This window comes from Mustela lutreola, chromosome 11 (genome assembly GCF_030435805.1).
Source record: "Mustela lutreola isolate mMusLut2 chromosome 11, mMusLut2.pri, whole genome shotgun sequence".
Lineage (NCBI taxonomy): Eukaryota > Metazoa > Chordata > Mammalia > Carnivora > Mustelidae > Mustela > Mustela lutreola.
Window position 1 is genome coordinate 89,624,762 of NC_081300.1, and position 71,532 is coordinate 89,696,293.

Here is a 71,532-nt window from a genome sequence, read left to right on the forward strand (position 1 = left end):
CTAAACATCCTTCGGTGCACAGGGCAGCCCTCACGACAGGATGACCTGGCTCCAGATCGTCAGCAGGGCTCAGGTGGAGGCCCGAGCCTTGGGTCACATTTCCCCCGTAGGTTGAACAGAGGAGCTACCAGGAGCTTCGAGCTGACTTTATTATTTCCCTACCCTTGCTTTCAGCCACGCAGGAGTGCTGCTGATTCAATTATCCTGCAGTCCCTAGGGACCTGCTGCTTCCTCGCAGGTCTCTCCCAGCCCAGTGCTGCCAGCCCAGGAATGGCATTATTACTCTGCCACACTGTCCTTAGCGCACTAACGTGATCCCAGAGCAGACGCCCTCCCGGCTGCAGAATGACCTGGAAGTTTACCAACAGCCCCCTCCCCCTCCCCACAATGACAGATTTGCTCTTCTGGTGTCTGCCGCCCCAGCAGCAGCTCTCTGCATGGAGTGAGTCTGGGGGAGAGAGAGATGGGAAATGACTGCTATCAAAAGGTGCCACACTGGTATATAATAGTAATTTCTTAAGAAAGAGAAGCCAGTGGATTATGAGAGTTCTTTCCTATGCAGATGCTTTCCTGACTGTGCCTTGTGTCTTGAATTCCGGACCCTTCTGTGTGGATTTGTCTTGGATAGGGTGTTATCAGGCTGTGGGTACGGCTTTGGGTGCTGCTGTCCCTGGTCTTGGTCAGTCACGCATCTGCCGGCTTCCTCTGCAGTCGGCTTTCACAGACAGAAAGAGGAACCGGGGGCCCAGACAGTGTCCTGGGAGTGGGGACAGCTCCTGTCCCAGTGGGACCTCTTCAGTTATGTTGTACGTACAACTCAATTCGTGTCTGATGATAAGAGCTGAACTGCTGGGTATTCTAAAAATAAGAGGACAGCCTTTAATATTATATTAAACAAAACAGCTGGCTGGTTACAGCCAAAAGACAAAGCAGGGAACTAAATACTTGAGCAGGCGTCCAGTTTTCTTGTTTTTCAGAACTGCTTTACCGGACCCAGAGGGACCAGAACACAGGACTGCTAGAAATGCATTGTTTATGAACGGGCACTTTCAAAGTTGTTGATAGGGTAAATAGTCCCTTGGTCTTTGGACTTCTTTCTTTGTTTTTACTTAAATTCAATTAGCCAACATAGAGTTGACATCATTAGTTTCGTGTTCTGTAATTCATCAGTTATGTATAACGCCCAGTGCTCATCACGTCACGTGCCCTCTTTAATGCCCGTCACGCAGTTACCCCTTCCTCCCACCCACATTCGGACTTCTTCCTTCATTCATTTTTTATGAGGGTACAGTAGGCCAGCTCTGGCCAGCTTGCATCCAGGTTGTCACAAAGAAGTGGTGTTGGCTAAATGAGAGAAGGTAGTGTTGACACTCAGAGAAATTCTAGATTTCAGACTCTAGGCTGTACGTCCTTATTGCTAAGGGTGTGCATGTGAGCCTCACAGCAGCAGCAGGAGGCAGCTGAGGAGCCTCCTAATGAACAAGAGCACAGGCATGCGTGGCCTCGAGTAAAATCCCCTCTTCTGGCTTTGGTCTCCTCGTTTGGCACAGAGGGTGCTTGCTAAGGTCTCTCGCAGATTTGGAAATTGATTTCCATGACCCGCCAGAGATGCCACCGCGTGTGCCTCCCAGCAGCTTGGTCCCGGGCTGTGATCTTCCCAGGGGCAGCAGACACCAGCCATCTGAAGCCCGCTTTCCTCAAACTAGGGCTTCGCCTTTCTCTCTCGAAGATTTCAACTGGGGCTAACCATTTTCTGCCTCTTCCTCTTCAGATTTTAAATAGACACTATATTCTTCTCTGCGGGGACCAACTTATCACGGATTGCTGCTCCGCACCTGTGAAAGCAGCTGTTGTGTTTTCCATCATAAAAACAGCTGCCTTTTGGCAGGGACACACAGGGCTGTGCTATGTAGTCATACCTTAATACGGTGCTAAATTATTCAGGTGCGCTTAACCTGAGACACCTGGAGCATCCCGGAATTCCTAAGAAGGGCTTCTATAGTCATTCCTCAGTAAAAGGTTTTCCTTTCATTTCTTTTGTGATTACAAGGCAGAAACCTTAAAAGGTAGGAAACTGCATTTTAAAATGTAGGAAATTACAAAGAAATTGTCCCAAATCAGACTCCTCGGCCCCAAAGAGAACCATATCAATTTTGACGTAAAATTTGCCTATATTTTGTACATAAACGTGTATTTAATGTTTGTATGCAAATCAAATAGAATCCTGTAGATATTACTTTTAAATAAACCATCCCTGTTAGATTGATTTAAGCCAATTGTAGCTAATTCACTTAAGGAGTAGAAAAGTAACACAATTTGCTTGTATCACCTGGCCTCTGAAAGCCAGGTCAGAGGCGAACCCCTTCATAGTGGCACACAGGGGGGCTCTGCATTTCCGCATCCCCTTTCCTTGTCTGATGTCCACACGGTGGGGCAAGAAGTCTTTCTGTTCTTCACAAATTCTAGGTGTCCACCTTGGCCAGACTAAGCATGCTGGGGACAAAGCCTGTCAGGGCTGACTTCTACTTTTTTTTCTTATCATTGTGAAGTAGGTTCCACGGCCAGCGTGGAGCCCCCAACACAAGGGTCAAACTCACGACCCTGAGATCAAGGCCTGAGCTGAGATCAAGAGTTGGACGCACAGCCGACTGAGCCACCCAGGCGCCCCCCAACTGCCACTTTCTGGAGGGCTGAGAGAAGAATGGGGAAAAGCCTCCTCCAGGTCTCCTAAGCATGCCATCCTGAGTAGCGTGTAACTAGATACAGAAATGAAGGGCGGAAATATATTGAAAGTTTGGGCAGGACGCCTGGATCGTCTTACTGAACGTCCGGTTTGGAGGAAGGATGGTCTGAGCTCAGGGCAGCCCACGTGTCCCCCGAAGCCAGCTCTGACGACTGTCCAGCGACGTGATGGTTTCGGAGGGCACGAGGGACTTCCGTTTTCAAAGATTACTCTGTAGTACTCTCATGCACTCTGTGGGGCCCACTGGTGGGCACTGGAGCCCACTGGGCACCCTCTCCTCCATGGCTCAGGCCTGGGGTCCCCCTCCTGTGCTGACCTCAGTTTCTCCTGGGAGGTCTTTCCCCAGGCGGCATTTCGCGGCGGCTCTAGCAGCTCAGTCCCTGACACGCACACTCCTCCCGTGCTTTGCCTGCAGCCTGCTCGGTGCCAACGTGGAGGCCCGAGATAAATAGTCTTGCAGCAGCTTAGCAGTCGGCTGGGCTCATTTATTTGACACAAATAAGCTCATTGACCTGATTTAGCGCAGGCAGGAACTGTGGAGTTGAGTCCGATGTGATCTCAAAGCCCTGTCTCTTGTCTGCAGTCTTTGCAGACCCCCAAGGACAGCTGCCTAGTTAAACGGATGCTCGGTGCTCGATGCTCGTGGGCGCCATTTCCAGAGGGGAAGGAGGCAGAGGGGGAGAGAGGGTGGAGAGCTGGGAGGAAGAGGGATGGAGAGGAGAGAACGAGGCGCTGGTAGCACTGACACTGACAGTTGCTCTCTGTGCCACTTGGTGGCACCAACTCCATAGGTTTTCTGTCTCTGCACACTCCTTGCCAAGCTACTGTGGGACCTGTGCCCACATGGACTCCCTCTCCCTAAAACAATGAAGCTCTTTCTGTTGATGGAGAACCATCTGCCGCCGAGGGTACATCGGGGCTCTTCCTGGGGTCCCGTCCATTTCGTGCACAGGGCCTTGAGCAGGCAGCCTTTGGTCTCCTGCTGGTGCCCACGCTAACCCGTTCACAGAGTGGAGAAGGAGATAGGTCTCTTAGCCGTCCTGACGTAGACAAGGACAGCACTCGGGAAGCACCCACCGTGTGCTGTTTTGCATCCGCCCCATCTTCTGAGGCAGGTGTTCTTTCTCGTCTCCATTTTACAGAGGAAGTCCCTGATGCACTGTTAAGTTTTGCTCAAGGCTACACCGTGAGATGCTGGAGCTGTGTGCCAACTGCAGGTCTCTGCAAGGCGCACACAGGCCCGGTGGGCAGCACATGACCTTGGCACATTGTGATAACAGCAACCTTCTTCTAATCATTTCTGGGGCTAACGGCCTCTTATTTAATCTTAACAACCACTTCTGTGAGGTAGGTAGGTAGGTTTACTCCCATTTTAAAAGGAAATGAACCCAAAGATTAAATACTGTGCATAGGGGCACGTTGTCTGGGTGGTTTAAACCAAGACAGTGATTGAACCCAGATCTTTCTTGATCTTCAGTGAGAACTTTTTTTTGTTTGTTTAAGATTTTATTTATTTATTTGTCAGAGAGCACACAAGCAGGCAGAGTGGCAGGCAGAGGCAGAGAGAGAAGCAGGCTCCCTGCCAAGCAAGAAACCCTATGTGGGACTTGATCCCAGGACCCTGGGATCATGACCCAGGCCGATGGTAGTGGCTTAACTGACCGAGTCACCCAGGCATCCCAATTGAATGTAGACTCTTAGCCCTTGTGATACAGTAAATGCTGCTCTGGGTCTGGGCACTGAAGTGGGGAGCAGGTGCTGGGGAGGACTGCTTTACATTTGCTCTGATATGTGCACTTTGGCCTCAGGATTGGATCATTCTCGATTTAAGCAAAAATGTTTCACCTTTCCGCTGCTGGTCCCTGCCAGGAAGGGTTTTTGAAGAATGTATTGGAAGGAGAACATGTCCTTTCAGCACTAGTGAGAGGGCTGGGTCTTAATATCCACCGAGCAGAGTCCTTGTATTGGCTGAATTGTATCCCCCCCCCCCCCAATAATTCATACGCAGAAATCCCTCAGAGTGTAACCATATTTGGAGAGAAGGCCTTCAAAGAGGTGATTAAGTGAAAATGAGGCTGTTACAGTGGGTTCTAATCTAATAGGACTGGTGTCCTTATAAAAAGAGAGACCAGTGGTGCAAGAAGGTGGCCATCTACGAGCCAAGGAGAAAAAGGCTGCAGGAGGAACCAAGCCCCCGCCCCTCCACGCCTTGATCCCAGACTTCTGGCCTCCAGAGCAGTGAGAAAGTACATTTCTGTTGTACTTTGTTGTTTGAGGCCCCTCCTGGCCCCCCACCTCCCGTCTGTGGTGCTTTGTTTTGGTCGCCCAAGCTGATAGATCTAGCCCTTGAAGGAAGTGAGTGCCGCATTAACAGGCAGAACCATAGGGCAGTGCGGGGCAGGGGAAGACCCGGCTGCACCACCGGAGTTCTGGCTGCTCGTGTCTCCTCCTTCCTGGGCCTGAATGCCCCTTTGGAGAGAGGGGACATGGTATCATGCACGAGGATCCTTCTAGCCCTGGTGTTCTGGGATACTAGTTGGTGGTCTCCAGGACTGCAGACTGGTGGCTGAAACCAGGGGTGTTGAACCAGAAGGGAATTTTGCACCGCCCCCCCCAGCCCAGAGATCAGTGCCAATGTCTAAAGACCTTTCTGAGGCTCACAGGTGTGTGTATGGAGGGGCTCCCAGCATGCATTAGAGGCCAGCATCCTCCAATGCACAGCACAGGGCCCCGATGTCACCGGTGCCATGGGGAGAAAGCCTGGATCCAACTTGTCACCCTTTGAATGGTGCTAACCCCGGAGTGCCAGCCCCAGCCAACCATCCTACAGGTATTTTCTTGGCACCTGGTGGGTGCTGGTGAGACCCCAGAACTGCAGGATGGCCTTCGGACTTGTGAACTCGAGTGGACCCTGAGCCTCTGGTTTGCAGACTGTAGTACCTGAGCATCCTTAAGGGTCGGTTTACCTTTAGGACAAAGTGTCACTTTGGGTTTTTAAGGAAAATCTTTGATGCTTGAAGCACACAGACACCATGTATTTATTCACACTCCATTCACAGATCTATGGTTGTACAGCTTGTTTATTTTCTAAAAGGATTTGAGAAAATGCATGTCTACATATAGTACTGATAAATAAAATAGAAGTAAAATTGGGACCATATTAAAATAGAATGCAGACATGCAGTTGATGCAGTTGAGTTTCCTGGCAGCAAGGGCAAAAAGAGAAATAATCCCTCATGTTAATGCAAAGCATTGAAGGCATAAGTAAGGCAAAGCATTTTCTTAGTGCAAAGTCTAAAATGAGATTTTTGTAGGGTGTGAGACAGAGGATACTGACTGATACTTAGATACATTGTGTAGCAAGCATACCCAAACCAGGCATTTTTGGATGTTGGGTAGAATGATGATTAGAAATATTCTCTGCTTTCAGATAATATAGTCAGTTGTGAGAGATGGGCAGTTAGTGTCTTCTCTGCCATTCAGGATCATAAATGAGGGAATAGAGGAAGTGCTGCTCTGTGGGTGAGGTGGGCAGGGCAGCCTTACAGAGAATGCCATGTTTATAAATATGTACTTTTAAAAAATTTGGTAGTTTTTTTCTTTTTCTTTTTAGAAAGACAGAACAGGAGTGGGAAGGGAGGGGGGAGAGGGGACGGAGTTAGGGAGGGGGAGAGAGAATCTTAAGGAGGCTCCAGGCCCAGCCACGGAGCCTGAGCAGGGGCTCAGTCTTACGACCCTGAGATCATGACCTGAGCCAAAATTAGGAGTCGGACGGTTAACCATCTGAGTTACCCAGGCGCCCCAAGTTTATGTGATTTTTTTTTTTTAACAACAAAATAATATACTGCATTATAGAAAATCAGGGCGGTAGAAAAAGAGAATAAAGGCTTTCACAATTCTTTCACTTTTCTTTGGTGTGTATCTGTTTTCCTATACACACACTTAATATATTTAACGAAAAGGAAAATTGGGATGCTATTTCATTTTATTAGTTTGTAGCCAAATGAATGGCTCTTGAATGGGGCTTTGAAGTTGGAGATGACCAAGAGAGAAAGTGGAGTGCTTGCCAGGTTGGCTGTGGAGTTAGGTAACCAGGCTCCGTGGGGATGGGTGAAACCCCACATTTCATTTCATAACTCCAAGGTGTGTCATCCCCCTGGTGACAAAGAATGTTGTCCCCTGCCTCTGGGTTGTACAACCCAGCAGCCTTGTTTTCTTTATTTGTTTTTCTTTTTTCCTACTTACCAGTGTAGCAGGAACGGTTTTTTTTGTTAGTCTGCTACTTCGTTGCTTTTTTGTAACAATTTTACTGGGACATAATTTACTTACCATACAATTCACCACCTTAAAGTGTATAATTCGATGATTTTGGTTTTTCACAGGGTTATGCACCCATCACAATTAATTTTAGACATTTTTATCACCCCAGAAAGAAACCCCATACCCACTGGTAGTCACTCCCCATTTTTTCTCCCTCCAGCCTCTGCCAGCATTTCGTCTGCCTTCTGTCTCTATGGATTGACCCATTCTAGAAGTTCCAAATAAATAGAATCATGTATGCGGTCTTTTTTAACTAGCTTCTTTCGCTCAGAGTTTACCCGTGTTGTAGCATATGTCAACTTCATTCAATTGCTAGGGGCGCCTGGGTGGTTCAGTGGGTCAAAGCCTCTGCCTTCAGCTCAGGTCATGATCCCAGGGTCCTGGGATCGAGCTCCTCATAGGGTTCCCTGCTCAACAGGGAGCCTGCTTCCCCCCCGCCCCTGCTCCCACCTCTCTGCCTACTTGTGATCTCTGTCTGTCAAATAAATAAAATCTTTTAAAAAAAATTGTTATTATTTCTAAATAATATTCCATTGTATAGAAAGACCATATTCGCCTGTCCGTTCTTCAGTTGAGGGATGTTTGGGTATTCTCCACTTTTTAGCCCTTAGGCATGAGGCTGCTAAGAGCATTCATGTGTAAATTTCATGTGGACACATGTTTTCAGTTCCCTTGGCTATATCCCTAGGACTGGAATTTCTGGGTCATTTGAGAGCTCTGTGTTTCACCTTTTGAGGAACTCTACAGGATTGTTTTCCAAGGGAGTTGTACCATTTTGCATTCCCACCAGCATTGTACTGGAATTTCATTTCTCTACATCCTCTCCAGCACCTGGCTTTATTTATCTTATTGATTATAGCCATCCAGTGGTTATAAAACGGTGTCCCATTGTGGCTTTGACTTGCACATCCCTGATGACTAATGCGTGTATATCTTTGGAGGGATGTGTGTCTTCATCCTCCTGTCTCTAAAATGGGTGGGTTTTTATTGTTGAGTGGGTAGAGGTTTTTAAATATATTCTTGATGTTAAGTCCCTTATCAGATATAAGATCTGCAAATAGTTTTCCTGCTCTGTGGCTTGTCATTTCAGTCTCTTGATGGTGTTCTTTGAAGCACAGAAGTGTAAGTTTGATGAAGTTCAATTTAACTTTCATTGCTTGTGCTTTTGGTGTCATATCTAAAATGCCACTTAATTTTTTTTTAAGATTTTTATTTATTTATTTGATAGAGAGAGATCACAAGTAGGCAGAGAGGCAGGTAGAGAGAGAGGAAGGGAAGCAGGCTCCCTGCTGAGCAGAGAGCCCGACGTGGGGCTCCATCCCAGGACCCTGAGATCATGACCTGAGCCGAAGGCAGAGGCTTAAACCACTGAGCCACCCAGGTGCCCCATAAAATGCCACTTAATTTTTAATGCATGACCATACTCCTTGGAATAGATGTAACCTAAGGGGATAATTATTTGATTCTCACTTGTATGAAGTTATGTGTTTTAAAAGCCCCCTCCCCGCCACGGATGTCGTACCTGTGGTTGGGTGCAGTTAAGACCATGGACCTCATTTTGTCCCATCCTGTATACTTTATAAACACTTCATTGTTCCACTTGCTGTTTGTCTCCCCCACGAATGTGTCCAGCTGTGCTCAGACCTCTGCAGAGTCGTTGGGAAGGAACAAAGTCTCCAGGGGGCACAGCTTCAGGTGTCCCATCTTCAGGTCATTGCGGAAGGTTACACTAGGCACCCTTGCAGGACCACGTCGCCATCTGCTGGCAGAGATGGGCAAGTGCGATGCCAGGACTGGGAAGAAGGGTCTGAACACAGATGGTGAAGGACCACTGGCGAATTCTTTTCACGCTGGCCTACCTACTCCTGTTGCTTTGAAGGGCTTCCTGCCTTGTGAGCTAGTGTTTAAATATTAAACCCCTTGCTAAAACGGAATCTGTTTTTACAAGGCAAGGAAGCTTGCGCAGTTCTTTTTTCATGGGCGTTGCCTGGTACGTGAAAAACGTAAATACGTAAATACTGGATGTAGCTCAGGTGAGGAAAGGGAGATGAATAGGAGCCATTTTTGTAAAATACGGGTAATGTTATTGTCGTGTTTGTTGAGTCTCCGACGCTCCAGAATCCTCTTCAGTGTGTCATGATACTTTTTTCTGCAGGCTCTCCCAGGCCTGTTGTCCCCCACTTTGAAGATTAGAACAATGGGGCCTTGTAAAGATGAAGAACTGCATGGGCAACAAACGGATTTTTTTTTTAAAGATTTTATTTATTTATTTCACAGATAGAGATCACAAGTAGGCAGAGAGGCAGGCAGAGAGAGAGAGAGAGAGGAGGAAGTAGGCTCCCCGCAGAGCAGAGAGCCCGATGTGGGGCTCGATCCCAGGACCCTGAGATCATGACCCGAGCCGAAGGCAGAGGCTTAACCCACTGAGCCACCCAGAAGCCCACAAACTGATTTTCTAAAATGAATGATAAAGGGACTCCTGGGGGCTTAGTTGGTTCAGTCTCCGCCTCTAGATTTTCAGCTCAGCTCATGATCTCAGGATCATGAGATCGAGCCCCACATCAGGCTCGACACTGGGCATGGAGTCCTCTTACCTGCTTAAGATTCTCTCTCCCTCTACTTGCCACCCCCTGCAAATAAATAAATAGATAGATAGATAGATAGATAGATAAATAAATAGAATTGTGCAATGGCCAGGGCGTGAAATCATTAGTACTTAGTATAGTATTGTATACTCTATTTTAACAAGTACTTATTGAATGAATGGGGGGAAAAAAAAGCTTCCTCATCCCAACTCCTGACTCCTTTTCAGCACACCTAGCTGCTTCTCCTGTACTAAATGCTGCAATTATTTCAATAAATATATATAATGTTCAGTGAGAGGGCACATGTTTATCATTTGTCTTTCAGCCTTTAATAAGGGGAGTATAAAAATGTGATTTGTTAAAAAAAAAAAAAAAAAAAAAACAATGTGCAGAGAAGCCTGCACACCCATATTCATTTCAGCGCTATTCACAATAGCCACGAAGTGGGAACAACCCGGACACTCATCAGTAGAAGAATGGATACACAGAATATGGTCTAGCCCCCAGTGGAACACTGTTCAGCCCCCAAAAGGGGTAAAGCACCAATGCTGTAACATGGGCAAACCTTGGGAACATGAGGCTACAAAGAAGCCGGCCACAAAAAGGCCGCATATTGTATGATCGCATTTATATGACATGCCTGGAGGAAGCCAATCTGGAGAGACAGGAGGCAGGTTAGTGGTTACCAGGGGCTGGAGGGAAGGGGGAAGGTGAGGAGTGACTGCTAAGGTTATGGGGTTTCTTTGAGGTGATGAAATATTCTCAAGCTGATTGTGGGAACGGTTGCGTAGCTCTGAATGCACTCAGAATACCACCTGAAATGGGTTTGCATTTTATAACATTATTATATCCCAATAAAGCTGTTTTTAAAATGTGCTCAGTAAAGCTTAGCACAGGGCTAGTGCATGAGGAAGTTCAGGGATTGTTTGTAACTGGGGACCCTCACAGAGGAAGAGGAATCCCTCGTGGAGAGCTGGGCTCACCGGGTAGACCCAGGCTCAAACCCCAGTCCTGTTCCTGTCTAGTAGCATTATTTTGTGCTAAAGGTCACTGTGAAGCTTGGTTTCCTTCTTTGCAAAAGAAACATGGTAATATCTTCCTCATGTTTTTTGGGGGGTGGAGGGGGTGGAGGGGATAGATTATGATTACAGTGTATCTAAAGTTTCTTGTAAACACCATGTTCAACAAATACTCATTTCGTCTCCCAACCCTGAGCTGCTATGATTATGATGCTGTGGTTTTCAGGCTAGTGAAAGGGCTTTCTACTAAGTCCTCTTGCCTTTGGAATCTTCTAGTGGGCAGTGTAGTCGAGTGGATTCAAAATATGAACTGAGGGGTTTGGACTGAACTGAAAGCTTGGTCCATTGCAGGAATCTGTGGTTACCTCACTTAGGTGGCCCTTCCTACATTATGTGTCTGTTCTGTTCTACCCTGCAAGATCTTGATCCTGCAAATGATGATCTGTGGGTTTGTGGGCCATGTGCACCATCCTCTATCTTACTTTGAAATGATGGGGCATTTCTCGCTACAGGTTCTTCCCAGCCCTGCCTTCACCAACGCATTCTGCAAGGGATCAATTTGCAGAGTGGCCTCCTAACAAGGGTGATGCTGGGAATGTGACCAGCATCAGAGTTTTTCCAACACCCTTGACTTTGTCCTGGATGAATAAGGACCCTTCAGGCTACTCCACATAAACTGTGTTGGATAGAGGCAAATGTGCCACCAAGGCAGGGAGAAAAATAGGTATAAGAGGGCATCTAGAAACATCTCTGCCATCCCAGAAACAAGTCACAGTGGTCCTGCCCTCAGCCACTTCAGGACTCAGATGAAGTTGATTCTGTTGGTGATTATTATGCTCCCTGCGTTTGGAAGAGGCCTCCCCCAGTAGAGGGGAATGAATTCTCAGCATGAAATTTTCAGACTGGGGGTGGGGGCTGGGGAGGGAGAAAGGTTTAGGAGAAATTGTAGAAGGACTCCTGGGTGCCTGGGTGGCTCAGTGGGTTAAAGCCTCTGCCTTCAGCTCAGGTCATGATCTCAGGGTCCTGGGATCGAGCCCTGCATCGGGGCTCTGCTCAGTGGGAAGCCTGCTTCCTCCTCTCCCTCTCTGGGCCTGCCTCTCTGCCTCTCTGTCTGTCAAATAAATAAATAAAATCTTAAAAAAAAAAAAAAAAAAAGGAGGACTCATCCTGTTCTTCTTATGAAAAGGAAATAAAAAGGGAGAAAGATTCTGTTGGTTTTCACATTTCCTAATTCTTAGTTTTATAATGGGGAGTAAATTCAAATTCCCTTTTTAAAAAATAAAAAGCCTTCATTATGGGAGAGGCAACTGCCAAGCTAAGAACAGGGAATGGGGAAGTGGGATTCAGATCCAGCCTCTACAGCTCCTCTTCCACGTAGTCCCTCAAACTGTGATGCAGTGGCATTAGGCTTGATGTGACTTAAAATGAAGGTAGTTTGCACTTTTTCTTAGGCTCTCACCCACCTTTTGCCGACAACATGTCATGGCTTGAGTCTGCTGTGAAGTATGGGGGAGGTTTTCTTCCCCACATGCGTCTGTTGGCTCTTGTGTTCTGGCTTAGAGTGCTGAGTCACGGAAACCTTGTTGGTGGCATGGAGAACCTGGAGATGGACAGATGCCCCACCATGGTTGGAAGATCATGGTTCAGCAGTTGTGAAGAGATGGTGAAGTACAGTGGTTAGCAAACTTCTTCTGTAAAGGGCCAGATAGTAAATATTTCAACTTTAAGGGTTGTCTGATCTCTACTGCAACTGCTTAAACTCTGCTTTTTGCAGCAGGTAGTATGTACACGAGTGAACATGGCAGTGTTACAATAAAACTTTATTTACAGAGACAGGTCGAGGCCCGGATTCAGCCTGTGGGCCAGAGGTTGCCAACCTCTGGTTTAGTGGATCACCTTAATTGCCCCACCTCCTTTCTCAGTGCTGTCCCTTATTTTAGAGTTAAGGTTCTAGAAAAACTGGACTGTTTCCCTCAGCGCTCCCGGAAATGTTAAAATCATGAAAGGCCACTTTCAGAGAGAAGGACTTCAACCAAGTGGAAGCAACAGGAATTTGGAATTTTAAACCTACAGCAGATGCTGAGAAGTGAAGATTCTACTGTCTTCCCATTGTCCCTCAACGGAAGGCTGGGTGTTTTAATTAGCTAATGTTGGCAAATTGCTTTGAAGAAAATTGTAAAATGTTTCGTGCTACAAGTGCCAAGAATCCTAATTAGCTTTCCTTAAAGATACCACCTGGAAGTGTGATATTTTGTCGCTCAAGGTCCAAGCCGGCAAGAATAACCTGCAGATCAAAAACCGGTTTTTAAGCAAACATAGGCGAGTATAAATGGATCTCTGCATCGACGTCACATTTTCTTCCTTCTGCCTAATCTGGTTCCTAGCAGCTGGGATATTAAACCCCGTAAATGGAGGGGTGTGTGTGTGTGTGTGTGTGTGTGTTTTCCAAGAGAGGGGACATGAAACAAATTAACCCATCCGTGTATTGCTGCCGACGTTGCCTTTCGGATTTTTGGCTTGTGCCCCAGAGGCCCTGCCCTGGCGTGTCAAGGTTACAGACAGGAGGCGGCTGGCAGTCACTCAATCATAGAGCGGGGCTGGCTTTCAGGTACCCGAGCGCAGGAGAGATGTGTGCATGCTCCGCCGCCCTTCACAGCTGGGTAATGAATGTGCTTTCCAGCATCCCTGTTTCGTGCAGTGGCAGCGGCTACAGCAGCAGCATCTGATCTGTGTCACCATCAGAAGCAAGTGAGATGTACTTAATATGGACCTTAGCCACCGACGTGCGTTGATTTGGAATCACTGGGCTCTGAAGTCCCTGCTAAACTGGTCAGGCCAGCCTGGGTTAGAGGAGGCGGTGGGGGTGAGGGTGGGGTTTAGGCAGGGGTCCTCATGCTCAGCGTTGGTCACTTTCGGGCCCTGATGAGTCTGCGAACATGTGTTGCGGGAGAGGGGGCTGTCTGGTGCCTTGTAGGGTGCCGACCAGCATCCCTGGCCTCCACCCACAAGACGCCACTAGCAGCCCTCATTCCCAGTGGTGATGTCTCCAGATGTGGCCTGATGATGTCCCCCCGAGGGGACAGTTGCTCCTCATGGAGAAGCACTGAGTTAAGGGGAGGGCTGGGAGTCCTGTTTGTCAGGGAGATCCTTGGAGCAGAGACACGATGGGAAGTGGGCTCACACTCTCATCTCATCCACTAGCAAACCTCAAAGTCAGCCCTGCCTTGACCACATGCTATGAACTGACCACTTCTAGCTGCCCAGCCTCTTCTGCTGTCGTTCCATCCCCCACATCTTGTCTAGACACACTACACGTCTAGCCTCCCAAAGGCACCCTGCTCCCCATTGCCCCCGCTACAGACTCTTCTCCACCCAGTGGCCAGAGGGGGCCACGGGAAGGGTCAGTGAGAGACCTCCCGGTCCCACTGGGAAGCCCTGGCTCCATGGCACTTACCTGGAAATGCTCCTTCTCCCTGGCACTGTGCCCCATATACATATGCCTCTCCCACCTCTGCACCTGTCCCCTCTGCCACAGACGTCCTTCACTCCCCCAGTCTCTGCTCAGATGTCCCTCTCCAGAGGGCTGCCCTGACCCCACCTCGAAGAGCACGCCTCTGCCTTCTCTGGGCCAGGGGTCCTCAGCCTTGGCACTAGTGACATTTGGGACGGAACGACTCTTTGTGGTGGGGGGCTGTCCTGAACCTTGTAGGATGTGAGCAGCATCCCCGGGCTCTCCCCACCCACCCAGCTGCGACAACGAAAAACGTCTCCAGACTTTGCCAGTGTCCCCTGAGGGGCGACATTGCCCTAGCTGAGAACCACTGCCCTCCTGCTCCTGCTTAGTTTTCTTCACAGGACTCTCTGTTAGGACATGCCATCTGTGTGTCTTCACAGGAAGGCAAGTTTTATGAGGAAAGCAGAGACTTCATTTTGTCTCCTGGTGCCCTTCGAGGGCAGAGAATAGAGTTTGGTGCACAGTAAGTGCTTAATAAATGTCTCAAATATTATGAAATTCATACTTCTAAACAACCAGTAGGGTGATAGGGCCATGGATTTGGGGCAGAACTGGGCCTACAGAGTGTATTTTACTGGTCCTAGACATGGAAACTGTGCCCTGGATGCCTGCAAACTCCTTAAAGCACAGAGAAACCTTCAGGAAAGCTTGGCCAGCAGTCCTGGGAAAGGGCAGCTCCAGCGCCTTTCTCCAAAGTGCTTACCAGGCAGGTGAGAGGCAAAGTCAGGAAGCCGTTTCCCGAGGGTGCCCAGGTGAGCCTGCGGAGCACACTTGGGGAGACACGAGGCTCTGTTTGTTTGTTTTTGTTTTTTTTTAAGATTTTATTTATTTATTTCACAGAGATCACAAGCAGGCAGGCAGAGAGAGAGAGGGAAGTGGGCTCCCCGCTGAGCAGAGAGCCCGATGCGGGGCTCCATCCCAGGACCCTGAGATCATGACCTGATCTGAAGGCAGAGGCTTACCCCACGGAGCCACCCAGGTGCACCACGAGGCTCTGTTAAGAGGGAACCACCCCTGGGCTGCCCGCGTTTGCAGACTGAAGGATTCGGGTAGTCTGGAGATCCAGAGAACATTCCAGTTAATATTTGTGGGTGCTCTGGGGATTTCCTTTGTGGCTGCAGGTAGTCCCTAGAGCTTGGTCCATGAAGATGAGTTCCTCCCTTCATTCCCCTCTCCCACATCACTAAGACATCTGGAGGGACAGCTGTGGCGTAGTGTGCTGAGCCCCAGGAACACAGTCTCGCACCAGTGCTGCTGGGGGCTGGGCCCACCTGCCTCTTCTCTTCCTGTCTCCCCCCACCTCCTGCCCCCGTGCTGCCCTCGCAGCCTCTGGCCTTTGCATGTTACGTCCCCATCCTGTCTCCCCCCATTGGAGGTGGAGTACCGTAAAGCGTCATGATTCAGAGAAATCCAACTTCAGACAGGCTCCTCCCCTCGTGGTGTGACTCTGGGCAGAGTGACTTTTCTAAAACTCAGTTTGCCGATCTGTACAATGGGGATAATACCTAGCTCTCCGGTTCCTTGTGAGGATTCAGTGAGGTGAACAGCGCTCCTCACCTGGCCTGGCCTTTGTCTGTGTTGGTGAGGAGTTGCCCTGATCATCCCTGCCGATCCAGGTTCCCATTTGGACGGCTCTGTCCCCGGCCTGGCTCACCTGCCTCCTCCCTTTCCTCCTGTGTCAGGCCTCCCGCCATCACCCCCTCTCCCTCCCTTCCCAGCATGCGCATCTCATCACTGTGATTACACCGTATTAGCCCCCGTGATTGTTCCATGCCTTGGCACCTCATTACTGAAATAAAGTTAGCATTAATGGGAGTCCTGCAGCTAAGCCCTCTGCTCACCTCTCCTGAAAATGCATTCCGGTGATTAGCAGGAGAGAGACATGCATATATTCATTTTTAAAACTGTTCCCCCCCTCCCCCGTCCCTGCGTGTCTACTCACAGTCACTGTCGAGGTGGAGGCCAGGGGGCCTTTTAGCTGCCAACAAGCAGAGGAGGTGGTGAGATCGTCCTGAACTGGGGCAGGGCCGGGCTTTGGGAGTAGCCAACTTTCCCCCCTTAGAAAAGGCACATATCCGTTTCCTTTGGGTGGGTGCCGTTAAAAACAAAACCAACCCACAAAACAAAAGGCTGTGGAGTGAGGCAGAGTGGGGGGTGTGTCCCGGCCTCCCCACTTTCCAGCTCTGAGACCTTGGTGAAATTGCTTTAACCTTCCTGATGAGCCCTTTCCACCACTGGTGAAGGATTATGCTAGATAAGGACTGGGCAAGAGCCCAGCGCCGCCTCCAGTGCCTTGGTGGTTCACTCCCCTCCCCTGGGGTAGGGAGCCAGAGGTCAGGTGTGTCCCCCGGGCTCCTCCCGGACAGCCTGTTTCCTTCTGCAGTCGGAGCCGCCAGTGCCGTCGTCCCACGCCAGGCACCGTGAAGGTTAATTGCTCAGAGGTGTAGTGTCATTCAGAAGGACTTGGGTGAAACACTCCACCGGCTCCCCTGGGGAGTCGGCACACCTGCAGACAATCAGACGATCCTTCCCATACAGCTCCGGGGCTGGCTCCCAGGTCCACTCAGGTAACCAGCATCGCACCTTTCGTGCATCCCCTCTGTCCTGATGAAACGGGGTGGCTGGGGGGGGGGGGATGACCCTCGTGCAGCTACCTCTGGGCAGCCAGGAAGCGGGAGCAGAACAGCAGAGGGAGGTGTGGGACCGTAATGAGATTCACAGGCGCCCTTACTCACCCTGCATGTCAAGGAGACATTTTCAAAAAGGTTTGACACAGCATCCTCGAAGAGCCCTTTGCCAAAAAATGCAAGGTGGAGGCCCCTGGAGTACTTTAAGCCGGCTTCTGTTAACAGAGCAGTCCGTGTGCATATTATAATCACGCCGCTCCAATTCCCCGTTAAGCAGCTGTTCCCACAAAGAGGGACAATAGCCCAGCCCCACCCCTTTGAGAGCTGATTTCAGTCCTGTCTTTGCTGGTGCCAATTCTTTGATCAGTTTTCACGTAGGATCTGGAGGGCATGTTACAAAGTGCTTTGGGCTGGCTGCCAGCCCGCACCGCACTGGAGCATGACAACAGCCCAGAAGTGTCAGCGTTGGGAGAGAGCGCGCCCGGGATGCCTTTTAAAAAATAATTATATTTGAATTTTAAAAGCAATCTTCATATATGTTCGTAGAGTCATTTATATGGAAAACTATGCTGGTTCCTCTACCCTTTTAATATTTGATGTTACGTCAGCTTCCTTCACGGCTGGGGTAAAGCGTTCGGTGGCACCGTGGGGAGTTTTCGGACTCCTGAGTTAGGAAGGGGCCCGGAGAGAGCCAGTTCCTGTCATTTCTTTCTTCCTTCTCACCACCCGCCCCAGCCTCAGCCACATACTCCGCTGTAAACTGGCTGGAGAGGGTGTGAGGGACAAAGGGGCGGGGGCGTCCAGAATGAATCCGGGGTGCTGGTGATGGTGGTTGTGTGTTGCTATTTTAATTTTAATTTTTTATTGTGGTAAAATAGACTTAACGTAAAATTTACCATTTTGGCCATTTTTAAATGTACAGCGGCTTTCAGCCCATTCACGACATCATGCAGCCGTCACCACCATCCATCTCGAGAACTTTCCATCTTCCCAAACTGACACTCTGACCCCATGAAACACTGACTCCCCATTGCCCCCTTCCCCCGGCCTGGGGCACTCACCCTTCCACTTTCTGCTTCAGTGGACTTGATGACTCCGGGTACCTCATACAATTGGAATCGTACAGTATTTGTCCTTACAGTTTGTGATTTCTTTCACTTAGCATAATGTCCTCAAGATGCATCCATGCTGGACGGAGCCTGTGTCAGAACGTCCTTCCTTTGTAAGGCTGCATAGTACTCCATGGTGCGCATATGCCACGCCCTGTGCATCCAGGCATCTGTCCGTGCCCGCCTGCCGTGCATTGATTCTTCCTGGTTGCTTGTCAACCGTGTTAGGTGTTGACCTATGTACAGATGTCTGGTTCAATTCTCACCAGTGCCATCCGATAGTTGAGAAAAGGAAGCCTGGCGAGATGTGGAACCTCACGTGGCCTAACGTGTTATTAATTAGTGGACCTCGGATTGGGCTTTAGGGCTGTCTGACTCTAATATGATTGTTCTCGAATGTTGGTGAGTTCCAGGCTTGCTCAGGGCATCTGTTAAAAATGAAGATTCCTGGGGCGCCTGGATGGCTCAGTGGGTTAAGCCTCTGCCTTCAGCTCAGGTCATGATCTCAGGGTCCTGGGATCGAGCCCTGCGTCAGGCTCTCTGCTCAGCGGGGAGCCTGCTTCCCCACTCTCTCTCTCTCCCTGCCTCTCTGCCTACTTGTAATCTCTGTCAAATAAATAAATAAAAATCTTTAAAAAAAAAAAAAATGAAGATTCCTGGCTCTTGTCTTGAGCTGTTTGGGTCAGAAGGTCTGGAGTGGGATTCAGGAATTTGTATCTTAACAAGCACCCAGCTCTGAAGAGGTTACCTGAGAACAGGGCTTGCTCAGTATGTCCTAAAATCTAGGGTTTTGTCTACTATCTGTTCAGCCTCGTTCATAAGAGAACTGGAGACAGTTTCCCTCCAAAACATTCAAGAGAAATGGGAGTTTTCCAGATAGAGGGTAGTTGGGAGAGATGTAAGCATGTATCCATGAAGAGTGCATGTACAGAACATGTGTGACGGCATGCTGTTTGGGCTGCATGTTCAGCTGTGAGCTTCTTAGCAGCCAAAGCGAAGAGTGAAATAGCTTTAGCCACAGCTGTAGCCACCACATAACAGAAAATAGGCCACCATAAGCACTGATGTCGAGTGCATTTTGGTCTGAGGTCTCCTCATTGAGAAGACCCCATGCAGACACCCCTGAGTCCATACAGTAGAGCCATCACGGGGCTGTTGCTTGAGGGCAAGCCAGACTGTGATACCATGGAGCAGTTCAGTAAAAACAGAGTTGGAGGGGTCCCTGGCTGCCTCAGTGGGCTCGCAACTGTTGGTCTCAGGGTTGTGAGTTCCAGCCCAACGTTGGGCGTGGAGATTACATAAACCTAACAGATATGGAGAAAATCCTGCCATTTCAAGCCTGCTTTTCTGCAAGGGTGTAATAGAGTTCTATGTGTCCTGAAACAGGTCCTCTGGCTTTTTGTCGGCTTGCAGGCCAGCCTCAGCAGCTCTCTCCTGTCTGGTTCCTCTCCTGAGCCTGCAGGCCTCCCCGCCCCAAAGAGAGAAACCCAGCGGGGGCCTATGCCTTAATGACTAGGATGCTTGTCTTTAAAGTTTGCAAAGCCCTCGGCCTCCAACCAGTGGCTACTTTGGCCCTTCTTCCTTCAGCATGCAAGAAAAGCTGCTGTCTGGTTGAGTGAGTTCTGCTATAAATCAAAGTGTCACCACTTAGCCAGTAGAAGTGATTTAATTAATCTGCTGTGTTGTCCCCTGAGCATCACTCCACCTGACTGCTAATCAACTTCCATCAGCAGGAGGAAAATACAGGCCCCCTTTTTCTGAACTGCATTGCATGAGATGAAGGAGGGGGAGAAAAAGTTAATTGCAGCAGGGGAGCTCAAACTGTCACGAGAAAAAAGTCTCTTGTCTGGCATCTGCCTCTTTATACACCGCTGTCCTCGTCTCGGGTGAGCTGCAGGAGAGGACCGCATTTTAGCGATATTAATACAGACATTATCTATTGTCCATATCTATTTATCAGAAATAATATCTTGCCTGGAAACCCATGACAGCTGGCATATTGCAAAGAGGAGCCATTCTTTTGTCATGCACCCGGCATTTAGACCTTTAGAACTCACACCACACACAGAAAACCTTTGTCGATAATCAGAGGAGACTGAAAGTTTAGGTATCTCTCTCTCGGGCACGGGAACGTTTTTGACAAATGACCACCCCAATTTCCGTCACACGCAGGCAACATAAATGCAGGCCATTGCTCTGCCGTGTAATTAGGCAGATCTCGTTAATGCTAACGTGCTTTGAAGGTGAAACGAGCTATTGTAATGAGAATTCCAAGTCCGGGATATGGAATACTCTAGAGCTTCTTTAAGAGCCTCAAATGTCCTTGGAAGCTCCTCATGAGTGGTAGCTAGCATGGCTCCATTTTACAGAGAGGAAAAAGTGAGGCAAACAAGGCTCAGGGAAATCTCCAGAAAGATGCGCTGTTCAGAGTGTTCCGAAGGTAAGATCCATCCCATGTTTGGGGGAGAGGAGGGTACCCAAGATTCTGTTTTAAAGTGTGGGCTTATCTGGGATTGGACTCTTTTCTGATTACTGAGCACTTATTCTATAAAAAGAAATTTATGGGAAGTATCCTTAGCAGGATGAAGACCAGAAAATCTTTTATGTGATCCAAAAACTGACATCTTGCATCAATTATATGTAAACTTTGGTTTTTCCCCACCAGAGAAAGCCGCCTCCCACCCTGCCCCACGCAAACATGGAGTGACTGCCCTGCTTATGTGGGTGAGTCATTCTGTCTTTAAAGAGGGGTGGGGGCCGTGTGTGCTTGCCCAGAACACTGTGTTGCTGCACAGCTGTGTTTGGGATCAGAGCTTTTGCTGCACCAAAATGGATAGATGTGTAGTGTTAAAGGAGAGGGAGCCCTGAGATCTAGTTCTGCTAACTCTGAGAACCGAGGGCACATAAGGACTTGCCTGGCACATCCACGTGTAGCCTCTCAGTGTGCACCACTGAGCCACGGCCACCCCCAGAATTCTGCATGGGCGACGGGGTGAATGAGAGTGCCTCTCAGAAGCTGAGAAGTTGAAATCTGATTTCACATGGATTTATCTAGGGCAGCCTGAGAGGGAAAAGAGCCGTCCTGACCCGTGGAGGTGTGTGCGTAGTCCGTCCAACACTAGGGGGCAGCACCACCTCCTCCCTCCTGCCTTCGGATGCGCCTTCTCTAGGAACAGCTTTCCTCAAGCCTTGTAGGAAGCTAGGGTGCTTTCCTCCTAGCGCTGGCTGGGCAGAGGAGCCAGGGAGCCTCGGAAGAGCCCCTCCTTCTTGCAGAGGGTGAAGCCTTGCCCTCTCTGCTGCTGGGGTAGTGTTGATGGGGCTCGGTTTGGGGCCCTCACAGAACTCGCTGGAATTCTGACTGCCGCTGCCTGTATGTCTGTGCATATGGTCAACTCTGGACTCAGTTTCCTCATCTGCAAAATGGGAGCACCCATCTCGCAGCATGGAAGTTGGGCTGAAACGAGATCATATATACAAAAGCTCCCAGCACAGCACGAGGCACATAGGGAGCTACTAAGTAAATTCAGCTTCATTCCTGCCCTGTGCGTTCCCTTTCCTCCCTCCTCCCCCGTCCCCCCACTCCCATTCTTCCACTGTTTGATGGCAGGAGCCCAGATCCAGCCATGCCTGCCTCCCATCCTCCATCCCTCTCTCCTTCCCTCCGCAGCTAGAGTGGTCTGGGGAGCGTGCCGGGACCCCAGGCTCAGGGCCTTGGGACCCCTCCCTTCCACCCACTGGGCTGTTGTAGACATGGTGAAGCTGAAGCGCTTCTTCCCTCTCATTTCAAGGGTTCCCCCCGACAGCCATCAAACCGCACTCCAGGCTGACGCTGGGCATGTGGGGGCCAGCCAGGGGGCCCTTTATCGTCGGTTTGTTTATTTTTATACACAATTTGGAAACATCTGTTCTGACATTTTCCGGGGTAGCAGACAGGAAGAGAACAAGGTAGATATTTCTCAGGTGCTGGTGCCTTCACGCATCGGTAATTGGAAAGCAAAATGGTTCCTTTTGCCTCTCCATTTCATCGTAAACATTTCATTTGAAAGAGAAGGCAGCATTATTGTGCCCAGGGGTTACATTATATGCAAACAGGTTCCCATTAAAGGGAAGTCTCCTAAGTGAGGAATGGCACAGCATTATGAAACCATGGCAAAGGTCTGGGTGACTTTCTTTTAGACAAAAGACCAGCCACTGGGAGCTGGGAGTCCACTGCAGCCCTCTTCTGCTCTTCTGCCTCCTTGAATTGGAAGCGTATTTTCCTTTCCTCGGCTAAGCCCCCTCTCTGCACGAACATGATAAGAGTTCATGCCCAGAGGTTCAGTGAGGGTAGGCGAGCAAGTGTGTTTGATCAGAACCATTTACTGAGCACCTACTCTACCCAGATCTGCACTAAGTGATAATGAGGACACCACCAAGCCCTCATGTAGCCTAATTACAGTACAAAGCGGTGTGTGCCACCAGGGGCAAGGGAATTAAGATTCTGGGAACGCAAAGAGGGAGTGAGGAAAGCCTTCAGGAGGTGTTTGCCAGGCAGAAAAGGAGGAAGGAGATTAAGGAGTGGACATGAGAGTCTTCCTGTACCAAAAGAGGCGACAGAAAACTGGCTGGAGCCATCAGACCGCATCGTTGGATAGTTACGTGCCGGGTTATATACGGGACAGTATGGTCACTGCTCTCTAGCATACATCATCTTATTGAATCCTCCATCATCCGGCAAGGACTAAGCGGTATCATCCTTGCTCTGAGCCTTGCTCAGAGGCTGCATTGCTTGGCCAAGGTCAAGGCTAACAAATGGCGAAATGAGATTTTCCCCCAGGTCCACCTGTCTCCTCCCCACACCGCGCCCCCCCCATTCCTCCAGTGGCACGCTGCTTGGTGTGACCCCGACATAGAGGTTGAGGCTGCAGGGGTGGGAGGGGACAGACTGCAGAGGACTTGGCAGGCTGTGTTATAGAGTTTGGACTTTTTTCCTGTAGGCAGTGGAAACCAGCGGAGGTTTTTTTTTTTTTTTAAGATTTATTTATTTATTTATTTGACAGGCAGAGATCACAAGTAGGCAGAGAGGCAGGCAGAGAAAGAGAGGGGGCAGGCTCCCTGCTGAGCAGAGAGCCCGATGCGGGACTCGATCCCGGGACCCCGAGATCATGACCTGAGCCGAAGGCAGCGGCTTAACCCACTGAGCCACCCAGGCGCCTCCAGCAGAGATTTTTAAGTGGCTGTTGATTCCATTACCGATGGGAGATGGATCAGAGAAATGCCCAGTGCCGGACTGTAGCCAGAACCACGGCTGCTTATCCCATTCAGGTGCTGCCCACCCTGCTTCTGGCCCGGCCTCCCGTATGGCGGCTGCTCGAGTCTCGCATGGGAGGTGGGAAGGAGCCTTTTTCTTTTCCTTATCTTTTGTAGCTCACGTAGCCTTTTTCTGTTTTTTGCTATAAAGCTCACAAAGGCATGTGAGCGTAAAAAAAAAATTAAGTGGCTTGAGAAAAGGAATGAAAGTCAAAGTCTTCTAACTCCTCGCTCCCAGGTGTAACTACCGGTAACCATTTCTTGCACAGCTTTCCTGAAATTTTGTGATTTTTATGTAAATATAAAATGGTTCAGCATTCAGAAGGGCTTTTCTCTCCCACTGCTGCCCCCAGCCTCTCTGTGATGTTACAAAGTCACCATTTCCTTGTGTTTGGGAGGAGATCATTGATGCACGTGCAGACGGATACTGGGGCATGTTATTTCTCTTCTCCCTGAAGAATGAAAGCATGCTATCTGCTCTGTTCTACTTCTAGCTCTTTTACTTCGTGATTATACTTTTAAAAAGCCCAGTATTTAGATAGTGCAGGTAACACAAATTCTTCTACATGCTTTCTGGGCATTGTTCCATTGGTCGTTATAACAGGGCATTGTCACAGTCTCGATTCTCTGGGGAGGAAACTGAGGCACAAAGAGGTTGAGTAACGTACCCAAGGTCATTCAGTAAGTGCGTTATCCCTGACCTTGGGCTGGATCTGGAATAAGGCAGGAGAGGAGATGCCACTGGTAGTCAGGGCTAGTCTGATGACGTTCTGGGTATCGCTTGGTTTTGTTTGTTTGTTGTTTGGTTTGCGTTCACCAGAGATCTTTCCAGATCAGCACATACAGACTTTCTTCTCTTATGCAGCCGGAGCGTATACTTGGTAGTGTCTTACCTCCTACAAATGCTCCTGCAGGTGAAGCCTCCTTGTGTGTACACTGTGGAGTGCTTGGGCAAACGTCTCTGTAGAATGAATGACCAGAAGTCCCCAGGTATGCATCCTTTAACATTTAACTAGATAGCACTAGACTGGCCTCCTAGATCGCTGTGCCGCTTTGGCCTTCCCAGGAATGCTTGAAAGTGCTCACTGACCCACGTCCTCACCCATCCTGGGCATCACCAACCTGTCTAATCTTTGCCAATCTGACTGCTGAGAAACTGGCTCATTTTAATTCACATGCATTAGAAGCGCATTTTTTCCCCATGTGTTTACTGGCCACTTACATTTCTTTTATGAACTGGTTTTCATGTCCTTTGTACATTTTGTGTTTTGGCTTTGTCTTTTTTATAGAGATATATAAGCTCTTTGAATACTGAAGAAATGTGTTACCAATATTTTTCAGGTTTATTGTTTGCATTTGTAATTTTTTTCACCATATAGGAGATTTTAATTTCTATGTAGTTAGATATATTAATCTTTTCTTTATGGCTTTGGGTTTTGTGTTTGCCTTTTCCTCTCCATGATTATATATATTTTTAATGACCAATTTTTTTTTCTCCCCATCCTTTTTATGGCTCTAATTTTTTAACTTGAGCATTAATCCATCTAGAATTTATTTTCGTGTGAGGAATGATAGAGGGGTCCAGCTTAATTTTTTGGATTTGAAGGGAACCTGTTTAGACTTCGGGCTTCATGAGCCTGGGGCAGACACTTAGCAGGAACCTGGGCACTAGTTTGGAGAGCTCTCAAAGGGACGGCTAGTGCTGCAGCTGCCTAGGGCCTTGGCTACCAGGGGCTACCAGGACTCAGAGGCACCAGGCTGGGGCACTGGGAGACACGGAAGTGAGCCTAGCACAGAGACTCTATCACCAGAGGGAGAGAGGCATATCTGACTTGTCTCCATATTGCAGTGCTTCTCCTGGGCCCCAGGATGTTTGCTAACCAGCCTGTTGTACAGAATGAACCATTTCCCACCCAACCATGCTGCTGCTTGGGTACATGGGACTCTGGGACCTTGGGCTCATTCCTTCACCTTTCTGAGCCACACTATCCCCATCTGTGGTCACGATAGTTGCTTCCATGAGCTGTTTCAAGAGGTTTCTAGAAAAATGGAAATGTGGTTGTGATTGAACTTGACAAACCCCAAAGAGCTCTGCAGGTGGAAAGCTGAAACTATCAGCCACCTCTTTGCTACTATTACTGTGTCTTAGTTCTGTCCAGCCTGTAATGCATTTAAATTGTAAAAATTACAGCTGATCTCCTCATGGGACAAAGGTTTTTTTTTTCTTTATTCATTTGTAATGAGAAAAGAAAGCTTCCTAAACGCTTTTTTCTGAGTATGTTCTTGTATCCCCTCAAATGTTCACTGTTATCCCTGAATCTTGGACACTTAGAAAAATAAAGATAGGCTTGGAATGGAAAGGTCTCTTGACAGGTAGCATTAGGTACCTACATAAAACAGACTGGGGAATTTGCTTCAAGTTCATTTGAAATAAAGTCTTGGGCACTCAGGCTTTCGTTGATCCTGGGTGAGATTTGGGTTTCTTTCCTGCCTCAGTTTCTCCCACTAGGTTAAAAAAGAGACCTTACACCAAAGACAAATCAATCTAGAGTGACGTGTAGGCTAGTGATTGAGAGGATGGGTTCCAGAATCTGACCACCTGACTTCAAACCCCGGCCCCACCATTTACTGGGTGACTTTGGGCAACTTATATCCCTTGCTTGTCACTCCATGAGGTAGTTGAAAACCCAAGGACCTAAGTACCCGAGTACCTAGCAGCTTGGAACAGAGCCAGGTACACAGCAAGTGCTTAATAAAGTACCTGTTACCATCTTCAAAGATTTCATTGGAATTGACAGCCTGTCACATACCAAGGTGTCTTTGGTCAGTGGTCCCACAGTAGGTGCTGAAGGGGATCAGGAGGCGGTGGCTGTTAAAGACATTATGGGGATGGTCCTCAAAGAACACGGAGAGCCACTCTGAGAGGAGAGAGGCCACAAACACACGTGTAAGACGAGGGCTGCAAACACCAACATCTGTAGGGAGAGGAGAGACAGACACTGTTTAGGAGAGATGCACAACATGTCTGTGAATAGTAGGTATATGGTTGTGCATGTTTAAATCATACAGGAATAATTTCTTCTCCACAAAGTAATGCTTTCTCTATTTGTCCTGAAACTTGCTTGGCTAGATTTTCTCACGTTTGGTGGAGCCCTGGCTACAGAGAACTCGTTCTCTATTGTTGGAAAAACACCAGACATGAACGATAACTGACCGCTGAGCCTCAGAACAAGGGGGATGAGAGGGAGTCGTGGGGTCTTGGCAACTGGGGGAGGGTAGCCCCATCTCAAAGGGCAGCTACTCATGGGGCTGGAGCTCCTACACCTTCAAGAGAAGGCAGAAATCAAGATTTTTATCTTGTGTGATTTTTCAAAAGTTATTATTATTACTTTAACATTTTTATCTTTTTTTAAAAATGCTGTCTAAGATATTGTGAAGATAATATGCTGGCCCATCACGGCATGCCTGTGGGAATGGATTTGACCTCTAGGTCCCAGGTTCGCAGCCTCTGCATGTGGCCTGTCCATGAGAGTGCATATGTGCAAATTAACACACACTGCAGAGCTATCACATGAGAAAGACTGCCTAACTCAGCAGTTTCATTTTTCCAAATTTTTCAAATATTGTGTCTTCGCGAAGTCCCCTGTTCCAACCCTTCGGCTACCATGATCCCTCCACACAAAATTGCCTTTTCGGAAAAGATAAGACTAAAAGTAAAGTAGGTTTTCATATACTCTTAAGTCCCAAGAAAGATACACAGGATTTGAAGTCATGGGCGCATCGCAATTTTGGATGTTACCTGGTTGCGCACACTCATGTTCCCACCAACACTTTTCACAGAAGCCCAAACAAATGTCCGCGCGTGATGAATGGATCAGCAGAACATGGCATGTCCCTACAACAGCATATCCAGCAACGTGAGTGATGTGGCTCTGAGCGGTGCTGCGACATGGATGGACCTTGAAAACATTGTGCTAAGTGAGAGCAGCCAGCCCCAGAAGACCACATTGTGTGGTTCTGTTTACATGAAGTACATTTAGAAGCAGCAGAGCCAGAGAGACAGAAAGAAGATTAGCGGTTTCCAGGGGATGGAGGGAAAGGGAACTTGGGTTTAACTGCTGCTGGTATGGGGTTGCTTCTAAGGGAGACAAAAATGTTCTAAAATTAGATTGTGGTGATGGTTGCACAACCCCGTGAATATACCAAAAACCATTGAACTGTATGTCCTGGGAGCGACAGTTCGAAACGCTGTTTAAAGAAGATTATATGATCCATTCTTTTGGTGACCTTTGCCACGTACAGGGACAGTATCAGTCAGTGTCATCCTTGGATACAAAGGACAGCGCGGATAATTATGACCTATGAAAAGCATTGGCAGTGGGTTACCATAGGCTAATAAAACTGCGGTTCAGATATTGGGTCTCTGGACCGTTATTATGTTATTTACTTATATTGTGTTCCAAATCCATATCAAGCATTCTAAACAGGTTAATTTTAGGTCTGTGAGGACAGGGGAATTTTAAGAATGCCGGTGCCTCTTCCCATAATCTGCCCAGTTCCTGTGAGGGGAAGTGAGGGCCGCTGTGCCACCAGGCCCGAGTCACATGTGAACCCAGAGGATCTTGGCCCGCAGCCACCGGTCCATCCTGTTTGCTACCAGTTGGGGTGTGTGTGTGTGTGTGTGTGTGGTTTTCTTTTTGGCTCTCCACCAGGCCTCGCCTTCACCCTCTTCACCCTCTAACCCCATCCCTCCCAGAGCACTGCGACCCCGCTGTGAGGGTGAACTGAAAGCCCCCGCCATCTCTGGGAGCGAGACTGAAGGAGGGCAGCCAGGAAGCAAGACAAGCCCCACTTCTGACAACAGCCTCCTCTGCTTCCTCTTAGTGGCCTCCCGTTGTCCTCTCGCTCGCGGGCTCTGTGTGTTTTCCCTCGTGGGGGGTGTCCTGTGGAGAGAGGCACCGCTCCGCATCCCTCTCCGCCAGCTTCTCTCCCCGGATCATAGAGTCAAAACCATCGTCTCCCTCCCCCGCCCCCCAGCCCCTTGCCCAGGACTTCAGACCACACTTGGCCGATTCCCCGAGTTCATATGTTTCTGTTCCCCCTCCTCTTCTCTGAGCCCTGAGGTCAGCACCCCCTCCTCCGGCTTACTGCCTGCTCCGTTGTTTCTCTCCGGACTGTCACTTAGCATGCTTCCTGCCTGAATAGGACAAGACCTTCTAATGAAAGTCCCACTTCACTCCGGGGGCCCTTGACCATTAATGGCCTCTGGAAGCAGATATTGTCTGACTTCCGGGAGTCTGAAGTGCTTGACCCGCTCATAATTACAAAATGACCTACCAGACAAGGAAATGTTTGTTTACGCTCCGTCTCTGCCGCCCCTCCCACGCTGCTCCCCAAGGGGAGAAGTTTGGCACTGTCGCTTCCCCCATGTCCACTGTGAGTCTTTCTTCTTGCTTCCCATCCTGTCCCCTCCCCTCAGACCTGCAAGCCAGCTGGGTGGTTAAAAGCAGCAGATCGAGTTGATGTTCCTGCTTAGAACGTGGCTGAGCCATGCAGGTAGACTGCCTCCGCCCAGCCCTCCCTGCAGCAACTGAGCATGCGTGACAAGCCAGGTGCTATACGACGATGCCGGCTAGAGACCTGTCAGATGTGGTCCTTGTATCATGGAGCTTGTATTTTAGAGGACATGTACTCAGTGGCAGCTGTGACAAGTGCTTTGATGGAAGAGTTCAGGGCACGAGGAAAGCATTTGATGCGGAGACCTGGCCAGTGCTGCTGGGAGGTTGAAAGGGCTGGGGGCCAATTATTCATGCCTTGGTGGACCCTTTTCTCATTCCAAAAATTATCTTATACAACTGCATTAGAGGAAATCCAGGTTAGAATCATCATTATATGGTCATTATTATAGTCCCTTTGTGCTTCTGTTTTTTTTTTTTTTTTTTTTAAAGATTTTCTATTTATTTACTTGATAGAGATCACAAGTAGACAGAGCAGCAGGCAGAGAGAGAGGGAGGAACAGGTTCCCCGCTGAGCAGAGAGCTTGATGCGGGGCTCGATCCCAGGACCCTGAGATCATGACCCAAGCTGAAGGCAGAGACTTTAACCCACTGAGCCACCCAGGCGCCCCTGTTCTTCTGATTTTTAAAGAAATTGAACACTTTTTTTTTTCTCATGGCTCCTAAGGGTGTCGTGGACCCCAATACACAGCATCTGCATATCATGGAGACACTGGCCTTGGAAAAGGCATCCCTGAGGAGGAGACAACTGAGTTGGGATCTGAAAAATAAACAGGAGTTAGTTCAGTGAACTAGGTGTGAAATGAAGTTTAGACAGTAAACATAGCATATGCAAAGGCCCTGTGGTAGAAGGAAGAAATACTTAAAGAGCATCAGTGAGATATAGTTCAGAGAACAGGGACAAGCATGGATAAAGTGAAGCTAGAGAGAAAGCAGCACCATATGGGCCACAAAGCATCATAATGTTTACCCCAGAGCAGTGAGAAATCATTGGTAAGTTTCAAATAGGGGTGTTGAATGACTCCTGAGGATATCAGTAGGAACAGAGTTGCGTTCTATAGGACTGGGTTTCAGAGCTGCCTGGAAGAAGCCTCCCAATGCTTGCAAGTCAAAGGACACACTCTCCAGCCAGTCTGCTGTTCCCATCCCCCACACAAATGCAAATAATAGTCACACAGCCCAGAATGCTCAAAGGGAACATTTGGCCTCCGTCTGCAATCCCAAGACCCACAGATTCTGGGAAGAAGCTAATAAAACATCGGCCTTGAATTTCACCCCTGACTCCACCCTCTTTCCTCTACAAGTGTACGTACCCCCGAGCTACGTTCATGGTTCACATCATTGTTGGCTGCTGTTTAATTTGAGGGGTGAGGAAGTGATGGAGGAGGGGCAGAAGACTATTTTAGGGAGCCTCAGTTCCTAAAGCATGCTGAGGAATTCATTCATCCTTCCGAATGCCTGCAGTCACACCTGACTCCTGGGGCAGATTCTTTCTTTTGGCACAGCGGAACTTGGCAGTGGCCACAGCATCTTCTAATTTGTTGTCCCGTGTGGCTTGTTTAACCCAACCCCACCCTACTTCCTGTTTTGTTCGATTTCCTTCCTCTCTTATGCCGGGATTATTCCGCTTATTGTGGGAAAAAAAGGTGCAGTGTTTCAATCCGTCACCCAGCGGTTAGGTCCCCAAGGTAGCGCATATTGTGACAATGGGCATAGGAGGAGATGGCTGGTCTTAGCTGTCCCCTTCCTGCACTCCATACACTTGGGTCTGGTGCCATTTTCATTTTCTGACAAAATCCATTAGCCTCGTTGGGAGACAGTTGATAATTAATGGGTCAACTAGGTACAGACTCCTGCAGGCTCTGGATCATGTCTCGTGTTCATTTGCTCTGTATCCCCACAACACCCGGAATAAAACAGCATTGTAGGGTCATGTATTGGTTGATTGGACAAATCCAGTATTTCATAGGTGAAATATATCTTGGATCCCACCCTCCCTCTCCTGCCCCAGGTCCTCCTCCTCTAGTTCTTGGGCCTTTGTAGTAATTTCTCATCTCACCTTCCCACCCATGTCCTAGACTTTGCAAACATTTGAGCCCATAGCTTTCACTTTTTTGACTCAAGTCAGTTTGGTGGGGCTTCTACCATTCAGATTTTCCTGGCCTACGTGAGGTTGAAGGTGCAGTCCATTCTCACTCATCTTCATATCATCAGTGTCTTTAATAAGGCCTGGCTCTTCCTATATATTTAACAGTGTGTGTGTTGAATGAATGAATGAGTAAATGAATTAAAAAGGGAGAACCTCCCTAACTCTGCCAGTCTCCACCTCTCCCTAATCCCCGCCAGGATGAATTCTGAATTCAGAATTTTTCTAGCTTGTCATTTACCAGCAGTTACTGCACAATCTTCCTCAAAGGAGGGATCCAGAAGGGTTGTAACATTAAATGAGTCTGAGGAATGCAGCATACTCTTTCCATGTTTTGAGAGTGACCATGTACTTTGGCATTTAAAAGACATCCCGTGTTTAGAAACCTCTTTAGTTCTCTTTAATATGGAATTTCCCAAAGTCATTTATTTGGCCATGGAACCCTTGTTTCTCAGGGGATCTTCCAGAGCTAGTCTTCCAGGCCTTGTAGGCTTAATATGTATGCCTTGTATCCTTATTTATAAAATATAATAACTCAGTGCCTGGTGCCTCAGTAGAATTCTCCTGGCCCCTGACAGTCTGTTTAGATCATCTCTAAGAACAAATGATCAGTCCACAAAAACACACATCAGTAGTACAGACACACACAGAAGAGGATATCTCTTTGAAGTCCTAACTTCAGTTTCTTTGGATATATACCCAGAAGTAGGATTGCTGGATTGTTTGATAGTTCTATTTTTAATTTGGTGAGGAATCCCCACACTGGCTTTTCATTTTCATAATGGCTGCACCATTTTATGTTTCCACCAACAGTGTGTGAGGGTTCTGCCTTCTCTGTGTTCTTGTCAACACCTGTTCTTTTCTGTTCTTCTGATCATGGCCATCGTAACGGGTGTGAGATGACACCTCGTTGTAGTTTTGATTTGTGTTTCTCTTATGATTAGTGATGTTGGGCATCTTTTGATATGCTTGTTCATCTGTGTGTCTTCTTTGGAGAATTGTCTGTTCAAGTCTTTTGCCCTTTTTGAAATCTGGTTATTTGGGTTATGTTGTTGTTGAGTTGTAGGAGTTCCTTGTATATTCGGAATATTAACCCCTTATCAGATACATGATTTGCAAATATTTTCTTTTGTTCTGTAGGTTGGCTTTTCTCTTTCTCAATTGTTTCCCTTGATTCGCGGAAGTTTTTAAGTTTGATGTAGTCCCATTTGCCTATTTTTGCTTTTGTTTCTTGTGCTTTTGGTGTTGTATCCATGAATTCACTGCCAAATCCAACGTCTGGAAGATCTTCCCTGTGTTTTCTTCTAGAAGTTTTAGAGAATTTGGGCTTACATTTAGGTCTTTAATCCATGTTAGGTTAATTTTTGTATATGGTGTGAGGTAAGGTTCAGCTTCATTCTTTTGCATGTAGCTGTCCAGTTTTCCCAGCACCACTTGTTGAAGAGACTGTCCTTACCCTAGTCTATAGGTAATTCCTGATTTTTTATACCAAAGCTGAAATGCACAAGGATAGCAGTGGTAGTAGTGAAAGAGGGAATTTATCAGTATTATCTGGGCCTTAGCGATGTCTTTCAATTAACTCTCCTCCTCAGATCTGGTTTGTCTAGGAATAGAAAACCTGGGGACTGGCCAGGTGAATGTTGGAAAAGCTCCTAGTTGATCCAATACGTGCTCCTCGTATTCTGGTTAAAAAACTAGAACCAATGGAGAAAAGAAATCATCAAATTGGTTAGAATGGTCACTCTGCAACATAGAGACACCTTGCCCGCGGGTGTCCTCTTTGCAAATATCGGACTCTGTTCTTGCTGGGCTTCCTCAAAGCAGGGCACACCGGCGAGCCATGGGAGGCTTGCAGATCAGGCTTCCCAGATCCTGATGAGGAGGGCTCGGCAGCCCCATATCTGGGCAGGTGGGGAAGCATCCCGAACATCTGTCTGCAGTCTGCACACCCATCTGAATGGCCATCTCAGGAGAGAGGGAGGAGGCGCAGCTGGAGGGAGGTGGGGAAGGAAGGACAGACGGCTCCTCTGCGTGGAAGACCGCAAGCACAGATGTTTGCAGCAGCAGACGGCAGACTGCAGCAGAGCCGTCCACAGCACCCCTGGCCAGCAGGGGGAAAGGAGAGGGAGGCTGGACAGGGTCTTCTGGAGCCGCGGTCTTGAACAGCAGCGGCTGGCTCTGTGTACGCGGTGTGTACCTCTGCTCCTCCTCTCCCAAGTATTGATCCAACAGCAAGAGTATATAGGCCTCTTGGAGAGCCAGGTCTAGCTGCAGGCTTACGAGAGCTCTTCAACAGTTCTTGCCTCGGGGTTATGCTGCCGTGTTTCTCAATACCCACTCAGCCCGTGCCTGCCAAGCTTTCACATTGGCCACTAAGTGGAGAAGGAAGCAGCCCAGGGCATCCCGCATTTCCTCTTGGAAAAGACTGCTCCGCAGGCCGCTTAGCCCTTCAGAACCGCCAACAAAGGCTCCTTCAGATCAGGTGGACGGAGAGAGAGGGCCAGAGCAGGCTGGGTGCAACAGGCATTACTCCCTGGCAGGCAGAACAGTGGTGACTCGAGTGAGGGCTGGAGGGGTGTGAGGCGAGTGGGGTCGGGGAGAGCCCGGGGATGGCAGATACCACCACCACCCTCGTGTGCTCACGGCTGAGCACCCCTTTCCGCATGAGCTCTGCTGTACTCCAGAATCATTCTCAACCCGGCTCTCTGGGAGGCGACCACCAGCTCGTTGGGGTGGACCGTGGAGAGGGACAGGGAGAGCTACCTTGTAGAGTAGCAGTCCTGGTGCTGCCTCAGTGGTCTCTGTGTCTCTGGAGGAGTCCCATCGCCCTTGGGATCTTAGTTGTCACAGCTGGAAAAACAGAAAAGCCACTCCACACCGGGCTGAACCTTAAAGAGATGGGTTGAGAAGCCACAGGGGGAACCCAGGGGCTGGAGCCGAAGTCTAATGTTCACTGCTCCCGAGTTCTTTTCGAGCCTTTGTGTGGAGCCTGGGAAATGTGGGGAGTCGTCTACACTACACTGAGAGGGAAGGTGCAGGGTGGGTGGGTGGGCATGTGCCCAATGGCATGGGTGACCAGGAAATCACAGGAGTGACAATAAAAGCCAACCCCTGATCTGAGCACTCTATAGCGTAAGTGCTTCAGCCCTCCCCACCACCCTATGATGTAACCACTGGAATCCTTCCTCTTGGACACACAATGAAGCAGACTCAGCTAGGCTGAGTAACTCGTCCACACAGCTTCCACTACTACTACTACTGTACTGGTGCTGCGGCTACTGCTGCAGGATTGGCGATCAGATCCCCGGCATCCTGGGTTCGAAGTCCGTCCCTTTAACCACTGTGTCTTGCTACAAGACAAACAGGAAAACAAACCTATTTTTTATCCACCGGACTGACAAACAGTGGGTTTGATTCTGTCGAGCCGTGATGAGTCTGCACCTAAATACCTCTCGGAAGCACTGGGGGGCCAGGATTGAGCCAGAAGTTGGGGGCATTTTCCTCTTGTCCATGTTTGTTTTGTAGCGTAGAATGCAGTTCCACGGCACTTGGGCTCATAACTCATTAAAGAGACAGGAGTGAAGAGAGTCGTGGAGGAGAACCAAACATAAAGACGGAAGGAAGGCCCTCAGAAGCCAGAACCACCTTGAACGTGACCTCTGGGCTGCCGAAACCCAGCTGGTTTCAGGCCTTTGGGGAGCTTATTCCTTTTTCCCCACATGCAGGACTCGCATGTTCCCAGGCACGGCGTCGGGCTCTTTGCTCTTTCCACGCGAGCCCAGGGTGTGCCCTAATGCTCCGTCCCCACCGCCGTCCCCAGCCTGGGTGCCTGTGTGGCACTGAGGTCATGGCCGCAGCCAGGGAGGAGCCCGTTCTCCCCTCGGCTCTGATCCGTGATGGGCTGTTCCCCCGGAGCGGCTGCTGCAACAACATTTACTTTGTACGGCGGCCAAGAGAGAGGGAGAGCGGGAGAGGGGGAGCGAGCGAGCACGAGCCACCCCATTCCAAACCGTTTCTGACAAAATCTGGCACTCCTGGTTCTAATCAAAATGCTGAACTTTGGAACAAATTAACATTCCACAGCCCTCGCAGGGAAGGAGAAATTCAGCCGAGACACACTTCAGTTCACAACCACAACAAAAATAGCTTCTCCCGGGAAGACACACTCTGCTAACAAGGTCACTTTTGTTTTGCTTCCCCTGCCATCTGGCTGAGTGGCACCAGGGGCTGGATTCGGTACCGGCTCATTCTGCCGAGAGTGGCTGGGGGCCGGGTGGCACTGCAGACGGCTTCTCAGCCTCCTGGCAAAGGGTGCCGGCACAAAGTTACCTTCAGACGTCCCCCAGCAAGCACGCGGGCAGATGGAGCCCTGGTTTCACCCAGCCCGGCTCTGCTCCGAGCTCCGAGTGTGCAGAAGGTGTGACACCAGCAGACAGCAACAAGCAGGTGGGAATCAGAGGAGAGCGAAAAACACGACAGGATGGGAAAGCTATCTTCGTCTCGAAAAACATTCCAGAACCCGATGTAATGCTCGTTCCGGAGAGCTGGAAGTCTCAGTTCCAGAAGGCGAACAAAGAAGCATGATTTTGGTTTTGGTTTTGCTTCTTTTTCTCTCTCTCTCTCTCTCTCTCTTTCTTTCTTTTCTTTTTTCCCTGTTCCCTTGTACTTCCAAGACTCCACCTCTTTGAATTCTCTTCCCAGACTCAGTTCCCTCATCTGTAGGGTGGAGATCCCCCTCATAGACCCAGGGAAGTGGGTGGGAGCATGGGAAGAGGCGGTGATGGTCATTGCCTGGGGGCACGGGTCTGGCTGGGGCTCTCAGAGAGCTGGGGTGCACTCAGACCTTTGCGGCCTGGAGGGTGCTCATGGAGTGGGTCGAGTAAGACCCCTCGACGTGATCTGCAGGACTTTCACACGACCTAAATCGTCTGCCCACAGTTACCCTATAAGGTTTCCACCTGGCATCTGAGCACAGCGTTTGGAATGCAAAGACGCTGCTTCTACTCTCCCAGTGAATTCCAGTCTTTTAAACCAAGAGACTGTGAAGCTACCCAAGGGATGTATGACCTGCTTAAGCCCTGCACCTCCTAGGAGCAGGCGGGGGGGGGGGGGGGGGCAGTCCCTGTTCATTAGTAAAGTACACCTGCTGGGAAAACAAACAAACAAACAAACAAAGCTTTTAGTTAATAAGAAAGAGAAGGAATCTCTGAAATGACCAAAAACCTCTCTACTCTTAAACCAAGGAAAACAAGTTCATTAGGCCATCTTCTTCAGAAATTTCCTGCCCCCAAAGAAAGATACATAAGGCAACTTCGCTTTCCAGTGAGTTGAACCTGGTCTCCGAGGGGTGGGAGGTGTGGTAAGGATGATGAAGGGCCCTGGGTCACCCCAGTGTGTTGCCGCTGCCCCCGGGGAGTCAGGTGAGCAAGGGGGAGCCCAGAGTCCCACTGTCGCACAGAGTTCCCGGACCAGAACTGAGCTCTGACATCTGACTCCTGACAAAGGATGGAAAGGTTGGGCAGAGCCCTGAAGTCAGTTGCAAACGTTCATTGGTATTAGGAGTGAGCCCCCCTCTGCTGCTGGTACTCAAGGGGTTTGCCTCTCCCTCCATCACCCCAGTTGCATGGGGGGAAGCCTCTGCATTGCTCCCAGCAGGGAACCTTGGCTCCCGCTCCCCTTGGGCCTACGACCTGTTCACCTCCTTCCTTCTGCTCGCTTGCCTCTGCCCTCCTGCCATGGTGGCTCCCCAGATTTCAGGCAAACTTTGTATACTCAGAGGTCCCCCAGAAACCTGCTCTTTCATGTCTGGAACACATACTTACTGAGTATTAATTGTGTGCCAGGCAGTATGCTTGGGTTTTGAGATAAAGCAAAGAAGGAAAGTGACAAGGCTCTTGCCCTCAGAGGGTTTTCAGCCTATGGGGGAGCTAGACATTTAACTCAAACAATGGGATGGGGGGGTGGGAATGGGCCAGCGATTGACTTTCTAGGTCAAGAAATATAGACACTGGAACATCTTAAAATAGGAAAGAACTCTGGTGCCTCCAGAATTTTCTACCCCAAAAGACACATACCAATATCTTGTCTTGAAGCTAATTTAAAATAGCACTTTACAGGACTTTGAGGAAGTGAGAATGTTCTAAAGCAAAGATTGCATGAGCGAGTTACTGATGGAGATCGGGGCCAAAGTCTCTCCAAGGCCCTCCTGGACCCTGCCACAAAGGGAAAGGAGAGACCTTGTGCACTGGGAGGTCATGGGCCAAGCGGGAGCGAGCAGCATGCCATGCGAGGGGGCACGGGAGGCCCAAACCAGAATTTCGAAGCAGGACTCGTGAGTTGCCCCGTAGCAGGATTCTCTCAAGGATGTGTTGCCAGTGCAAAAGCCCGAGTCCATCTCAGACTTTCAGAATCAATGTCTCAGGACCAGGAGCTTGGACTCTTCTTAATGGACAAGCCCCCAGGGGAGTATTTTATGCACAGCGCTTCATAGTCCACAGTCAGGCTTTCTGGATTTTATCCTGATGCGTGGAAGGCCATTGAAGGTCTTGGAAAAAGAAACAACGCAGGCCATTTTAGAGACGTTGCCCTGCCTCTTGGGTAGCAGCCGAATGGAGTAGGACACGCGGGGAGGTAGACAGACCATGTGGATGACCAGGCCTGAAGTCCACTCAGCCTCCCTCGCCCTTTTGCTCCCCTGCCAGTAGCCCTGGATAGACCAGCTCCTGACTCCGGTAACCAGTCCTGGGCACTGACCAGATTCTCTCTGGTCATCCAGGCCCTCGTGCCGTGGCTGCCTGGACCCCAGCTTGGCAGGTGGATTGACCCTGGCCCTCGGATTGCCCACCGCTCCTTGAACATGTCACACAGTCCCTCGCTGTCACTGTAGCAGTGGGGGGCCGTGGGCAAGTCCCCCTTACCTGCCTGGGATGGATAGACAGCATTAGGCCCAAGAATGGGGAGACCCTTTGAGTGAATCTCGTGGTTCTTTCTGGCCCAGTGAGTCTGTAACATGAGCTCAGGTGGTAGAGAATCAGTCCGTGAGACCGTCACCTCTCAACAGGTCACACTCCTCACACTGATCTAGGTGACCTCACCCGGGCTCCTGGTTTGAAGACAGACTGATCTCAGCTCATCCCAGTCAGAGGCTGTGCCAAGTCGTTCTTGATTCTGGCTGATGCCGACCAATGCCAGGCTTCCTCTCTCAGGTAAATGACACATTTTTCACTCTCACTGCGTTTTCAAAGAGAGGCTGACAGAAGGAACGTTGCGAATCACAATCAGAGTTTCCTGCCGCAGAGCACACGAGATGAGAATTGATCTCAAACCTTTTACTGTCATCATTTACTGAGTGCTGGAAAGACATACACATAAGTCAGCAGAGAAAAACTCAGAATCCTGGTCTCCGGCTGCCTGTCAGCAAAACGCCCAGATAATGTCGCCTGCTGAAACAGAGCAGGAGCAAGCCACAGCCCAGCCCAGCCTCCTCAGGCTCGAGAAACACCATGGAGGTCTCTACCTCTGCCTTCCTTCTTCCTTTTTTTTTTTTTTTTTTTTTTTTAAATTTGAGAGAGAGAGAGAATGAGAGAGAAAGAGCATGAGAGGGGTGAGGGGCAGAGAGAGACGTAGACTCCCCACCAGGCAGGGAGCCCGATGCGGGTCTAGATCCTGGGACTCCAGGATCCTGACCTGAGCCAAAGGCAGTTGAGCCACCCAGGTGTCCCTGCCTTCCTTATTCCTTTAATCAACCTTGTTGAGGTATAATTTACCCACAAGAAACGGTGTCCATTTCTAGTGTCCTGATCGATGTTTTGACAGATGTCTACACCCAGAGAGCCATCCTCTCAGAGTGTGGACTGTTTCTATCGCCAGAATCCCTCCCAGCCTCTCTGAGGTCCCAACCCCTTTCACCTCTGGCCTCAGGCAACCACGGATCTGCTTTCCGTCACTGTAGCTTTAAAGTTTTTACAATTTCATATAATGGACTCCTGGTTTGTATGGACTCTTGTGTCCAGCTGTTTTTACTGGTTTGTGAGATTCGGCCACATCACTGTAAATATCAGTAGCTTGTTTCCTTTTATTGTGAACAGTTCCCCACAATTTGTTTATCTGTTCACCTGTTGTTGTACATTTGGGCTGTGTCCAGGTTTTGGATGTTATGAATAAAGCTGTTATTATAAACACTTGTGTAAAGTCTTTGTGTGGACATATGGTTTCATTTCTCTGGGGCAAATACCTAAAAGCAGCTGTTTTGTATGATAGGTATATATTTACTTTCTAAGAAACTGCCAGGCCTTTTCCCAAAGTAGATACACCATGTTTTCCTTCCCACCAACAGTAGTAAGTGTTCTAGTGGCCCCACACTCTGGCCAGCACTTCGTGGTGTCAGTCTTTTCATTTACTTACTAATTTTAAAAAATGTTATTTATTTGACAGAGAGAGAGAAAGAGCTCAAGTTTGGGGAGGGGCAGAGAGAGGGGGAGACAAGCAGACTCCCCACTGAGCAGGGAGCCCAGTGCGGGGCTGGATCCCAGGACCCTGAGATCATGACCTGAGCCAGAATCAGAAGTTGAATGCTTAACTGACTGAGCCACCCAGGAGCCCCAGGTTGCTTTCTGAGTAAGTTGTAAGGGTTCTTTATAGATTCTGGATACAAGTCCTTTGTCAAATATATGTATTTTCTTTTAGTTTGTTGCTCCCTACCCCCCATTTTCTTAACTATATCTTTCATGGAGCAAAACTTTAATTTTGACAGATTCTGATTTATCAAATTTTTATGATCTGTGTTTCTTGTGTCTTATCTTAGAAATCTTTGCCTACTCTAAGTTCATAAAGATTTTCTTCTATATTTTACTCACTATGTTGTGCTTTTAGCTTTTACATTTATGTCTATGATCCTTTTTTGGTTAAATTTTGTGTATGTTGTGTAGTAAGGTTTGATGTTTATTTTTGCCATGTAGGAATTTGTCCCATCACCATTTGTTGCAAAATTTTTTTGTCCTTACCACAAAGGACCTTCGTGTCTTTATCAAAAATCCATCAGCCATATGCCTGTGGGTGTATCTCTGAACTCTCTGTGCTGTTCCATTGATTTGTGTCTAGCTTTTCAATCAATGTCCCATGATCAGGTAAGTCTTCTTTTTTTTTTTTTTAAAGATTTTATTTTTATTTATTTGACAGAGAGAAATTACAAGTACACTGAGAGGCAGGCAGAGAGAGAGAGAAGGAAGCAGGCTCCCTGCTGAGCAGAGAGCCCGATGGGGAACCCGATCCCAGGACCCTGAGATCATGACCTGAGCCGAAGGCAGCGGCTTAACCCACTGAGCCACCCAGGCGCCCCCAGGTAAGTCTTCTAACTGTTCTTCTCTTTTAAAAAAAATCCCTTTGTTCTAGGGTATTTGCATTTCCATGTACATTCTAGAATGAGCTTGTTTCTCCGTAGATACTCTGTTGGAATTACAGTTGGGGTCATGTGGAATCTATTGACCAACCTGGGGAGAATCAACAATTTAACGATTTGATTCTTCCCATCCATGAACATGGTACATTGTCCCATTTCTTTTAGTCTTTTAAAAATTTCTTTCAGCAGTGTTTTGTAGTTTTCATTATTTAATTTCTTCTTTTTTTTTTTTTTTTTAAGATTTTATTCATTCATTTGACAGGGATCGCAAGTAGGCAGAGGGGCAGGCAGAGAGAGAGGGAAGCAGGCTCTCTGCTAAGCAGAGAGCCTGACTTGGGGCTTGATCCCAGGACCCTGAGACCATGACCTGAGCTGAAGGCAGAGGCCTAACCCACTGAGCTACCCAGGTGCCCTCATTATTTAGTTTTTATACACACTTTGAAAAACCGATTTCATGTATTTTTGGTATCATAAATGGAATTGTATTTGATATCTTCTCAACATCGAATCTTTCTGTACTTACCACCACATTGATTGAAGTAATTACCCAATTGATTGTTCAAAATGAAGGGACTTTACATTACCTTTACATTAACTCTTTTATGCCTATATTCATTTCCTAGGGCTGCTCTAATAAGGTACCACAAACTGGGTAGACTGAACAACAGAAGTTTACTTCCTCACAGTTCTGGAGACTAACGATCTAAAATCACAGTATTAACAGGGGCCGTGTTCCCTCCACCTCCTGTAGGGAGACTCCTTCCTGGCTCATCCCACTCTGGTGGTTCTTAGCAATTCTTGGCATTTCTTGACGTATAACCTCATACCTCAATTTCTCCTTCCATCCTCACATGGCATTCACATGGTGTGTGTCTGTGTTTCTTCTCTTGTTGTCAAGACACCAGTCATATTGGATTAAGGGCCCACATACTCCAGTATGACCTCATCTAAACTAACTACAGCTGCAGTGACCCTATTTCTAACTAAGGTCACATTCTCCAGTATTGGAGATTAGGACTTCAACATATCTTTGTGGGGGGGACACAGTTTAAAACATAACAATGTCTTAGCTCTTTCTTTATCTTAAATATTCTTCCTCATTTTTTTTTTTTTTCTCTTAAAGAGTTACCTGCAGGACCCAATTCAAGATTCACCTTCTCAGTTATTTTTCCTGAATATCCCAGAAGAAGCACATTTCTTCTTTTCCTGTCTTGATAGCATGTTTGCATTTCTTTTAGGCAGGCTGTCACACTATGTGCAAGCTGAGAGCAGAAGTCACCTTATTCATCTGGAAATAGAGCTGAGAGTCCCAGAATCCCATATAGACTTCCTCTATGATGTAACCATTCCCACCATGGGTGTTTCAGGCACATAGTCAAACAATTTCTAATCTGTAGATTTGTAGATTAATGAAAAAGATGAGAAATCTTTTGGGGATTCTGTGTTATTTAATTTTCTGTTTTAAGAATTTTATCATGAGGTAGTACGCTGGATAACATTTGGGGGTCCTATCTAAATGTCTTCTTATGTAAAATTACTTTTTCTGGTTGACTACCTTATGTTCAAAATATGAGATAAAAATAGTCTTTTCACGTAAATATGGTATCACGAGCCGTGGCACTCTTGATATTGTGGGCTAGATTATTCTTTGTTGTAGGGGGCTGTCCTGTGTCTTGCAGGATGTCGAGCAGCGTCCCGACTTCTGTCTAATAGATGCCAGTGGCAATTGTGCCAAGCAAAAGTGTTGCATTGCCAAGCATCCCCTGGGGGACAGTCACCCCCACAATCACAGTTGAGAGCCACCATAGACTCTCCTAAGGCAACTGAAAAATCTTAATGTAAAAGTTGTAGAAATCATCCAAATGTCTCTTTAGTTTGCTTTCTTGTTAACACTCTCCTTGGCTGAGGCCACTGTGCGCCGAGACCACTGGCTTGGTGACTAGATTGCACGGCTCGGCTTTTCCTCACTCCTGCCTCGGTGCATCTGGAACCTGTGGGTGGCCTCATTCACACAGAGGGAAAAATGAAAATGAATGCCCCTGCTTATCACGAAGCCTCAAGGACTCAATGAGAGAGAAACCAAACCAGTGCTCAGGCATGCAGAGCTGTGTTCTCTTCATTCTCGACGCCCCAGAATCTTCCAAAGCCCTTGCTGAGTTCTTCCCGGAGTCATTGAATGAGAAGGAGTAAGATTGTGGTTTTAGAAGAAAGACCAAAAAACCAGGGGTGGAAATCATCCGGAGGAAATTTAAAAACAGTACATGGAAGGGAGGGCTGGGGAGGGCTGAGGCCATGGCCAGGAGCTCTCCAGACCGGAGCGACTTCCTGCCATGGCTTCCAAATGTGGTCAGAGGGGAAGCCGCCCTCTCAGGGCTGGCCGACCAGGCAGGGACACTTGTCAGTGTGAGTTCAGGCCTGCGGCTGGAGGAAGGGGGCAGGCCAGGGTGAGTCTGCCTACTTTCCACACAAAGGCTTCTCTTAGAGTTTCAGTTTGAAAGCTGCAGTGCGTTGGGTGGGGCACAGTTCAAAGGTCCCCTCTTTTGATTGACTGGCAGCGGCCCCCATGGAATTGGGAGCAAATCACATCAGAGTGGAGACCCTGCCTTGGGCTTTGGGGTCTGCTCTGTGATGTAAAACCTTCCAGTTGTAGGACTGATAATATGCTGAACCAGGAGGCTGTTCCTCCCCTCCTTTTTAGAAAATGAGGTAATGGTCACATAACATAAAATTAACCATTTTAGAGTATATAATGCGCTTGTATTTACTATACTTAGACGGTGTTCTGTAATCAATCTTAGAACCTAATCAATCTTAGAACATTTTCACCACCCCCAGAAGAACCCTGTACCCACTGTGTGGTCACTCCCCCTCTCTCCTCCCCCAGCCCCTGGCAACCAGAGTCTCCTTTCTGTCTCTGTGGATTTGCTTATTTTGGCCATTTCTTATAAATGGAGTGGTGCTGTCTGTGACTTGCTGTGCCTGGCTGTTTTACACTTAGTGTAAGTTACGGAGGTTCATCCACGTTGGTAGCCGGTAGTCCATTGTAGAGAGACCACATTTTGTTACTCACTCATCTGTTGATGGGCATTTGGGTCACTCCTGCCTCTGGCGATTGTGAAGAATGCTTCTGACAACATTTGTTTTTCTCATACTGAAAAAAAGTTTGTAAAACATGCATATGTAAAAATATGCTGTCTTAACCATGTAAAATTGTACAATTCAGTGACACTAATCCCACTCGCGATGTTGTGCGACTATCACTACAGTATGCCTCCACATCTTTTCCATCACCCCCAAAGGAAATCCCATACCCGCTAAGCAACAATCCCTAAGCCCCCAGCCCTAGCCCCTGTCACCTCTCACGTACTCCCTGACCATGAATTTACCTACGTGGGGGAATTCACGCAAGCGCAGCTGTACCGTCTGTGTTCCTGGGTCTTGCTGCTTTCCCTGAGCAGCACATCTTCCAGGACCCAGGGTATAGCAGGTGTCAGTCCTTCATTCCTTTTTATGTTTGGATACTATCCTGTTGTCAGGAGACATCCTGTTTTGTTTGTGCATTTATCTGTCAACAAACACTGGGCTGCTTCCACCTTTGGGCTGTCATGCCCAGAGCTGCTGTGAACATTGGTGTCTCGTGTGGGCAGTTGATCAGTGTCTGTAGTCCTCAGCATAACGTCCTAACTCCTCAGCGGGACACTCCTCATGAGGGCTTCTGTCCCCGCCCCCCGCCACCGCCCCATCCATGGGGCATGACCACCTGGTGGCCTGGCCATGCAGAATGCCTTATACCTTCTGGAATTAGACTCCCCATCTTTCCACCCTGCTATCTTTGCCCAGGTGCCCCTCAGCTTGGAACACTGTCTTCTGTCCCTTCTTTGCCTGCCTGCCTCTTTCGTGTCCTTCATGACTAGGATGAAGTGGTCACCTTTGCCGGGCAGACTTCCCTAGCATGGCAGATCGCCTTTTTCCACCCAGCCCCAGGTTGGCTTAGGCAGCGTAGCAAGGTAGGGGGCGCAGGTAGAACGAGAGATAAGGAAGGCGCCCTTGAGCCCAGGCGCTGGTGAGCTCCGGATGCATTCCACGGCTTCCTGTTGTGTTCCTGAAGCTCTTTCTGCTTCTCTCTGTCACAGCCCTTATCATATTACGGCATCACGGTCCATTAATCTGGCCGTCTCCTCCAGCTGGCACAGAGCTCCTAGAGAGGACGACCCTTGGAGGACCGTCTTTGTATCCCCAGCACCCAGCCAGTAAGATGAACCCCAGGGAGCAAGGAGGCGGGATTAAATTTCTAGGAGGTTTGAAATGAAACACAGTTCTTATTAATATCACTCATTAAATCACTAGGGTTCATTTACATTAAAATACATATATAGCCTTCTGTATTACCAAGAAAAGAAAATGCCTGCAGACCAGGTCCACTTTTTAAGGAAACCAGGCCTAGTCCTATTTACTGAGTCTATTAGACTGTTAAAAAAAAAAAAAATCTTTAGGGGTGCCTGGGTGGCTCAGTGGGTGAAAGCCTCTGCCTTCGGCTTGGGTCATGATCCCAAGGTCCTGGGATCGAGCCCCGCATCGGGCTCTCTGCTCAGCAGGGAGCCTGCTTCCTCCTCTCTCTCTGCCTGCCCTTCTGCCTACTTGTGATCTCCGTCTGTCAAATAAATAAATAAAATCTTTAAAATAAATCATTATTCAGATATAACTTACCCATAAAAAGTATGCAGATTGGTGACGTTTAGAATACTCACGAAGTTGTGCCACCATCACCCGAAGAGCTGAATATCAATTACCAGTCACTTCCTGTTCTTGTCCCCGACCTGGTCCTGCCCTTGACCGCTGCTAGTCTGCTATCTTACCCTGAGTCTTCAATACTCGGAGCATTAGACGCCCTCTCTCCCCTCCGCATGTCAGGTTTGAACATCTGTGTTAGTGAGCAGTTTGTGCCAGGCAGAGAAGGAGAGGGAGGAAGGGTTGTCAGAGGAAGGAAGGAAGAGGGAGAGAGCGATGGACCCTTTGGGGCGAAGAGACAGCAGTTGAATATGAAATTGGGACCACCTGGCACAGAAGATTCTTAGAAGAAAAGAAAGTAGGAGATACAGAGAAGCAGAGAGTGGGCCCAAACGTATTCCTTTGGGGAAGTTTGCTGGGTTCTCTTCTATCAAAAGAAACACTGATGTCATAGAAATGAGATGGCTGGGAACACTGTGGGGTGGGGGGAATGTTCCCGTTGGTTACATGAGCTGCTGACAAGCCGCAGCAGGAATGTTGCTGGGTGATGGGTCTCCAGTCATCCCCTGACATTTTAAAGGGAAGTCAGGAACGCTGTCCCTTCTGCCAGCCCCCATTGCTGTGTGTAGGAGGCGAGTGGTCTGCCTGTCAGATTCTAAGTGCCTTAATATTTTTTAAAAAATATTCTGTTTATTTATTTGACAGACAGAGATCACAAGTAGGCAGCAGGGCAGGCAGGAAGGAAGGTAGGCAGGCTCCCTGCTGAGCAGAGAACCCAACCCAGGACCCTGAGATCATGACCTGAGCCGAAGGCAGAGGCTTAACCCACTGAGCCACCCAGGCGCCCCCCAAGTGCCTTAATTTAACAGGCTCTTCAGTGTGTATAGGTGACTGCTACGTTAAAAATATTGTATTTAAATGCAGAGTTCTGTCTTTTTTGATTATGTTCAATTAAAGAAGTGGGGGGATAGGTCCATTTGGAGGACTATTTCCCCTCTGATGGATGAAGCAGAGTAGTGAGATTTGTGCAGGAGGCAGAGTCATGATGCCTCCAAATCTCACAGCCTAATCCATGGAACCTGTGAATATGCTGACCGGGGGATTCACCAGGGGGGCTCAGGCTCAGTGTCACCACAAAGGTCTTCATAAGAGGGAGGCAGGAGGATCAGAGAAGGTAGGACCATAGAAGTGAGACTGGAATGATAGAAGACCAAGAGCCAAGGCACAGGGAGGTGGGGCGGGGGCGGGGGAGTTGCTTCTAGAAGCTGGATAAGACAAGAAAGCGATTCTCCCCTGGAGCCTCCAGCAGGAGCGCAGCCCCGCTGAGACCCACCCCCCCCACCCGTAGGCTTTTGACCTCCACAACTGTGAGATAATAAACTTGGGTTGTTTTAAGCCATCCTGTTTGTGGTCATCGGCTAGAGTAGCCCTAGGAAACTCATCCAGATTTCTCCCTGAAGTCTGAGTTTTACTCTGAGACGTGGCTTTTCACCGGTGTAAAAATAGCTCGCAGTGACTGGGCGGTGACGGTGTGCCAGGACCTCTACCAGACCTGGGGCAGACGTCACCTCATGTAATTCTCTTGGCGGCTGAGTCAAGAGACACCATCACCACCCTCTGTGTGTGTGTGTGTGTCTGTGGTACGTTTGCGTGCCTGTGTGGTACGTATGTGTGGGTCCTCTCTCTCCACATTGCTTTCTCTCCTCTCTGTGTTGGGTATCAGATCTCCCTGTGCCTTCCTCTTCTCCAGACACGTGGTTGTATTCAGGGCCTGCTTGGATAATCCACGATGATCTTCCCATCTCAAGATCTTTAACATAATCACATCTTCTGCCAATGGTAAGGTAATAGGCAGAGGTTGCAGGAATGAGGAAGTAGATACGTCTCTTCAGAGACGTACCCCCTTCTTACGAGGGGGTAGGCACCCTACCCACCTTTCCCTCTCAGGTCGAGCCTGAGCGCCAGCTCTCACATCTGCACTGTCATAGGTAAGGAAGCAGGGGCTCAGAAAACTTGACTAGCTTGCCTGTATTTCTCACACTGCTGCTAGGTGGGACGGGCTCTTTCTGCTATCCCCACCCTCCCAAGAATGCTCGTGGAGAAATATGAGGCGTGCTCTACCACTCTACATGATTCCAGGGAGCTCTCTTAGTTTCTTGGATACTTCAGTGTTTTCATCTGCAAAACGGAATTGTAATACACCCTCCCTGATCTAGGTCAGAAGAAATTAGACAATTTTTGTGAACATTCTTTGAAAAATACTATGTTATATAGATGCGAAGAGTGATTATTTTCTGGAGCAGCTTCATAAAAAAGTCTTCATGTATGAGAAGAGATGAGTTGGCTGAGCATCGTGAAGGAAATGCCAAAATATTTATAGAAATCATCACCCTGGCTTGGAGTGCTGAGTCTTCACTTAAGAAAGTGAATCAAGTTCTGATGTAGAGACATTTAAAAATCTTCCCTGTTTGAAGAATTATACCTGGAAGCCACTTCCCAAAGGAAGGCAGCAGGAGAGGCTGAATTACCTCACGTTGAGAGGGGTTAGAAGGAAGGTGAGCTTGATGATGCTTACCCTACTTTCCAAGCATCTGGGTGTGCATAACTGGGATGTTAGAATTTGATTGCAATCACACCATGTGCTGTTTTTGTCTGTTACGTTTCTGCGGTCTCTGTCACCAGGGTAATAGAAAAAGGATGGTGGGAGAAGAGAATGGGTGTGTGGGGGTGGGGGAGGTTGCATAGGTAAGCACTAAAATGACACCAAGAAGAAAAAAGTCAGGCACGATGAAGAACATTTAGTAAGAACATCTTTTAGTAGATGTCTTTATCAAAACTGATTTTTGACCTTTCAGGAAGACCTCTACTCTGCATTCCCGCTGTATTCATAATTCTAGATCCCATGGGGAAATCATGTCCATTCAGAAGAGACCACGTCCAGCACCGTGGCAGACATTGCTAATCAATCATAGAAACCCAGAACTCTAGATAGCCCCTCCCCACCCATGAACCCTATCTATCACCTCTGCTCTCGATGATAAGCCTAGGGCACAACTTTTACTGCTTTCATTAACTTACTTCAGAAGACTTCCTGACCAAGCTCAAAACTAATCATTTGCCATGTTAGTAATTTCTGGTTTATTGGCAACCCAATAATACCAGCTACGATCGCTGACTGTGTGCCAAGTACTCTACATTTAATCCTCCCCAGTGTTCGTTTTCTAAGTAACTGAAGTTCATTTGAATAAGACAACCATCAGAGGAAGCGTTCTGTGGCTTGCAAAGTGTTGGAAGATACTGCTCTGGAGACCAGCGAGACATTGCACCAGTATATAAATTGTTAGATGATTGGGGAATGCAAAAGAAGTTATTTGCCCTCAAACAATTTATACTTGTGGTGTGGCAGGACAAACACACATGATTTGGTGAAGGGGAAAAACCAAACCATGTGTGTGCATTTGAACTTTTTTTTACAAAAAAGCTGGGGAGTAGAATAAAACACAGTGAATGGATGTATTTGGGGACAAAATTTATGAGCTCTTTGTCACTCCTGTTTTATTTTTAAAACTTTTTATTGAAACATCACTCACATGACATAAAATATACCCTTTTAAAGTGTACATTTCATTGGTTTTTAGGATTTCTGCTATGTTTTGCAAACATTTACCACCATCTAATTCCAGAACACTTCCATCACCCCGAAAGTAGCCCCATATTTATTAGCAATTAGTCTCTATTTCCCCCTTTCCCAGCCCCTGGTAACCACGAATCCATTTTCTGCCTCCACAGATTTGCTGGGCATTTCATATAAATTGATTTATTTATATGAACGAATTATATAGCTTTTGGCATCTGACTTCTTTCACTTGGGAAAGTGTTTGCTAGGTTCATCCACATTGTAGCATGTGTCAGGACTTCTCACCTTGAATAACATCCCATTGTTTGGGTTTGTCACTTTTTATTTACTCACCCACTGATGGATGTTTGGGTTGTTCCTATTTTGCTCTTAAGAATAATGCTGCTAAGAGATTCATGTCCAAGCTTCCGTGTGGACATATGTTCTAAATTCTCTTGGATATATATGTAGGAATAAGATTGCTGGGTCATATGGTAACTCTGTCTAACCTTTCAAAGACCCAACAGATTGCTTCCAAAGTGGCCGCACCATTTTACATTCCCACCAGCCATGTATAAGGATCCCAATTTCCCTACATCCTCACCCACCTTGTTACTGTCCTTTACTTGAATGCCATCCTGATGGGTATGAGGTGAAATCTCATTGTGATTTTTGACTCACATTTCTGCCCTTCTGTTTTTCATCTTCATTCTGATGGCCAACTGTGGACCAAGATGCTGGACCTAGAGGAGCATGACTTACTAGTTCACGATTCTTTAGGTTGGAAGACCTGCCCAGTGGAGCTGGGTTCTCTGCTCTGGTAGCAGCAGGCTGAAACTGAAGTATCTTCTGAGTTGTCATCTAGATGCTCTGGGGGAAATTCTTGGTGGTGGTAGAATTCAGTGTCTTCAAGTGGCTATTAGAACCAAGGCGCGCACTCTCAGCTCCAAGAGGCTGCCTACATTCCAGGCCCCAGGGCCTCCCTCCATCTTCAAGCCAGCAATACCATATTGAACCTCATTCTTCGAATTGCTGACTTTTCTGTCTCTGATGTGCAGCCTAAGCTTCACAGGGCTCATATGATTGGGTGAGGCCCACCCAGATAACCTCTGTCTCTTCAGGTCAACTGATTTGGGACCTTAATTCCTTCTGCAGAATCTTTTCTTAGCAGTACCTTGATTAGTGTTTGATTGTAAGCCTGGGAAAGGTGTGTGGACCGCAGAAGCTGGGAATCTCAGGTGGGTGGGGGTCATCTTAGAATTCTGCTTCTCGTAAGGATTTTGACACAAACAGTAGAATAAGTCTTTTGCTGAGATGGATTAAAAATGTTTTAGTGCACCAGCCATGCACAAAGTTCCAGCTTTATGGCTAATGTTGGCCAACAACTGTTGAAAGTATGACAGTATTCTGCAAATTCACTGACATTGTACATACTGACTTTTGTCGCTGATGATTGAATCAATGGCTCCTGTTGGTTTCAGCTCTTAGCCTGTGGACCAGGACCTTGCTGAACCTTGACAAAGTGATAAATTGTACTTTGATGTCCTCGTTTGATTCTATGGCTCTTTTGAAAGGAATACCCTTCTGATGTGCCCAATAAAATCCTCTTTGATGTGCCAAATATGGACAATTGAACTTTTAAGGAATTGAAGCACAGAAAGTGAGTGTCTGCCCAGATTGACGCAAGCACAATCTTTTGTTTGTTCCTTATGGTGGACATTAGGTTTCGGAAATGCTCCTTATTCTTGGCAATGTCCTTTTCCTCCTCCGCACAATCGTCTGGCTCTCATGTTCTGAAACAGGAATAAATTGCCCCTGGTTATATTAAGTAGAATAAACTAAAGTGAGGACACGTGAAAGCAGAAATGACTTCGAAAGAGAAAGCCAGTGGGAGCTAGTTCCCATTACAAAGGTCAAGTCAGAAGCAACTAGAAATTTCTATCTCTTTCTTTTAATATTGTTGAAATGTAGCAGGTTTCAACTGATCTAAAAACTGGTATTTCCAGTGTGTGTTATTGAGACACTAGTTTCACGAGAGGAACCGTAAGTGTTAAGCAGAAATAGGTTCTGTGGTCCATCAAATAAGTTTGCCATTAAGTGTATGAAAATATCCTGGGAAAAAATGCAGCATGTTGTGATTTCCAAACCTGCAGGTTGAATTGAATGCTCTTTTGGTTTAGGAAATATTTGTGAGATTTGAACTTATGAAGCACACTTTGATCCGTGTGGAACAAATTCTTTGACTTGGGAAAGTAGACATATGTCTCGTGGCATATATATATATCTTATTTTATATATGATATATATAAATATATTTATATATATCTTATTTTATATATGATATATATAAATAAATATATATCTATATATATCTTTATTTATCTGAGAGAGTGAGTGAGCAAGGGGAGGGACACAGGCAGAAGGAGAGAAATCCTCAGACTCCCCGCTGAGTGTGGAGTCCAAAGTCAGGCTTGATCTCACGGCCCTGAGATCATGACCTGAACTGCAATCCTTAGTTAACAGACTGAGCCACCCAGCCACCCCTTTGGTGACACATTTGTTGCACAAATCCAGAAATGGACACATCTCCATTTGGGTCACAAGTACGTGCATGTTGGTCAGAGATGTACCTATTTTGGTCATAGAGGGGGAGAGTAATTTTTCTGCCCCCAGTATATTTCCTGGTGGGATTATCTCCTAATCCCTTCATAGTCTATTAATACCATTCCCAATTTAGCCTTAGAAGTATCCTCAGACACTTCAGTAACAATTTCATGTCTAGTGACTGGAGAAGAGAAGGAAATTAATGCTTATTGATTATCCCCAACGGGGATGGATGCCCCGTGTGTTTTATCCTATTTAAACTTCATTGTAACCTTGCTGAAGCAAGTTTTAGTTATCCTTCAGTTCATAAATGAGGACACTGAAACTCAGAGAAGTTAAGCAGTTTGCCTAGGGTCACACAGCTCATTGATAGCAAAGGGCATTTGGATCCAGGATTGTCATCCTCCGACTCCAAAGCCCCTCCTCTTCTCAGTACACCCCCTGCTTCTCTGCCCTTGTTGCTGATCTATTTTAATTTATGCTATAAATGAGTAGTTTACAAAAAGTTGGGTGTAGATCAGATATATGCAGTTGAGCTAGGTGCTCTCTCTGATCAACTTTGTGATTTCGGCCACACTTCATCTTCAGCCGACAGTGGTTTCAGACACTTGAGTTCTCGGTTTCCCTGTCCCTTCCCTACTCTCTCTCTCAAGCGATGAACGATCTGGAAAACAAGCTTTTACCATGCACCAGGGAAAATGAACTCTGATTTCTGATTTTATTTTCCATCTTTCTATGCTTCGTAAAGAGAAACGTATCATTTCATTCATTTGAACAGATGTGGGGAGCATTAGAGCCACACTGAATTGGACTGAAATCATTGGACCTTTGGCAACTGACTTCATTTGGAGCCTGCTTCCTCAGTCTGTAAGATGGGACTGAGAATTCCCTCTCATAGGGTAGTTGAGGATGAAATCAGGTCAAGAAATTGGGCATGAATTCAAAGCACTTACATAGGAGTGCGTAGTGATTGTGAACTTTTTATTCCTTCTTAATAATTGGAACTTGACATCAGTGATCAAGATAAAAAAACAGGAAGAAGAAACACTGGGATACCTTTTAGGGGCTCTCAAAATAGATTTGAAGAAACGAGCACCTGTTCTCCCCTTCACTTACTGGTCTAACTACTACTCCTTCGTTTATGGCCAGTCAGTACCAATTCAGAGTACACTTGAAAATTTGAGTAAACATGAACATACATTAATATTAACCAAAGAACAAATATTTGCGCAACTCGCTTTGCCGTCTTGTTTACTTTCGCTCTAAGAAACATAGTTAGCAGAAGTGACATCAAAAAAACAAACAAAAAACCCTATTCCCGTCACCCAGGGCAAGTTATGTCCCCACTTGCCACCCTGGGCCTTTAGCTATTCCCTGTCCTAAATGGGGAAAGACAGTTGATGTTTAAAAAAGAGGTATTCTTTCTTAAACATACGTCATTTGAAAATGCTCTTGGGGCACCTGGGTGGCTCAGTGGGTTAAGCCTCTGCCTTCGGCTCAGGTCATGATCTCAGGGTCCTCGGATTGAGTCCTGCATTGGGCTCTCTGCTCAGTGGGGAGCCTGCTTCCCTCTCTGCCTGCTTCTCTGCCTTACTGTGATCTCTCTCTCTCTGTGTGAAATAAATAAATAAAATCTTAAAAAAAAAAAAAAGAAAAGAAAATGCACTTACCTTGCTATCCGCAGAGCTATCCAGCACAGTGCCTTGCCCGTGGTAGGATCATTTTGTTGAATTAATGAGTATTTACGGAAACATGCTAAACTCTCGTCTCCCCACATTTAACTCCCATGGAGATGAACAGGTTTTGTTTTGTGTCTGGAAATAGTTCGGCTCCTGGAAAATATTTTCCCAAGGAGCATGGTGGAAGATGAAATAGCCTGGATTTTGCTCAAAATAAAAGCTATGCCAATATTTGTTACCCAGACTCACCAGCTCTGACCTTCAGCTGTTGAGACAGACTTTCTTGGCTTGGCAGATACAGCAGTGGGGAGTCTGACTTCTGCCTGAAATCTTAAGTTGACTCTAGACCCTTCCATGCACGTGCACACGCTCTCACGCACGCGCACACACACGCACACACACACACACACACACAGGTGTCCCGTTCAGAACCATCAGCTGTCCAGTTCACTCGTAGCTCCTTCTATAGGATAAATAAAGAGGGCTGAGGCAATCTGGAAAGCTTGCTGCCTCTCCACCCTCTTAATTGATCCCACTGTGTACACACTTCATGACCCATTACACTCTGCCCCTCTAGGTTGCTCCGGAGTGTCTGCTAATCACTGACCAGGGCCGGCTTCGGCGGGGGCATGCTGGAGCGGCAGAGCTTTCCAATCTTGCACTCTGTTGCTTTTACGAGCCCTTCGGTGTTCATCTTCTGGATTGTAGAGTTTAACCCCATTTACAGCAGATTCCACCCAGAGCCCTGGCGAAGCCACCGAACAGCACAGGCTCAGAGGGAGCACTTTACATAAAGCCCACTGAGAAGGTGGCAGGCGGGCCTCCCTCTAATAACTCACAGTGGCAGATCGGAACGAAGCGTGCTCAGGTTTTCATGTTTGGAGGAGGCAGTGGGTTGGGCTGGGCGGAGAGGGGAGGTTGCTGTCCATACGTAGTCTCCCTTTCTGCTAACCGGGGATTTAAAAATAGTGTCTTTTTTTTTTTTTTTTTTAAGATTTTCTTTATTTATTTGACAGAGAGACACAGCGAGAGAGGGAACACAAACGGGGAAGTGGGAGAGGGAAGAAGCTCGATGCGGGGCTCGATCCCAGGACTTTGGGATCAGGACCTGAGCCGAAGGCAGACACTTAACGACTGAGCCACCCAAGCACCCCTAAAAATAGTGTCTTAAGAAAGAGACCACAGGGACCCTACACAGAACCACGCAAGGAGAACGTTGCTATTTCTGTTAGCTGCTTGGGTTAGGACGATGAGCGATTTTTTAAAAATGGGGAGGGAGGTCGGGGGGAGAGTGGTAGGATTTGAGGAATAGAGAATGCTATCCGAGGCTTTCGCGGGGAGGCGGGGTCTCTCGAGCCTGAGATAGGTGCGGCTGTGGGCACGGGTCCTCCTCCCTCCCCGCTGGACACGAATCCCAAAACCCAACCCCAGGACTTCTGCCGTGTCCCTGGCAGTTCCCTGTTGAACACAGTTCTAGTTCCTGTTTCACTGTTTTGGAGTCACTTCTATTATTCTTACTGACAGTAAACACGCATACATGAAATTTACCATTCTAACCTGTTTAAGCACACAGGTCAGGGGCATTAAGTACGTTCATATTGTGATGACACCATCACCACTGTCCACCACCAGAATGCTTTCCATCTTGCAAAACTGAAACCCCTCACCCATTAAATACGAGCCCCACCCCACCCCGCACGTCCCACCTGCTCCTGATCACTAACCTCCATTCTACGTTCCGTCTCTGTGGTTTTTGGCCACTCTGCATACTGCCCGCGAGTGGAATCCTGTAGTCTTTGCCCTTTTGTGTTCGGTTTGTTTCACTCAACATGTCTTCAAGGTTCATCCATGTTGTAGCAGGGGTCAGAATTCCCTTCCTTTTAACAGCCAAATAATATTCCTCCGTATGTACATACTTCCCTTTATTATCCAGTGTCCATCCTGTCGATGGACACTTGGGTTGCTTCTACCTTTTGGTGATTGTCAGTAATGCTGCTGTGAACATGAGTTAGTCTGGATTTTTAATTAAAATTCTAGTGCTCATCTATTTTCTTTAGCTCCCCTGGTGAGCTCTTCCTCAAAGAGTGATCTGATGAACCCAAATCAGGTGCGCCAAGCTGGAGACTTGAAGGTTGGATGTGCAGCTGGAAAGTATTTGTCAGACGGTAGACACAAAACAAGTGGTTCCTTCCCTTTATAAGAAGAGGCTAATGTTATGGTGACCATATGCCCCTATTTGACCAGGACAGTCTTGGTTTACACCTGCCATCCTAGGGTGATTATTAATGCCACACCCTTTCACTCTTGGTTTGCACAAGAAATTATGTGGGCACCTTGTTTCTGGAGAAAGTTCTAAATGGGTGTCATCTGAGGAGAGGACGAAACTGCAGGAGTGGATACATCCTGGAGAGACTTTTGGAGGATGACGTTAGGATCCAAATGTGTAGCTCTGGGGTCTGAGGAGAGCCAGAGGATAAGTAGCAGAGTCAGGTGTGAGTGTCCCCAGTATGCTGAATAGCAGCTTTCTGTGTTGCCGGTCCTTCTAAGACAGGGCTTCCCAGCTGGTGGAGCTTTTGCCCATCAGGGGGCATATGGCAATGTCTGGGAATGGGTTTGTTTGTCACAGCTCAGTCGGGGGGTGGGGTGGGTGTGCTCCTCGCATCTAGTGGGTAGAGAGAGGTGAGGGACACCGCTGAAAGTCCTGCCCGCACAGGGCAGCCCTCCTATGACAAGGAATTACCTGTGCTAAACGTCAATAGTGCTGTGATTGAGAAACCTGGTTTAAGGGGTACAAGGAAGAAGAGAGGGAGGAAAGGTGAAGGGAGGAGTGAGGGCAGAGAGAAAAAGACCACAGGAGGGCGCCTGGTGGCTCAGGGGGTTAAAGCCGCTGCCTTCAGCTCAGGTCATGATCGCAGGGTCCTGGGATCGAGCCCCACATCGGGCTCTCTGCTCAGCCGGGAGCCTGCTACCTCCTCTCTCTGTCTCTGCCTGCCTCTCTGCCTACTTGTGATCTCTGCCTGTCATATAAATAAATAAAATCTTAAAAAAAAAAAAAAAAAAAAAACGACCTCAGTAGCCCCATGCCACAGGCAGCCGAAGGCAGAACTTCAGCCTCGAAGTCAGGCAATGACCTTGACCTTTCCTCTCTCCAGTAAGCCTGCCCCCTTCCCAAACCACGTAGTCCTTTTCACCCTCTGCCCAGTGCGGCAAGCACCGGACTCCTGTGCCAGACACATGGGCTCGGAGAGACTTCCTGGAGTGCTTGTAGAAGTTGGACTGGGACATGGGTCCTACCCTTCCCAGCCTGGCTGAAGGGTGGGAGGTAAGAGGGCAGGGAGGAAGCATGGCCATGCCTCCAGGGCAGTTTCCAGGTGCATTCTTGCCCAGGACCAGCATCTCTTGCACAACACGTACTCCCGAGAAAGCTACTGTGTTTCAGATCATCTGCTGATATTCCCAGAACACCGAGACGACACATGGCTTTTTCAAATCCTGTTTTCTGCATTTTAAGGCATTCTGGGTTGGTGACAGAATGCACAGGAGAGCTGGTCCCTGTCCCCTTGGGTCCTGTTTGTAATTTGATCTATTCTGTGTGGACATCGTAACACCAGATGACGTCATTGTCTTGCTTGCAAGTGATCACCTGTCTGGTCTGAGCTCAATCTGCAAATGCTCCCAACCAGCTCCCATAAATACTCATTCATGATGAGGTCAGACGATGAATGCAGCAAAGGATCATTAACACAAATCACAGCCTTTTCCCCTCCTGAAGGGATCGTGGGCCTCCCGACAGGAGGGAGGAAGGTACAGGATCACCTTTCAAGAGTTGAAGAAGTCAGACTGAATTTCAGTGAAATCAGGAAGGGAGAAGGTGTGCAGGATATTAATTACAGAGGAAAATACCTGCCAGGTGAGGAATGTGCTGTTCCTTGAGGGCCTGGCTACTCTCATGTACTCTGTCATGGTAATTTCCCTAAGTGCAGGGGGACTAATGAAAAATCTTTATGCCAATAAAAATATTTGCAAGCCACTTTTTTTTTTTTTTTTAATTTGGTAAGCCCACCTAGAAGGCTGGCTTACACGCTGATGAACTGTAAAATCAAAAGTGACTGCTAGGGGCGCCTGGGTGGCTCAGTTGGTTGGGCAGCTGCCTTCGGCTCAGGTCATGATCCCGGCGTCCTGGGATCGAGTCCCGCATCGGGCTCCTTGCTCGGCAGGGAGCCTGCTTCTCCTTCTGCCTCTGCCTGCCATTCTGTCTGCCTGTGCTCACTCGCGCTTGCTCGCTCTCTGACAAATAAATAAATAAATAAAAGAAACCGTCAAAAAAAAAAAAGTGACTGCTAAACTCACCTTCCAGCAGGGGAAGGGTGCTACATCAACACCGAGACTTATTTTCGTTCATCCCCGGGTCACACTCAGTCTCTGCCGCTGGGGTCCGCCGGCCCTGGCACTGGTCTTCGGGTTCTGGGGAAGGGGCCGGGTGGGCTGCCTCAGTTGCAGACAAAATAGATGACGAGCCTGGTGCCAATGAACCTGCCTTTAATTGATAATTAATTTTAAGACCTATTTGCTCTCCCTGGCGCAGCTGAGACTTTAAAGAGCCCAGTATGAAAACAAATGGAGAATCAGGTCCTCTCTCAGGAAGTGAAGGGGGCCTCTCGGGTACTGGGAGAGACCAGGCCCCTTGGAGAGCCATTTTACTAAAGTGTTCTGAAGGTCCACCAACGCCACAGGTCAAAGTCCTAGGGTGGCTACGGCTGTCTCTTAGGTTTGCTGTCTCTTTACGTCCCCGGTGGAGTAACCAGCTGTCCCCTCGTGCCCTGGACCAAGGGTTTCCCAGGACATGGGATTTTCAGAGCTACACAGAGAAGGGCCTCAAGTCCCACCTGGGCCCCGAACCTGCCCGAGGTTCATTCTTAGCTTTCCCTGGGTCCTTTGTTTTGCAGGCGTCTGCCCGAGCCACACAACTCTGTTCAGCAATGCTCTGAGTGTTCCCATGCCACCTTTCAGCTTCAAGGCTCTGTAGAGCTCACTGAATGGTAAGATTGCCTCATCGATGGACGCCCAGTTGAGTTATTAAACCCTTTCCTTTGGTTACTTGTTCAAAAACAGGTTTATTATTATTATTTTTTAAAAATGATTTTATTTATTTATTTGACAGAGAGAGAAAGCACAAGTAGGCAGAGCAGTAGGCAGAGGGAGAGGGAGAAGCAGGCTCTCCACTGAGCAGAGAGCCCGATGCGGGGCTCGATCCCAGGACCCTGAGATCATGACCTGAGCCGAAGGCAGAGGCTTTAACCCACTGAGCCACCCACACACCCCAAAAACAGGTTTATTATTATTTTTTTCTGACTATAAAAGCAACCAGAACGTGCTCCCCAACAAAGAATACCAACAAACTTAGAAAATACAGAAAAATATAAAGGGGATATAAATATCCAGAGAGCTCATAAATACAAAGAGCAAAGCAGAGATGGCTTTGAGTCGCAGCTCTAATGGAAACCACCATCCATAACGCTGTCTCAGTCTTCCAAACCGTAAAGCCTCGAGTCTTCTGGCGTGTGTCCTATTCCATTCGTTCCCTTGTCAGTGGCCTGGAGAGAGCGTAACTGTGGTCTCCACCGTATCGCCACATGATGGTTCTAGAATCTCAGAAAAGACCCAGACATATGGCGAGTCTACTCTTCAGAATATAATCTGATGAGGTATTGGCTACCATGGCTAATGAGAAATGCCGTTGGGCTCGTTCAGTGTTCAGTCCAAAAAGTGTTTGGGTGGGGGTAAGGGGGCTGAGTGGGGGGCGGCGCTTAGAGACTCCTTAGCTGAATGCCCCCTTTTGACCACGTTCAGGGTGTGACGCCAGGCACCTCCGAGGGCTGTCCGCAGCCAAAGTCTAGACCTCTTGACCAGCCCAGTCCCTTCTGCAGGGTTTAAATTGGTGAGCTCCAGCTTTCTTCCCCCTGGGGGAGCTCCGAGTTCTACAGGAGGGGCTGTGAATCAGCACACAGTAAAAGATCTGTGACTCAGAGTTTGAAACCCCAATTCCCTGGTGAAGACATGGATGTACTAATATTTACCAGTACCTGCCAGGGGGATTGGTAAAATCCCCAAGTGCTCCGTGAGTGCAAATTCTCATGTGCAGCAGCCCCAGCCAGCTTCTGCCCGACTAAATAATAAGAGTCCTAGGACTCAGAGGGATCTCTGGAGATCACCCTGCTTCTGGAAAATGCTGGACCTACATAGTACTTCTCACTCACTGCCTGCCTGCTTCCCTCCCTCCCCACCACCCCTCCCTCCCCTTGCTTTGAGGCAGCTCTACTTGAAACCGTGGATTCTCAAGCCAGACTCTCCCGGCTACAGCTCCGCTCTCTCATTGATTAGCTGTGCGCCCTTGGGCAGATTATTTCACCTTTATGTGCCCAATTTTCTCATCTGGAAAATAGGGAGGCTAGGGCGAGATAGCACTTAAAACAGCTCCAGCACACACTGGCCCAGTAAATACCGACTCTCATTATAATCCATTCATTCAGCTACGCTCTGTTGAATCATTGCCGTGGGTCAGGCCTTGTGCTAGATCTGGGGAAACAGGGAATCGTGATCTATGCCCTCAGAGAGACTAGAATCTAGTGAAGGAGATGGTCAATGAGGAAAACCCAAGGAAGCAGGTGAGATGAGCCCAGGCTAGGCTACGTCCGCTGGAGGAGATGCATGGTGTGGTGCCATGGAGCGTGACGAGGGGCCATGCTTCGGGCTGCAGCGTGCTTCCGGCAAGCCTTCCCACAGAAGTGACACCGAAGCTGCGACCTAGGGGTCGGGCGTGTGTAGGGCTGAAGGGAAAGGTGCCGGGCGGGAGGAGCAGCCGGGACACCCTCCGGAGGTGGGGAGGAACGTGTGTTAGAGCCGAGCGTGGACAGCTGAGCAGGGTCCGCACTGCACAGGGCCTAGTACAGGAGGCAAGTGGTGCCGTGTGACTTCAGTTTTTAAGGGACCCTTTGGGCTGCAGACGGGAGAACAGATTGAAGAGGCTGTATTCGTCAGTTCTTGGGGTAAACAACGGAATCTGCTGTGGCCAGTTTAGGCAGACGCGGGCTTTATTTATTCAAGGATAGAAAGTCACTTGCAAAGTTATTAGAGAGAAGCAGAGCTGGAATTTCACTTCCAAAACAGTGCCTGCAAAGGTGCCTGGTGCCCCAACTCCGAGGGCTGCTGAACAGAGGCCGGAAGCACAGCTGCCCAGCACTGCTCCTGCCCCAGCGCCCGTGTCCCATCCTGGCTTGGCAGCCCGTGGGCCACCGCCACTGCTCTGCGGCCACGGGCAGTCGGAAGCCTCCGCTGCCACCTGCCCCATCGAAAGCAGCAGAACTAGACTCCGCATGTGGGGAATGGCTGACGCATGGGGTCCTGGGCCCACACAGAACCTGGGAATTCGCATCCAGACCTCTAAAAACATCGAGGAGGTAGGCTCGGATGTTGGAAATTCTTCATTACAAGAAGGCAGCCAAGAATGTCGTGTTCCAGAACCAGGATAGCAGGGGGCACCCCACGCGGAACTGGTAGGGAAGCCGTTCTGATCTCGGGGCAAGAGCGGATGGAGTTAGGACCAGCGGTGCTGTGGAAACGCTGAGGGAGCCCCAGGTAGGCTTGAGGTGTGATCTGGAGGTAGACCCTGTGGCCAGGACTTCCCAATGTCTTGCATATGGGGGGAGCAGGAGAAGAGAATCAGGATGGCCCCTGAGTTGTTGCCTTCTGGTCTATAGATATTGTGACCCTGTTTTTTCCTAAGAAAAGAAAGGAGATATTTCATCGAGTAGCAGGATGGAATTTTTGAAATTAAACAATTCCTGGGGCACCTGGGTGGCTCAGTGGGTTAAGCCTCTGCCTTCGGCTCAGGTCATGATCCCAGGGTCCTGGGATCGAGCCCCACATCGGGCTTTCTGCTCTGCAGGTAGCCTGCTTCCTCCTCTCTCTCTGCCTGCCTCTCTGCCTACTTGTGATCTCTGTCAGATAAATAAAGAAAAAATCTTTAAAAAAAAAAAAAAAAGAAATTAAACAATTCCTGGGAAACGGAGGCTATGTAGAATCTACAGACCCATTGCCTGGCTTATCAGTTATCCAGAAATTCCTGTGTCGGCTTTCCATAGAGATTCTAATTATTCAAAAGTACGCAGGGCAGGATGAAAGGGAGCCATTTCATTTCCCTGTCTCCCACCACCCCTCTATCCTTCCCTCTAAACAGGCTATTTTGAGTTTCCACTCCTCTCTGACAGAAGTGCTAACAGGCTGTGAAATGGCTGAGGCAAAGGCTGAGGGAGGTCGCAGGAGAGGCCCCATCCTTCCTGGGCGCCTGCAGGAAGCAGGACTCCCGCGCTGCACCCGGCTGGCCGTGCACCAAGCTCTTCATGGGCATGGTGGTGCATTTAGTGAAGGGGACGCAGAACCATCAACCCAGGGGCTTCTGGGTCTGCCTTCGGCTCATATAGAAAGACTGTCCAAAAAATAACTCGGTTCTATGGACCATGAGCCATCAAAGTCTGCTTCGCTGCCTTGGAAGTTGGAGTCAGGCAAGGACGGAAAATCAAGTTAGATGCAGAGAAAGGGCCAGAAACCCCCATTCTCTGAGGTTTATATCTGGATAACTTCTCCCAGGGTGTCCACATTCTTTAGAAAGACCAAAGGACCAGGCAGTGTTTTTCCAGAGTAGTGGGGCCCCACATTTCTTCTAGAAACATCTTTCTTGGGGTGCCTGGTTGGCTCAGTCCATTGAGCCTCTGTCTTCAGCTCAGGTTATGATCCTGGGGTCCTGGGATGGAGCCCATCATTGGGCTCACTGCTCAGCAGAGAGTCTGCTTCCCCCTCGCTCTGTTCACGTGCTCTCTCTCTCTCTCAAATAAATAAATAAAATATTAAAAAAAACAAAACCAGAAACGTCTTTCTTATCACTCCTAAATTCACACCATGGAGGTCAGGGCCCTCCACCACTGCCATTGGGGTTGGCCTTGCTCTGGTGTTGGTTTCTCACCATTCCCACATGTATACCGTGATTTCATCACCTGTCACCTCGGCTGAGAGTTCCCTCCCCTGTATGTTTCTGATGCAAGTGGCCACCAGAGAGGCCCCTGGGAGGCCTGAAGCGTGGAAGTGGTGCAGTTAGCCGTTTTGCGGCTCACACTCATCCGCTGCCTCGTCTTGTTGGCTTGAGGCAAGGACCAGGCCTTGCAACTGCCCTATCCCCTCCTGGTCCCCCTCCAGTGACATCACCTCCTGGGTCAGGTGTATGTTTTCAGCTCTGTGATGAAGGGCCCTGCTCCTGCAGGATACCCATACTGCTAATACCAGAGGCGACAAGCGCAGTCCTGGGTCTCAGACCATCCTCGTGCTGTTCCAGCCTGTTCCCGACCTCCCCCACTCTACCTCTGTGTTTACCTTTGGTTCCTAGGGCTGAGATTGAAATGCTTGGACTTTCCCATGTAACGGAGATGTCTGTTATTTCACATGCTGCTGCTTGGGTCACATTGCTGGGTTTATGATCAGCAATGAGATGACTCAGGGTGGGACCATCTGACCAGGATGGGGGTGGGGGGCTGGTCAACTAGAAAGACCAACTACAGGGTGTTGGATATCTGAGCCAGCCTGACCTCTGGGGAGGTTGTGGGACTGAGCCTGAGCTGAATTACGTGGCTGATGATTCAGTTGACCACGCTTATGCGATGAAATCCCAATTAGAACTCTGCGCACTGGGGGCACCTGGGTGGCTCAGTGGGTTAGAGCCTCTGCCTTCAGCTCAGGTCATGATCTTAGGGTCCTGGGATCGAGCCCCACATCGGGCTCTCTGCTCAGCAGGGAGCCTGCTTCCTCCTTTCTCTCTGCCTGCCTCTCTGCCTACTTGTGATCTCTCTCTCTCTCTCTTTCTCTGCAAATGAATAAGAACTCCGTGCACCGAAGTCCAGTGGATATTCCTAGCTGGAGAACACGTTGATGTGCTGGGATTCACACTGAGGGCATTGACGATGCCCTGATCCCATGAGGAGAGAGCATCAAGTTCCATGGTCGGGACTGTACATGTCTTTCCCTTTGTTCCCGATCCGTGTCCTTTGCAGTAAACTGTGATCATATATATAACACTTTACTGAGCTGGGTAAGTTCTGAACCTAAATGTGTCGTGGGAACCCCCGCAGTTATGTACCATTTGGTCAGACACACAGGTGGCCTGAGGACCCCACTTGTGGCTGACGTATGAAGTGGGTGGGGGCAATCTTACTGGGGACTGTGGAGTCAGACACTAACTCCAGGTGGTCGGTGTCAGAACTGAGTCACAGTACAGCAGTCGATACCAGATTAACATCCTTCTTAGCTTTCCGAACGCCTGCCCCGAGGATTTCAGGCTCCAGCATCAGAGACGGTGGCTGCTAACCGGCTCCCACAATCGCAGGAGTGGATGGATGGTGGCCCAGCCTCTCGGACGGAACTCTGACTGATCCACATGTCACATCTGCTGGCACCCCCCTGCCTCTGTCCCCGGGGCACTCTTCACTCTCCACCCAAGCCCTCCGATTGTTTATTACCCGCCTGCCATTTCCCAGTTACCTGGGTGCTGGGTGTCACGGAGGGAAGGGCGCCGTCCGGTCACACAAACGCTGGACAGATGAATATTGCAGCGGTGCTGCAGGGCAAGGACAGAGCCCAGGCAAATCTGGGCCAGCTTGAAGGAATCCAGCATTCCTCTGGCTTTGGAAGCACGAGAGACTGCTATGGGCTAGAAGTTGGGTGAGGTCTTAGCGGGAGCCTTTCTTTCCTCAGAGTTTTTCTGGTGCTCGCTGTCCCACGTAACCAGCCCTGGGCTTGTGTGTGCTTTTCCTCCTGGCTTGACTTCCTCTTGCCTTTCGGGATCTTTCTCGGCTACACTGCTGTATGGAAAATGGCAGTTGCTGGATGTTCAGGGGGCAGCTCTGTGCCAGGGCATTGCCAGGCATTATCTCTAATGCTTGCAGACCACACGTTGGTATTATTGTTATTATTATTTTTTTTTTTTAGTAAGATAAGTGTCTTTTAATCCCCATCACCTATGTCACCCATCTCCCGATCCACCTCCCCTGGTAACCATCTGTTTGCTCTCTGTAGTTTAGAGTCAGGTTTTTGGTTTGTCTCCACACGTTGGCATTAGCCCCACTTTACAGATGGGAAAACTGAGGTTTCTAAAGCCACACACGCTCTAGGCACAGAACCATACAGATGAGTGCCAGTGGCAGAGCAAGGATCCGAACTCAGACATCTCTGGCTCGAAGGCCCATCCTGTGCCCTCACCTCTCATGGAAGCTCCTTCGACACGGGAGAGACACCTCCGAGTCCGCGTCGCACGGCGCCGCTGTCTCTCTCGCATTTGCAGAATTCACCTCCTGCGCCACCATCCCCGCCTCCTTATCTGGCCCCTTTTCTCCCAGGGGACAGAGATGCAGAGGGGAGAAAGGTTTCCCTTGCTTGCCCTCGGCTCGGGCAGATCCCCAGGTATTTTTAGCAAACCGGGCTCAGGTTTTGAACTTGCCTTGTCAGCCCCGCCTCCTGAGTCCCCCCCGGCTAAAGGTTTACGGTCGCCTCCGAGCAGCTTTGCTGATGCAGCCGGTAATGTTTATAACCACAATCAAGCACTCCGAGAGCCGCAGCACTGATTTCTCGCCCATCTCTACCCTGTAGCAGAAGATTTTTCAATTGAGTAGGTTCGTCTCATGCACAACATTAGTTTTAAAATAGCTCTAGCCGGGCTCTGAGGATTGCACAGGGATTTGTACTTGAAGTCATGGAAATACATTTATTTTACCTTCCTCTCACTCCCTCTTTGAGGGATTTTAATACATCATGCAGGAGTATTTCTCACATGTCAGGAAAAAGACCGGCTCTGCAGTGAAGACAAAGAACTGTGTGTATTGCATTTGTTGACAGAGAAGAGCTCCGTTTGGGCTCACCCTGTGGGCCCCCCCAGGGTCCCTAATTAGGGAGTTCCCTAGCGCTTGACACCCCCCCCCCCCGGGTTGGGGGATCAGTGAGGAGTCTGCAGCAGTGGTGGTGATCTGCCTGTAATTTAAATGCTGGATGCGGGGTGGGCCAGGGGCAGGTGCATGGGAGAGGAGCCTCCCGGCCAGTATCCATGTAGCAGGAAAGACAAGGTGTGACTTGGTCTGACTCGGGCCCTGCAGACAGTGTCACCTGAGCCTCTCCATCGGCAGGCCCAGCCACCTGCAGATACTCCTGGATAGTTTCTGCATCCTGAAGTCCTGGGAAAGCCGTTGCTGGCCAGAGGGTGTATTCGTTTCCTCTGGCTGCTTAGCCACTAGCTAAGCGGCTTAAGGCAACGCAACCGTGTCCTCTCACTGTTCTGGAGGGCAGAAATCCAAGATCCATTTCACTGGGCTAAAATCAAGGCGTTGGCAGGTCAGGTTCCTTCTGCAAGCTCTGGAGGAACCTGTTTCCTTGCCTTTTTGTCACCTTCCAGTGGCCACTTATAGTCCTTGGCCTGCAGCCCCCGGCTCCACTTTCAAAGGCTGTGGCTCTGGTGTCTGCTCTGTCCGCACGTCGTCTCCTCGGTCTGATCTCCCGCCTCCCTCTTGTAAGGACCCCGTGATGACCTCTGAGCCACCTTGATAACCTAAAAGATCTTCCTCACGTCAGGATTCTTTTTTTTTTTTTTTAAAGATTTTATTTATTTATCTGACAGACAGAGATCACAAGTAGGCAGAAGGGCAGGCAGAGAGAGAGAGGAGGAAGCAGGCTCCCCACTGAGCAGAGAGCCCTATGCAGGGCTCGATCCCAGGACCCTGAGATCATGAGCTGAGCTGAAGGCAGAGGCCCAACCCACTGAGCCATCCAGGCGCCTGCCTCCCACGTCAGGATTCTTAGCTTAAATGCATCTGCCGTCCTTTTTGCCACATAAGGTGACATTCTGACGTGCCAGGGATGAGGTAGGGTGCGGACCCCACTGCTGACCCTGCCTCACTGCATAATTGTTCTCCGCAGGGTTCATACCAGTTTACCTCGCCACCAGCAGTATAAGGGCATGCCTGTTCCCGTGCCTTACCAATACAACTTTGTCAAAATGATCTTGGCAAATTTGAGGATATGAAAAATCACACTCAGTGTAGTTTGAATTCATGTGATTCTTTTCTTTTTTTTTTTTTTTTAAGGTTTTATTTATTTATTTGACAGGGATCACAAGTAGGTAGAGAGGCAGGCAGAGAGAGAGAGGGAAGCAGGCTCTCTGCTCAGCAGAGAGCCCAATGCGGGGCTTGATCCCAGGACCCTGAGATCATGACCTGAGCCGAAGGCAGGGGCTTAACCCACTGAGCCACCCAGGCACTCCTGAATTCATGTGCTTCTTATGAGTGAAGTAGAGAATGTATTTATATGTTCCAGAGCCATCTGTATTTCATTTTTGGTGTACTGTATTGTCATATACTTTGCCTGCTTTTTGGGGGGAGGTGTTTTTTTTATGGGGAGGGGTTGGCCTTTCAGCAATTTGGGTTGAATTACAAAGAGACGGAAGCCCAGCCACCTTAAATAGCTCGCTCATGGCTATGGGCAGGTGGACAGCGGGGCCAGGACTGAAACCATCCCTGATTTTCAACTTCATCTGTGTCTCATCAGCCGGCAGCTAGGGGTAGATAGCTCTCTTGTCGAACCACACATTAGGGGTAACAAGCAAACCATTTATATTGGGCTGTACTTTAGCTGTTTTCAGGAACTTTTTTTTTTTTAAAGGATTTTATTTATTTACTTGACAGAGAGAGAGAGATCACAAGTAGGCAGAGAGGCAGGCAGAGAGAGGGGGGGAAGCAGGCTCCCTGCTGAACAGAGAGCCTGATGCAGGGCTCAATCCCAGGACCCTGAGATCATGACCGGAACCAAAGGCAGAGGATTAACCCACTGAGCCACCCAGGCGCCGTAGGAACTTTTGTGTTTGTTATTTCATTTTTACCTTCCTAGGTATTCTTATCCCATTTTACACATGGGGAAACTGAGGCTCAGAGAGACTTAAGAGCCTGGGCTGCAGTCACATGACCGATGAATGCAAACCTTCATCCCTGTGCCGTCAGCCGTCTGTGGGTTATGTCTTTCAGACACCACCTTAAATTTGTTTGTACCCTATATGTGCACCACTATACAATTATTTATTTACTATAATTTTTAAATTGACTCCCTCTAAGAACTTCACCCCATTCAAACCAGCCAGTCATAAAATCGCAAGTCTGATGTGCCTCCTGTATTTATTCCCAATTCCACACACTGAAAATTTTCTGTGTGCGCACTAAAATTCTCTCCTTTAAGTAGTATAAGTAACTGCATATTTTGGATACACCGCATTAAGTTTGTAAGACCTGATGGGAAATGATAAGCCCTCATGATAGCTGCCCTTTATTAAGCACCTGTTAAATGCCAGATGCTTCATTTAGTCCTTCTAGCAACCTCAAGAGACTAGGTTTTCTCATCCGTGGAACAGGAAATGGAGGCTCAGAGACGTTGGTTGACTTACCCAAGGTCACACAGCCATCCAGTGGCAGAGCTGGGATTTGAGCTCAGGTCTTTCTGACTCAGAAGCTCATGCATTGACTCCAGACCTGCATTGCCACAGTCCCCCCGAGCCTGGGCCCTCATCTGCTATTGGCAGAAGCAGGCACGAGTGGGTGATTGCTGGTCAGGAGGCGGGCGCTCCATGAGATGGACGAACACAATGAACCCATTTATGAGCCAGGAAAGGGGAGAAGTTACACGATTCCCTAAAGTCACCCAGTAAGTAAGCCAGCTGCATTGCCAAGAATAATAAAATAATATTATTTCAGGAGACTCAAACTCAGTGAACCTAAGAACTTCCCAGGGCCCCATGGTACTCTGGCCGTCAGAAGGTGTTTCCCAGGCTGTGACCCTCCAGAAGCAATGCTTCCCACCACGGGAGAGGTCTGGGTGCACCACTTGGACAGTGTGGGAGTCAGTCAGACTGCCAGTGTGAGCTCAGACCACTTCGAGCATTTTCTCTTCATGATTCTATTCAGATCATAGCTTGATTACTTTTTTCCATCAAGGGTATGGCACTACATATTTTGTCTTCGTAAAAATAATACAGATTTTGCCTAATGGAACCAGGGTTACTGGGAAGAGGAATGGATTAGCATTCAAAAAAGCACTTTTGAATCCCAGACAGGCTGAAGTGGAGGGCAAGTCTATTGTTATTCACCTGACAATAGTAATTGATTGGAGGTGGGGAGTTCCTTGATAACCTTTGGGTTTTGCTATGAAAAACCCGTGGAACAAAAGGTTGCTATTTCCCCTAGGCATAAAGACAATGCTTTCTCTCTGACCTCCACTTCAGCCAGTTCCCTGGTATTTTCCACTCCGGGATTCCGGCCGCCAATGTGACCTCCACGACCGGACCGGAGTAGATTCCTCCAGCCTTCCCTATAGACTGCAGCCTGTCAGAATGACGCTGTCGGACGGAAACACAGCTGGTTCAGTTTGAAACTTGGAGAGCTAAAAACTCGTGTCCACACAAGAGCCTGCTCATGGATGTTTATAGCAGCTTTATTCATTATTGTCAAAGCTTGGAAGCAACCGAGAGGCCCCTTCAGAAGGGGGATGGGTAAAGAAACCATGGTCCAGGGGTGCCTGGGTAGCTCAGTGGGTTAAGCCTCTGCCTTTGGCTTGGGTCACGATCCCAGAGTTCTGGGATCGAGCCCCACATCGGGCTCTCTGCTCAGCAGGAAGCCTGCTTCCCCCCCCCTCTCTCTGCTTGTCTCTCTGCCAACTTGTGATCTCTGTCTGTCAAATAAATAAATAAAATCATAAAAAAAGAAAAGAAAAGAAAAGAAAAGAAACCACGGTCCACCCAACACGATGGAATAGGACTCAGAGCTCAAAGGGAATGAGCTATCAAGCCATGAAACAGACATGGAAAAAGCCTAAATGCTTATGACTAAGTGAAAGAGAAGTCTGAAAAGTCTGAAAAGGCTCCTTGCTGTAGGATTCCAGCTATGGGACCTTCTGGAAAAAACAAAACTGTGCAGAGAGTAAACAGCAGATCAGGGGTGGCCGGGAGTGGGGGGTGGGGTGGGGGGGTGAACAGGAGAGCACCGAGGATTCCAAGAGTAAGGGCAGCGAACCTATTCCACAAGAGACCATTATGATGGCGTGTGTCATTGTGGATTTGTCCAGACCCGTAGGATGTACGCCAACCACCAAGAATGAGCCCAACGGTATTGAAGGCCTCTGGGTGATAACGATGTGTCAGTGGAGGCTCGTGATTGTAACAAAGTGATTGTAACAAAGATACCATCTGGTGAGGGGTGTTGGTGACGAGGCTCTGTTTGTAGGAGAGAAGGGAGTATTACCTGGGAACTTCTCATACCTTCTGCTCAACAATGCTGTGAACCCAAGTCTCCTCTAAATACTAAAGTCCAGGGGTGCCTGGGTGGCACAGTCGGTCGGGCATCTGCCTTTGGCTCTGGTCCTGGTCCTGGTCCTGAGCCCGGCCCCGGGCACCTTGCTCAGCACGGAGTCTGCTTCTCCCTCTCCCTCTGCCTCCCTCCAGCCCCTCTCCTACTCTTACTCCTTCCCTCTCTCTCTCATATAAATAAATCAAATCTTAAAAACAAGAAACAAAAAACTTGGAGGGTAGGCTCCTGGAAATGCCTATCAGGGAAACTGAGGGCAGACTTGGACGTGCAGTTGGGATCTGACCCCTGGTCTCCTGACCATGAAGTCTTTGTTCTTTCTGCTGTGCCTGACCTGCCAAGGAAAAATGTCAGTATCAACCCATCCCTGACCTGGTCACTGACACCCAGAGCGGAAGCCCACCGACTCGGAGACTCCTCCTCATGCACTCTTGTTGTTAAAGCAGGTTGGCGGCCGTCATCTGTTCATCGCGGCAGTGCCTGTAAGCTTGAATAATAGTTGGAATCTTGTGGGTTCGTTGGCTGGACTTTAGGGGATGTTTATGTTGTGCCATGAGCAAAGGAAGGCTTCATTCACACCAGCATCTGGTCCAGAGAGGTCTGAGGAGCTCAATTATTCAGCAGAGTGTGATGGAAAAATAGAACCTGAGTGGATGTGTTTAAGGTCATCCTTTGGCTTAGTTGAATGTGGGGAGCCAGGAGTCCTGTCTCACTCACTGGCCTTAGCTGTTGCTGGAGAGACTCTCCAGTCTGAACCTTACTTCCAACAAAACACATGTCTATGTAACTAACTTTATCTTAGTGAAAAGCTTTATACCAAGAAAACAGTTTGCCTCTTGTATCTTTGAATTCATGTAATTTCAGTTTGTACAGTTGGATGAAAACGGAGGAGCCAACTTCTGATTCGCGCGGGGTGTTTACTCTGCTCCTAGAAGCCCCCGGAGGAGTTCTGGCCCCTTCGCTGTTTCCTCTGACCAGCAGCTGATTCCTTTGATATCCCGTCTTGTGTCCTGTCCAAAATAAATGATGGCAGTGATGCAGGCTCCAGTAGCATGGCGAGACCGTCTGCTGGTGCCATCTGATCCCTCAGCAGGCAGAGATGCTCAATCCTGGGAGGCAGCGGCCACCAAGGCGGATCTGGGGGCTGCCAGTGGGGGCTGCCCTTCATACAGGAAAACAGCCTACAAAGGGGGAGCACTTTGTGCAGTCTCGGGTTCCAGTTCCTAGAACTCATGCCTGGAAATTACCTTTGATCCTACAGGAAGCTGCCTATGTGATGGATTGCCACCAACTTGCTGTGTGACCTTGGGCAAGGCAATTCCCCTCTCTGAGCCTTAATCTCCTCACATGTAAATGGAAAGAGTATCGTAATGATTAATGAGTATATCTTAGACATTCTCTTAGTACCTCCCGAAGGGACCTCAGTGGTTGGCATTATCTTTTTTTTTTTTTTTTTTTTTTTTTGCAGATGAGGAGTCATAACTAAGAGAGGGAAGTCAGAGAGACCTAGTGACTGACACAGTCAGAATTTGGGCCCAACCCATCTGACTCTGGAGCCTAAGCTATTAACATCCCACCATATAATGGCAAACACCGTCTACACATTCTCTCTGAATCTCAGAGCAACCGTATAAGGGTCGGTCTATCATTGCCCACATTTTATAGATGAGCAAAGGTCTCGTAACATCTTTTCCACCTGTGAAAAATCTATTATTTTTAAGTTCAGAAGAACGGTGACAGAAACATCAGAGTCGGAAGGTCAGGGCTCAGACTTCCTGTTGGCTGCGGGAAAGAGACTGAGCACATGCAGGGTAGGCAGGAAGAGAGAAAGTGATGCTGCAGAATTCAAACTCCTGAGCCAGGTCTGCAGAGCGCTTTCTTGGGGACCTCTGCAGCCCCTCCCGCGTTGTGCTGGCCTTTCCTTGCTAGAACCCTGGGAGGCAGGTGCTGTTAACCATCCACTTTTATGAAGGAGGACCCAGGGGACCAAACAGGGTGCCCCAAGTCACAGATCTCTTAAGAGGAGCCCGTGGGACTTAAACCGAGGCCTGTCTGGTTCCAAAGAGCTAACTGAGCCCTTCATCATCCCTCTGCCTCCTGGCATTGACCCCAACCACTTCCACAAATGCCCCATGCGCATTTCTGACATCCTCTCCTGTGCAGGCTCCTCTGCCCAGATCGCCTGGTCTCCCCTTGTCTCTTGGTCACAT

The 71,532-nt window shown here is 48.5% G+C and overlaps 1 long non-coding RNA gene across 2 annotated transcripts; it reads right to left on the bottom strand.

The window, feature by feature from the left end:
* Window positions 1-25,952: 25,952 nt before the first annotated feature.
* LOC131811563 (uncharacterized) lies at window positions 25,953-35,430 on the bottom strand. Of its 2 annotated transcripts, XR_009345995.1 has the most exons (3): window positions 28,544-35,430; window positions 27,006-27,165; window positions 25,953-26,181 (listed from the first exon to the last, which is right to left on the bottom strand). It is a non-coding gene; the product is annotated as an uncharacterized LOC131811563 (long non-coding RNA). The 2 variants fall into 2 exon arrangements; XR_009345994.1 differs by lacking the exon at window positions 27,006-27,165.
* Window positions 35,431-71,532: the final 36,102 nt, after the last annotated feature.